The 71,896-nt window shown below is 34.7% G+C and overlaps 6 protein-coding genes and 2 pseudogenes across 8 annotated transcripts; 1 reads left to right on the top strand and 7 right to left on the bottom strand.

The window, feature by feature from the left end:
* Positions 1 to 8,811: 8,811 nt before the first annotated feature.
* LOC147398740 (RAF-like serine/threonine-protein kinase PRAF) lies at positions 8,812 to 9,751 on the bottom strand. Its single transcript, XM_086448995.1, has 2 exons — positions 9,472 to 9,751; positions 8,812 to 9,359 (listed from the first exon to the last, which is right to left on the bottom strand). Exons 1-2 carry the CDS (start codon positions 9,623 to 9,625, stop codon positions 8,902 to 8,904), a joined length of 612 nt encoding a protein of 203 aa, XP_086305121.1. The 5' UTR covers positions 9,626 to 9,751; the 3' UTR covers positions 8,812 to 8,901.
* A 2,594-nt stretch (positions 9,752 to 12,345) lies between these two features.
* LOC147398741 (protein PAL OF QUIRKY-like) lies at positions 12,346 to 13,472 on the bottom strand. The gene is made up of 2 exons (XM_086448996.1): positions 13,225 to 13,472; positions 12,346 to 13,105 (listed from the first exon to the last, which is right to left on the bottom strand). Exons 1-2 carry the CDS (start codon positions 13,376 to 13,378, stop codon positions 12,648 to 12,650), a joined length of 612 nt encoding a protein of 203 aa, XP_086305122.1. The 5' UTR covers positions 13,379 to 13,472; the 3' UTR covers positions 12,346 to 12,647.
* Positions 13,473 to 17,774: 4,302 nt separating this feature from the next.
* On the bottom strand, positions 17,775 to 18,752 carry LOC147398742 (RAF-like serine/threonine-protein kinase 20). The gene is made up of 2 exons (XM_086448026.1): positions 18,483 to 18,752; positions 17,775 to 18,377 (listed from the first exon to the last, which is right to left on the bottom strand). Exons 1-2 carry the CDS (start codon positions 18,661 to 18,663, stop codon positions 17,908 to 17,910), a joined length of 651 nt encoding a protein of 216 aa, XP_086304152.1. The 5' UTR covers positions 18,664 to 18,752; the 3' UTR covers positions 17,775 to 17,907.
* An 8,666-nt stretch (positions 18,753 to 27,418) lies between these two features.
* LOC147398743 (protein kinase PVPK-1-like) lies at positions 27,419 to 31,745 on the bottom strand. 2 transcript variants are annotated; one of them, XR_015179997.1, is made up of 3 exons: positions 31,464 to 31,745; positions 29,917 to 31,166; positions 27,419 to 28,411 (listed from the first exon to the last, which is right to left on the bottom strand). XR_015179997.1 is itself a non-coding variant. In XM_086448028.1 (3 exons), exons 2-3 carry the CDS (start codon positions 29,994 to 29,996, stop codon positions 27,535 to 27,537), a joined length of 957 nt encoding a protein of 318 aa, XP_086304154.1. In that variant the 5' UTR covers positions 29,997 to 31,166; positions 31,464 to 31,743; the 3' UTR covers positions 27,419 to 27,534. The 2 variants fall into 2 exon arrangements, 1 of the variants encoding a protein (XP_086304154.1); XM_086448028.1 differs by having other exon boundaries at positions 31,464 to 31,743.
* Positions 31,746 to 36,048: 4,303 nt separating this feature from the next.
* On the top strand, positions 36,049 to 36,764 carry LOC147398744 (large ribosomal subunit protein uL15x pseudogene; annotated as a pseudogene).
* A 5,518-nt stretch (positions 36,765 to 42,282) lies between these two features.
* Positions 42,283 to 49,471, bottom strand: LOC147398745 (protein DETOXIFICATION 29-like). The gene is made up of 8 exons (XM_086448030.1): positions 48,988 to 49,471; positions 48,367 to 48,908; positions 46,148 to 46,234; positions 43,858 to 43,914; positions 43,531 to 43,769; positions 43,240 to 43,358; positions 43,041 to 43,127; positions 42,283 to 42,587 (listed from the first exon to the last, which is right to left on the bottom strand). Exons 1-8 carry the CDS (start codon positions 49,312 to 49,314, stop codon positions 42,495 to 42,497), a joined length of 1,551 nt encoding a protein of 516 aa, XP_086304156.1. The 5' UTR covers positions 49,315 to 49,471; the 3' UTR covers positions 42,283 to 42,494.
* A 5,672-nt stretch (positions 49,472 to 55,143) lies between these two features.
* LOC147398746 (protein DETOXIFICATION 29-like) lies at positions 55,144 to 56,620 on the bottom strand (annotated as a pseudogene). Its single transcript, XR_015180183.1, has 2 exons — positions 56,253 to 56,620; positions 55,144 to 56,092 (listed from the first exon to the last, which is right to left on the bottom strand). The product of XR_015180183.1 is annotated as a protein DETOXIFICATION 29-like (transcript).
* A 9,338-nt stretch (positions 56,621 to 65,958) lies between these two features.
* Positions 65,959 to 70,866, bottom strand: LOC147398747 (protein DETOXIFICATION 29-like). Its single transcript, XM_086448029.1, has 8 exons — positions 70,426 to 70,866; positions 69,800 to 70,341; positions 69,480 to 69,566; positions 68,219 to 68,275; positions 67,883 to 68,121; positions 67,280 to 67,398; positions 67,076 to 67,162; positions 65,959 to 66,306 (listed from the first exon to the last, which is right to left on the bottom strand). The coding sequence occupies exons 1-8, from the start codon at positions 70,750 to 70,752 to the stop codon at positions 66,214 to 66,216; spliced, it is 1,551 nt and encodes a 516-aa protein (XP_086304155.1). The 5' UTR covers positions 70,753 to 70,866; the 3' UTR covers positions 65,959 to 66,213.
* Positions 70,867 to 71,896: the final 1,030 nt, after the last annotated feature.

A 71,896-nucleotide genomic window follows, 5' to 3' on the forward strand; every position in this document is an offset into this window, starting at 1 on the left:
CAATTATTTAAGAATTTTTTAAATTATATATTTATTGTTAGAATTTCATAAAAATTTTTATAATATATTTTTTTTCAAATTTTATAAACTATAGAAAGTGTTTTAAGATATTTTTTTAAATAATTAATGATTAAGTTTTTAATTTGCAAAAGATAAAAACACTATCCTTACGAAGTTATATATATATATATATATATATATATATATATATATATATATATATATATATATATATATATATATATATATATATATATATATATATATATATATATATATGGGTCCCGTTCAACAACAAACATTTTGGCAAAACATTTTTCAAAACATGGGTTAGAGGTTTTGGAATGGGTTGATTTTTAGTGAGGATGATCTCTACGGTGAGGAGATCATCCTCACCAAAAATCAGTCCATTCCAAAACTTCTAGCCCCAGTTTACAAGTTGAAAAATCGTGGACCGTCCATTTTTTGTAAACCATTTTTTATGGGGTTAGAAGTTTTGGAATGGGCTGATTTTTAGTGATGATGATCTCCTCACCGTAGAGATCATCCTCACCAAAAATCAGCCCATTCCAAAACCTCTAACCCATGTTTTGAAAAATGTTTTGCCAAAATGTTTGTTGTTGAACATTTCCTTTTATATATATATATATATATATATAGGGAGCGGTTCAGCAGCCCCTTATGGTGCCATGCATTTTTTGTAAATTACTTTTGATGGGATTACAAGTTTTGGAATAGGCTGATTTTTTGTGAGGATGATCTCTACGGTGAAAAGATCATCATCACCAAAAATCAGCTTATTTTGAAACTTCTAACCCAAGTTTACAAGTTGAAGAATCGTGGACCATCCAATTTTTGTAAATCACTTTTGATGGGGTTAGAAGTTTTGGAATAGGCTGATTTTTGGTGAGGATGATCTCCTCATCATAGAGATCATCCTCACAAAAAATCAGCTCATTCCAAAGCTTGTAACCCATGTTTTGAAAAATGCATGGCACCATGTGGGGCACCACAATGGGACTGCTGAACCGCTTCTATATATATATATATATATATATATATATATATATATATATATATATATAAATTCATTAAAATCAAGAGGCCTATAGTGTTCGATTTCCAATATGATAATCCATGTAAGTAATGAAATTTAATTTATGTTGATAGATATTGGTGTATGGTCGTGTGAACTTTTGTTTATTAATATATATATTTTGTGGTGGAAATGGAGCTTATTTTTCTAATTAAGATTAAAATTTTAATAAATAGGTTACATGGGTTTAATAAATGTGTAAGATTTATTAAATGGGTCTAGTTTGGATTTTCTTAATACCCTTACCTCAATAGGACATGAACCATCGCCTGCATAGGAATGGAGCACTGTTTTGAATGGACTTTATTTTTATATAGAAAAATACGTTCCTTACTAACTTTGTAAGATTTCAGATCATACTAAGGGTAGTTGAATACAAATGGATTACTCCATTGACAATCCAACACCATAACCCTCTAAATTTCATGGGAAAATTCAATTAAAAAAAAATTAAAAAATTATTCTTTTTGAGGCATGATCCAAGATTTTTGAAAATGAATGATTAATGAACTCCCAAAATTAAAAATAAAAGTTAACAATGAAAAATAACATTTTTAAAAGTTAAGAGCATTTTGTCATCTACATCCTTGTGGCATCGGATCGTGTTTTAAGATGCCACAAGGTGAACTCAACAACCCGTACTAAGATTTCAAATCTTATTAACATAGTAAGATTAGATTTACTCTTTTATATATAAAATCTTTGGAAAGAAAAGCTCTTTCATAATTTCTCAAATTGATTATGTGCTTCAATAAATCATAATTTTAAAATTGATCAAATCAAGTTAACTTTACTCAATATTATTATTATTTTTTATTTAAATAAAGGTTATTTCATCAAAATGGTATAAGACTAATTGTTAGGATCTGTGTTAAGGTAATCGTCTCCACTTCTTTATTCTGACTGTTTGGAGTTGCAAGAAGCCAATAATTCATCTTTTATCCTTTTTAAAGATTTTTCCTCTAAATCCTTTTCTTTTATTATAAAAAAATCAAATTTCTAAAAATCCTTCTATTATTTATAATTTTTTTAATTACATCTTCATACTTTTAGTTCAACCCCCGCTAGTAAACTTATTAGGGGACACCCCTGAAGTTGGGAGCACCAATAATAGTTCTCTCTCAATATCTTTTTGCTAGATATTTATTTTTTGGGTTTAAGATATTTTATATGAGCCTAATCATAATTGTAAACAACAATTGAAATTGTTTGAATTAGTGTTATAACGTTTTTTAATCTTGAGAGTATATTTTGAGCCAAACCTTTGTGGTGCTTAAAGAGTGTGTTTTAACCTTTAATTGGGGTGTGATAATAATAATAGTGTATAATCTATAGTAACAAAGTTTGGATTCAGTACTCAATGACGGTTCAATTCAGTTAATTTGAAAAAAATTCATAAAAAAACAAATATATTTTTTTGAAAATAATACAAAATATTTTATTAAATTTCTTATCAAACCAATCATCTTCAGCCTCTTTCTAAATCCATTTTTCTTCTTCATGTTTGAATAGTGAAAAAATAAAAAAACAAAAAATTGGCAAAAGATAAAATTGTTAGCATATTACATGATTAATTGAGGGATTATCGATTAATTTGTTAATTGATCCAATTAATTCACTAACCCCTAATTTAGAGAATTTTACGAGTTTTTTTTTTACGTCTAACCTCCTCCATTTATATTGGAAGTTTTTATTATTGAATAAATACAGTTAGAATCTTTGTATGCCACATGTTGAGTCATGGATGCCACCATCTTTCGTGCAAACATCCAAACTTGGGCTGTTAGAAGGTCGGTTGTCCTCTTGTGGAGTTTCAAAAAGTGATTACACGTGTCAAAATTATGGCTTGATCATGGATTAGGCCCACCTTGTTCCCCTGCTTTTTTTCTTTTTTCTTTTTTCTTTTTTGTCTTTGCAAACCATTGGATGAAGTTGAGGGAGGGAGGCAGGAAGACACGTGTCAAGATTATGGCCTGGTTGGTTATTTAGTTTCTTAATTTCCTTTTTTTTATTTTAAGAGTCAGGACAATATGACGCTCCTCAGACACGCTTTCCTCACAGAACTGTTGATAATTTGCCTCAAGATACTTGTCAAAAAGATTTGTGATTATGTGTATCTCGAGGAAATGATCTACGATTCTAGGATGGGAACGTGTGTTGGAGGAGGGCCTTAGAAAATCATTACACTTAATTTAATTAGTTCTATGAAATCTGTAATCATATATATTTTGACAATCAATCGTGTAAATTTAAATTACAATATGTTATTCTTTATATAAATATTGTTAATTAATTTATAATAATATCGAATTTAATCTTGTTCAAATCAATTTTATCTAACAAATTGTAATTATTGTGTGGTGTCCAATGAAAGTGGATTCTATTGACATTATTCAGTAGGGTTTTTTTTTCTTTTTACCTGTCCTCTTACTCTATATCATCTAACACAAATTATTTGGTGTAATTATCATATTTGAACTTTTGATTATAAACTCTACAATTTGAAATAGTCCCAAAGTAAAATTTAAATGTTGAGTTGGGATACAAAGAGTAGTGACCGAAAACGGTGTCCTGTTCGTGAAGGAAAATAAGGTGGTCTAAGTGGGAAGTGTTTGTTCTAACAAACACATTGGGTTGTGTGTCATATAGAAAAACGGCTTGATTAGGAGCCCATTACATCCTAAACTCATATTAGAACACACCACGTAGACCCTGTTCATATTCCTATGCCATTGGTTGATTAAAATTAGAAATTGACAAATAGGAGATTTGCAATCAAAAAGATATTTTTGAAGGACTAAAGTCAACTTAGGAATGAAGAAAAAGAAAGAGTAGTCTTTAATCAATTCAGTCCCTTTGATGTTTGAAATGAATTCTTTAACAAATGAGTTTGTGATAATTCTTTAACAAATGAGTTTGTGATAATATGACTCGTAAAGGTGGCATACTTAATTGACTCCATGATGTGACAAGTTTGGGAATCGTAGATTTGTACGTCTCGAGATACAATTTTTTAAGAAATGCAATCATGTATCTCAAGATGTACAGATGAAAGGTTCACGAACCTATCACGTCAAGGAGTCGATTAAGTATGCTACATGGCAAGTCATATTATCAAGACTCTTAACAACTGGGCCATACTATTGCCCTGGACACTTGCGAGAAGGATTAGGGCAGAGCTAGTAAGGAGAAATTGAGGGCAATTGCCCCCAGTCAACTTTTTTGGGCATTTTAGATGCCCTTAAAATTTTACTTAAATTTGAGATACCCCTGCATTTTGGACTATTGATATGCCCCGCTTGACCTTATTGCCTCCACTCCCTCGTCTCCCTTTTATTTTTGCCCCCTCCTCTCCAATTAATTATAAGTTTGGCCCCACTACAAGAAAATCCTGACTCCACCCTTGGGTTCGACGTTTGTTCTTCGTTATTCACAAGGGTGGTCCCCACCAGCTCAAGTTAGACACACTTGTTGAATTTATATTCTCAAAGAGTAATGATTTTCTTACTCCCCCACATGACATACTCAAATTACTGTGGCATATGCTAAAATCAGTATTTTTCCCATGTGGGGACAATTAAAAGTGAAAAATAATAATTGTGAGGGAAATTAAAAGTGCAAAAAAAATGTGTAGGGGCAATAGTGGATGATTTTTTCATCCACCGCTAGAATCTGTCGCAATTACTCACTAATCCATAGACTTTGAAAATTCTTGGGAGGGGGGTTGGGGACAAGTGCCCCCACTATTTTTGTTTTAGGGTACACAATTGCAAATTTTTATGAAGATAGATGTGTATGCTAAGACAAATGCCATGCGGGAGAGTCAAATTATCACGACTCATCTCAAAATTATGGTTGAGAATGAAATGGATGAACTTGCCCTTGAAAGCTTGAAGGAAGATTCCCCTCCTATGCTACAATTACAAAGAACTGAAAATAGCGCTCAAGATGGAATATTCTCTATAAGAATCTAATTAAACACTATGGGCACACACCAAGGACTTAGTCCTCACTTTTTCTTTTGTTCTTTCGTGTGAAAGCTGGAAGGTTCAAGTCAGACTTAAATGAGATTGTGGTCCTCCTTCATGTTTAAGAAAAATATAAGTGAAGACTACTGAATTTTCAATTTTCTAAACCCTGTAGAATGAGTCTACTTTCTACATAAGGTCAGGATTCTGGAGATAATGTTTTTTATTTTTTATTTTTTTTCTCCGATTTATATATAGAAAATAATTTAAGGACTAAGCAGCCAAAATTTTAAAAAACAATTAATCTATTATTTTTAAATTTATATATTTAGGCAGACCAACTCTTAATAAAAAAAAAAAAAAAAAAAAAAACGTCTGGTTAAGGCTGTTAGGAGCCATATTGACCACTAAATATATTAAATTTATCCTTATAAAAATCATAATTCATAACACGTGGTGGGAAAAACGGGAATAAAGAAACTTTGCTTTTGTATACGTGGCAAGGAGAGATGCACGACCATTGAACACGTGTGATCTATGGATGACCAAATCTTTGCCTGCCCCATTTCTGAGGAAGAGAGAATATAATTTCTAGAAACGTGGGATGTTGAACTTTATAATCTGTTTATTTGAATTAGTTTAATTTCGACCATAACTTTAGACATTCGTCTGTAACGGAGCATCTTTAGCATATCCTTCTCATTAAGTTTCTTTTTATGGCTTTTATTCAATACTATTAATAAAGTTGAGTTTCTTTTTATAGCTTTTATTCAATACTATTAATAAAGTGCTACTAAAAGCTAATGGTCATTTTGGACCAGAGGAGGTCAAGCCATCCATAAAGCTAATGTTCATTTTGGACCAGAGGCATCCATATGCTTTGATTGGTCATGATTCAAAGGGGTAGGCAAACAACTGCCAACATTATCTCCAGTGAATGGAAATCAAGTTCTTTGATCGGTAGGTAATTAGATCGGATGGTTGGCCATGGTGGGGCCAATATAAATTTCAAACCACATTAAACATTGTACATGGGAGGGGGACCAAGATAGACAGGTCATTATTAGACTCGCAAAACTTTCATAATCCCCCTCGTCGAAAGCTTGATGGATAATATCTTGAGGATTACTTTTTGAACCTTGTATTGTTTTATTTATATTTTTAATGTATAATTCGATAATATATATATATATATATATATATATATATATATATATATATATATATATATATATATATATATATATATATATATATATATATATATATATATATTTTCGTAATCAATACTAAATCTTATTGGTTTAGTAGGATAATTGAGTGTCACTCGATTTATTATGTGTGCCAAATCATTGTTGGGCTCGTAATGGATTCCTATGATACTCACTGTCTGGGAAAATATCGAATCTGTTTTCATGTCTTCAAACTGATAATATGCATCCATGACATAGGTCTTCTAGTATGATTCTAACATAAATGACGTAAATGACCTATATGAAACTAACACTACAACGGTGCCCTTTCCAGGACTTCTAGAAGGTGCGGGCAGAGGGCAGAGTTGCTCGATGGTACTCTAATTTTAGTTTGCATCAAGTATTGATCAGCTAAAACCAACGTAGTTTTCATAACTAATTTTAATGCTTTCATCTGCATGTATTTGTGAGTGAGATTATTAGATTCTCAGTGATTTACAATTTTCGAGGTTTGGAAAATCTAGCTCAAGGCCGGTGGGATCATGAGTTCAATTCGATAAAAAATGTTCATTAAGCTTCACACTTACCATCTTCCGAGTAAATAATTGTTGGTAGAGGAGAAGGCCTGGAGACTATGATCAACGTAAATCATGAGTTTTTCTTGTCAACGATCTCCCGAGCTCCTTGTGCCAAAGTAAGAAAAGGGATGAGAAGAAATGAAGCTCTAGACAAAGAATCAATTCACTTCTAGAAAACCATGTTGAGCTCACCAACCCGAATGAAAAAGGTATTAATCAATGAGAAAACATCTTAAAATAAACTTCCCACATAATCAATCTGTATGAAAATGAAGTATCCAATAAGAAAGCTTTCCACTTCGTCGATTCATGCAAGAAGTAAAACCATTAAAAAAAAAAAAATTCTAAAAACTTGTTAACACTATATACAAGGGTTATCATATTAATTACAGTGACTTGAAATAACAAAAGAATTGATAATAAATAGAACATTCATGCCAAAAAAAAAAATTGGTAGACCCTCCCATGAGGATGAATTTGTGCCCTTCACAGTTTGATAAATTACTAGATCACAAAAGACCATTTAATGGATAACCTAGATCATGAAGCTCTTACCCAAGAGGTTAACAATGTGAAGATAACTGGTTTTTGGGAGAAAATCAAGGTTACTACTATGCTTCTTGTTGTGCCATCAACAATAAATAAAATATATTCTAATATTTAAATTAGAGAGATTATATTATCACACCAACTTTTACTTAGACTACACTTTTAATATAATAAGTTGTGATAAAATGACGTGGCAAAACATATGCCATTTGTATGCGCTTGACGTGGCAAGGGCACAGAACCAGAGATCTCTTTCCTTGGGATATACTAGAAAAAAGATCAATGGTTGTGTCCCAAAGAAAAAATTCAATAGTTTTGTGCCCTTGCCACATCGGCCTCGTACAGACTACGTATGTTTTGCTGCATTGATTTATCATTAGTCTTATATAATCTATCAACGATAATTGCATACATCTTGGGGTGATTCCAGTATTCTTGACACCATATGCCACAACTATTGTTCTTGACTCCAACTCCATTGTGTGGTTGAGAGAGTCCTAAAAAAGACGTATTTTTCCTATTACATGTATAAGTCCTCCTTCGAAGGTCCACATAGTTAAACTAATAGTCTTGGGGAGAGTTGATCCCATGACCTAGGTTTAAATGCCATTGAACCCACTTTCATCTCTTAACCACTAAACCCTTGTGCGCTTTTAAAAAATGTATTACCTCCTCCTTCGATTACATTGTAAGCTTTCGTTGGTTTTTTTTTTTTTTTTTCTCAGAGTACTCATAGAATCCGATATCCACCAATCACATGAGCCGATGGGTATTAAATGTATCCCTAATTTTCAAAATTACCTTAAAGCAACTCCAACACAAGTCTCTTTTTTCTCTCTATATTAGCATCTTCTCTAATTTTAGAGAAAATACTCCTCGGAGCCAAGTTGAACTCCAACGATCCCCTCTGAATAATTATTCATGTCTCTAATTCGATGTTCACATAATTAAAATATAATAAAATTGTTATTAGGATACAACTGTTGACGTTGTTTGAATGAATTATAATGCTTCGTAATGTTAAGTAATAACTTTGAACAAAGAATGATATTTATGTAAAAAAATTGGGGACACAATTAGTATTTACATGTAATCAACAGTGAAATAGAAACAATGCTGCTCTTCAAATCTAGAGATATGAGTGAGAAATAGAGGGTTTGTCAGAGATATGCAGAGACCGTTTGGAATTATATCTCTAAATATAGAGATATAGAGACAGAAATTATAGAGGAGAAAAATCACTCGATTTTATTGGATAATTTCAGTTACAATCTTATCCCAAACAAATTGGGAAATTTTGAAAGGATACATCAGATTCTTACGTACAAACAAACATGCAATTTGAGATGTTGGAAAATCGGTTGTGGAGTTTAAAAATATCTCTGTGTGCTAAGCTGTTAAGAATTTGAAGTTTTGAACCGAATGCAAAAAATTGAAAAAATTCTCAACGATTTAATTACAGTAATCAAAAATAAAAAATGAAAAATCTTCTATACTTTTCCACTTAGGAATTAGGGTTATTGGCAGTAGTTTCCGTTGTGCAAAACATAGACATGTCTAGGGTTTCCATGGGGAACGCAATTATAGTAATTAAGCTTTGATGGATAAGATTTCACGAAGCGAACTGGAACTCCAAACGGTGCTGATGAGAACTGATGGAAGCATCGGTCAGCCGCCATAGATGGAATTATCGGAGAACTTCGACATCTATTGGTTGCGAAGGAATATTTTGCTGAAGCAGAGGGAGTGACCGATGGAGGAGGAGAGATTTTTTTGATCGACTTTGGAGGGGAAAGAAAAGCTCTGATCTTAAATGGCGACGATGCGGCTTGATTTGCTCGATCGTACTCTTCGATGAGATTGATGAGATCTTCATCAGATGTGATTGAAACCAATGTATCAAGATCTTCGGTGGGAAGTTGACATCTCAGACTAACGGATGATCCACACAAGTCTCCACACTTCAACAAAAGATCTGTATAAAAAATAAAAATAAAAATTCTAAATCTAAAATCCTTCGATGAAGAATGAAAAACGAAATTTCCTAATCTTACAAGAATCGAAATAGATATAGAAATAGAACGAACCTGAAAATAGTATAGATCGATCGACAGCTAGAACTCTGGTCTCACCACCTACGTAACGTAACTTGCCGTCTGGATAACGTGGGAGGATCTTTCCGCCATAGCTACAGAGGAATTTAATGGTAACTTTGGGGCAGAGAGAAGCTCCTCCAACCATGTTTTTTTTTTTAGTTAGGGTTTTGAATACGAGATTCTTCGATTTGAGTTAGAAGAGAGAAATTTACGACTTAGAGGACTAAAGAAAGACCGGAGATGCCTTAAAACCTCTGTTATTTCACTCGGGCCTCAGCCCCATATTTATACTATTTCGTGGGAGAAAAGATAAGTGATTTTTCGCTCACAAAATTTTTCTTTAGTGCTCACAGACTCTCTTGCTCGTTCCGGGTCAAATACACGCCAATTCTATAAACACTGTTCGCGAAAAAAGATGTGAGGAAATAATGAAAAAATATTTCGAAAAAGTTAGAGAACGAGCGGGTCCCTAGAAATTTGGGTGGAATCGTCGGGTCAACACTATGAAATTAAAAAACAACTTGGCACCCCAATTCTTACCTATTAATATATATATATATATATATATACATATAGGGTGGGGTTCCTAGGACCCCCATTACGACTCACATTGCGACATACTGTTTGTCTTATATGGGTGAACAACAACCAGAATTGTTTGTACGAGTGTGTTTTTTATAATGTTTTGTATTGTTGAGATTATAATTTGAGCCAAACCTTTGTAATGCTTGAAAAGTGTGTATCAATCTTTAATTGAGGTGTGATAAAAAATTTTAAGAAATTGAGATATAAAAGTTGGGGTGGTAATAGCAGTTCTAATTAAAATATTACCACAATTTTTATTTGTTATTATTATTTTTTTAATATTGAAATTTTAATAAGAAAGTTATTAAGAATTCTTCTCAAGAGAACTTTTATTAAATACCAACTTTTACTTATAACTCACCAATCTATATGTATACATATCTAACTTCAAAAGGATTAGTGTGTCATAAGTAATTTTGATATGCTAATAGTATCTCTCTTTTTGAACTAGTCCACTTCCCAAGGTGTGGTCTTGCCTATTAATATTTTATTTTAATAAGATAAACTAGTCCAATCAAATTGAGTTCAATCGTTGCGTATGTCTCTAAAAATTGCTTCTAATTTTTATTCTCAACAGAATATGTCTCACTCTAAGTCGATTAGATGCAAAAATACTTTGGTCACATGCAGTTTGTACAAAATGTCCAATATGATCATTTAAAACATTTGTAGTCGATTTCCTAATATTTCCTTGTATTTCTTTTATATAGGGTGCCCAAATCTAACTTCATTTGCCATTGTTCTTGGCTCGTGTAGTTGTAAGAATCCGAAGAACGAAGCATCTTTCCTATTACATGTATGACATCCCCCCACGAAGGTGTCACTTGGTTAAACTAGTAAAAGCATTTTTTCAAATCCCGTCGAACCCACTTTCACCTCTTAACCACTAATTTACAAAATTACCTTAGAGCAACTTCAATGCAAATCTCTACCTTTTGTCTCTATCTTGGTATCTTCTCTGATTTTAGAAAAGATACTCTCTTCCGAATCAAGTAGAACTCCAATGGGTCTCCCCTCAGTCTTCGTGTCTCTAATTCATTGTTCACATAATTGAGAAATAATAAAATTGATATTGACAACCCAACTTTACTTCTTACACCCCAATTTAAATATTTTTTAAAAATAATCAACCATTGAAAATAATTAAAAATTAATTTTAGTAGAAATTAATTTTTTTTATTTGGTTATATATCTATTGATTGATTTTAGAATTTATATGATTCTAATTACTAGGAAACAGCTGTTGAAGTTATTTGAATGAGTTATAAAGCTTTGCAATTTTAAAGTAATAACTTTGAACCAAATATGACATTTATGTAAAAAAGAGAGGACACAATTATTTTTTACATGTGATAGATAGTTAAATATAGACTATCTCTAGTTTTTTTTTTTTTCTTGGTCTTCAAATCTAAAAATATGAATAATGAAATAGAGAGCTTGTCACAGGTATATACAAACTGGTTGGAACTAGGTTCAAGGTCTCTATGTATATATATAATATAGAGACTTGTTTGAGCATTGTGACGAGAAATTTTTTTTGCTAAAAAAAAATTAATGATTTTAATTGGATAAATACATTTAGATTATATTTAATTGCATAGAAAATCAAAATTTACAGATTTCAAAATCCAAAAAAAAAATAGAAAGGATGAAAAAGTTAAATTCATTATTTGATGTTCCTTTGAAAGAAATAAGAGGGAAAAAAAGAAGAAGAAGATGAGGAAGAGGAAGGGGGGAGGATGTAGCGGTGGTGGTGGTGACGTCAACGGAAATAAGTGAGAAAGAAGCGGGGAGGACGTGGTCATGATGGCGAAGGTGAGGGAAGAAGAGAGAGAGAGAGAGAGAGAGTGGCCTACAATGATGACGACAATAGTGACAACGACAACGGTGGTGATGGTGATAGTGATGACGGTGAGGTTGAGTGATGGTGATGGTGGTGGTGGGGATGAAGAAGAAGAAAAAGAAAAAGATAATTTGGGGATAAAAAATTTAGATGAATATTACTTTTTCACCCATATGGGTAAGAAAGTGAAATCTATATTTTTGTAGACATTTTGATTGGGGTAAAAAATGAATTTTTATAGACATATACAATTAAACACATGAAAAATGTCATTTTTCATAAAAAAAATGATTTTTCACCTTATTTTGCATGTACAATCAAACATACCTTTAGGTATGAATACATGAAAAATACTATGACAAATGATTAACATGTGTATTGAAAATTATTAAAAAATACAAACTCCTAATCATTCAGAAATTTTCTCCTTGCTTTTTTCTTGTACACATGACCATTGGTTCATCATCTTTGGAGTTTCAATAAAGTGTGCTAACAGATGTCAAGATTATGGACTAAGTCCAACTTGGTCCTCATAAGTTTCAGACTCAGAATCCAAACGAATATGTTGTTAAGAAATTTCTGTGCTAACCTATTAAAGAATTTGAAGTTTTGAACAGAATACAACAAAGTAAAAAAATTCTCAACGATTTAATTACAGTAATAAAAAAATATTTTTGGCCTGTACTTTTCCCCCTTCATCTGCTCCTCAGAACTATTGATCTTAATTTAGGAATTAGGGTTATTGGCAGAAGTTTCCGTTGTGCAAAACATAGACATGTCTAGGGTTTCCATGGGGAATGCAATTATAGTAATTAAGCTTTGATCGATCAGATTTCACGAAGCGAACTGGAGCTCCAAACGGTGCTGATGAGAACTTATGGAAACATCGATCAGCCGCCATAGATGGAATTATCGGAGAACTTCGACATCTAGTGGTTGCGAAGGAATATTTTGCTGAAGCAGAGGGAGTGACCGATGGAGGAGGAGAGATTTTTTTGATCGATTTCGGAGGCGAAAGAAGAGCTCTGATCTTAAATGGCGTCGATGCGGCTTTATTTACTCGATCGTACTCTTCGATGAGATTGATGAGATCTTCATCAGATGTGATTGAAACCAATGTATCAAGATCTTCGGTGGGAAGTTGACATCTCAGACTAACGGATGATCCACACAAGTCTCCACACTTCAACAAAAGATCTGTAAATTAAAAAAAAAAAAAAAAATCTCAATTTAAAATACTTCGATGAAGAATCAAAAACGAAATTTCCTAATCTTAAAAGAATCGAAATAGATATAAAACTAGAAATATAACAAACCTGAAAATAGTATAGATCGATCGACAGCTAGAACTCTGGTCTCACCACCTACGTAACGTAACTTGCCGTCTGGATAACGTGGGAGGATCTTTCCGCCATAGCTACAGAGGAATTTAATGGTAACTTTGGGGCAGAGAGAAGCTCCTCCAACCATGTTTTTTTTATAGTTAGGGTTTTGAATACGAGATTCTTCGACTTGAGTTAGAAGATAGAAATTTACGACTTAGAGGCTTAAGAAAGACCGAAGATGCCTTAAAGCCTCTGTTATTTCACTCGGGCCTCAGCCCCATATTTATACAATTTCGTGGGAGAAAAAATAAGTGATTTTTCGCTCACAAAATTTTTCTTTAGTGCTCACAGACTCTCTTGCTCGTTCCAGGTCAAATGCACGCGAATTCACTGTTAGCAAAAAAAAATATGTGAGGAAATAATGAAAAAATATTTCGAAAAAGTTAGAGAACGAGCGGGTCCCCTAGAAATTTGGGTGGAATCGTCGGGTTAAGACTATGAAATTAAAAAAGAACTTGGCACTCCAATTCTTACTTTTATATATATATATATATATATATATACTCGCGTTTCGTCTACACTTATATCTCTACAATGTGTACGGTTCGTTGGATTAAAAGAATATCCACGATCGAGATTGATTATAAATTTACAATTATTTTTTACAAAGTAAAATTTCAAAAATTACTATTACCTCCCCGTAATTAAATCAACTCTTTCTCTTCCTCTTTTTCGTTTCTCTGCCGAAGGGAGACTTCAACAGAGACTAGTGTCGTTCACGACTATAGTTCTGTAAGTCGGGTCTCGTTGCGAAGTGTATGTGTTTGACTTTGGGGCAATTGACATGATTTTATAAAACTCAACTAGCTGTCCAAAGAGTTAAAATGTAGATAATCGTAAAACCCACTTGTCTAAGAAAGATTCACTGCTGTGTAAGTTGAATTATAATGAGTGTCTATTTGTTTGCCTCTATTGGATTTGTTAATTTATTTGAATTTTTTAATATTTCGGAAGATACTTCAACCTTAAGCCAATTGGATACTTTTTTGTGGGATTTTTTTGGAAATTTCAAATTAAAGTAAATTCCTACAAATTCATTTGTCTATCCTGTTTAGTCCCTATTTAAGAAGAGGGGATTGGTTTGATCTCATTTGTTCATCGTGCCATTGGGGCAGGTACAAGACATGGGTTTCATTATATTCTGAAAACTATTTATTTGTCCTAGACCTTTTTCACAGTCGCTATAATAACTGATGAAGGAATGAAATTCATTTTAAAAAAAGTCGTCTCTTCATTGGGAATGAAGTCTTATGATTTCTTCTTGTATTTCTTCCTTCATAGTCTGTCCAAATTTGATTAATTTTTCCAACAATAGCTATTGGTTTCGAAAAGAGAAATCAAACCAATATTACTGTCTTGGTATCTTGTATAAAGCCGGATCTATGGAATTCTGATTGTTGCTTGTGTGCTTCAAACAACGCTTGTCTCTATTGAAGTATCCCTCCAACAGAAAAACGAAGAAGAGGAAGAGAAAGAATTGATTTAATTTTGGGGAGGTAAAAGTAATATTTGAAATTTTATTTGGTAAGAAATAATTATAAATTTATAATCGATCTCGATTGTGGATGTTCTGTTAATCCAATGGACCGTACGCGTTGTAGAAATATAAGTGGATATAAGTGTACACAAAATGCAACCAATATATATATATATATATATATATATAGGGTCGGGTTCCGTAGACACATATTGCGACTCACATTGCGATACACCATTTTGTCTTATATGGGCAAAAATGTTTGGAATGGGCTGATTTTTTGTGAGGATGATCTCTATGGTGAGGAGATCATCCTTGCCAAAAATCACCTCATTATGAAACTTCTAGCCCCATGTTTACAAGTTGAAAAATTTTAGACTGTCCAATTTTTGTAAATCAATTTTGATGGGGTTAGAAGTTTTGGAATGTGATGATTTTTTGTCAGGATGATCCCCTCATCACAGAGATCATCCTCACAAAAAATCAGCCCATTCCTAACATTTTTGCTCATATAAGACAAACGGTGTGTTGTAATGTGAGTCGTAATAGGGGTTGTAATAACGCCATCCATATATATATGGGAAATGTTCAGCACCCTAAGTTTTACCACACACTTTAACAAATGTTTTTTGTCCTACATGGGTTAGAAGTTTTGGAATGGGCTGATTTTTGGTGAGGATGATCTCTATGATTAGAAGATCATCCTCCCCAAAAATCAGCCTATTCCGAAATGTTTAGCCCCATGTTTACAAGTTGAAAAATCGTGGACCGTCCAATTTTTGTAAATCATTTTGATGGGGTTAGAAGTTTTGGAATGTGATGATTTTTTGTCAGGATGATCCCCTCATCACAGAGATCATCCTCACAAAAAATCAGCCAATTCCTAACATTTTTGCTCATATAAGACAAACGGTGTGTTGTAATGTGAGTCGTAATAGGGGTTGTAATAACGCCATCCATATATATATATATATATATATATAAATATAAATCAGGATTTGTGTATACATATATCTACAACGTGTTTTGTCTTATGTAGGCTAAAAGTTTTGGATTGAACTGTTTTTTGGTGAGGATAATCTCTATGACAAGGAGATCATCCTCACCAAAAATCAGCTAATTCTAAAACTTCTAACCCCGTATTTATAAGTTGAAGAATTGTGGACCGTACATTTTTGTAAACCACTTTTGATGAGGTTAAAAATTCCAGATTAAGCTGATTTTTGGTGAGGATGATCTCCTCATCATAAAGATCATCCTCACCACAAAAAAAAAATCAGCTCAATCCAAAATTCTTAACGCATATAGGACAGAACATGTTTTATTTACTTACCCCAATTTACCAGTAAGGGTTGAAGCTATTGCAATACGAGTAGATGATGTGTGGCCCCACAAGATACTTTTATGAATAATGTTGAAGTGACCTCATTTCTCACTTTTCTCATGTGAAAGTGTGTCAAAATCCTAAAGAGTCGTGCGGGGTGACACAAACAGAAACAGCAGTGACAAAATGATGTGGTGTCGTGCACATCATCATAGATGTTTTTTCGCAAGATACAAGTAGAAAACATCTATGATTATATGTGTGCGACCACATCATTTTTGTCACCCTTGTGTATCTATTTCTGTCATTCCAGCACTTTTCAATCCTAAATGCTTTTCATCAAGATACAACTTAAAAAAATGAGGTCAATCTTGATGCCACTTTAGCACGGCTCTATCTTTATATATATAAAATTTTGGGATAATAAAAAAAAGGTCAATGATTGGAAAGACCAATTTTTTGAAAATTTGTACAAGTCCCCTATAAAAAAAAAATTATAGTACCCATCATAGAGATCATCCTCACAAAAAATCAGCTCAATCCAAAGCCTTTAACCCATATTTTGAAAAATGTTTGGCACCAAATTTGGCAAACTTTATGGCTGCTGAACCGTCCCCATATATATATATATATAGAGAGAGAGAGAGACTTGTCTGAGTATTCTGACGAGAAAAAAAAATTTGCTAAAAAAATCAGTGATTTTAATTGGATAAATACACTTGGAGTATGTTTAATTACATGAAAAATCAAAATTCATGGATTTCAAAATCCATGACAAAATGGAAATGATAGAAAAGTTAAATACATTATTTGATGTTCATTTAAAAGAAATAAGAGGGAAAAGAAGAAGAATATGAGAAAGAGAGAGGGGAGAGGATGTGACAGTGGTGGTGGCGACGTCAACGGAGGTAAGTGAGGAAGAAGAGATGAGGACGTGGTGGCGGTGGCGGTGGCGGTGACGGTGACGGGTAACGGTGGATGTGAAGGGAGAAAAGAGAGATAGAAAAAAAGAAGATGGTCAGTAATGGTGATAGCGATAGTGACGACGATGATGGTGATGATGGTGACGGCGACGACAACGACAATAAAATTGAGTGATGATGGAGAAGAAGAAGATATTTTGAGGATGAATAATTTAGATGAACGTCACTTATCCACCTATTTGATTAACATGACTACCTTAGTAAGATAGATGTTAAAACTTACTAAAAATTATTAGACCTACATGAATGATCAAATTGCAAATCCAATTGTAAAACTCTTTCCTTGATAACATAGTAAGATTTTGATCCTTAGTTAAAAGGTTGTTTTACTCAAATAGAATACCACGTGTATTGAAAATTACAGACCCCTGACCGTTCAGAAAATTTTTCTTTAACAGCCAATAACGCTTGTTTTTTCTGATACACATGCCATCATTCCATTGGTTCATCAGCTTAGAAAAGAAATTTCTTAACAGCAAATACGTACTCCACTTTCTTACGTGCAAACATGCAATTCGGGATGTAAGAAAGCCGATTGCCCTCTCTTGGAGTTTCAATAAAGTGTGCTCACACGTGTCAAGATTATGGCCTGATAATGGACTCTAAGTCCAACTTGTCCCCTTTAAGTTTTAGACTCAGAATCCAAACGAATATGCTGTCAAGAAATTTCTGTGATAAGCTATTAAAGATTTTGAAGTTTTGAGCAGAATTCAACAAATTAAAAATATTCTCAACGATTTAATTACAGTAATAAAAAAAATCTTTTTGTCCTGTACTTTTCCCCCTTCATTTGTTCCTCAGAACTATTGATCTTAAATTAGGAATTAGGGTTATTGGCAGTAGTTCCTGTTGTGCAAAACAAAGACATGTCTAGGGTTTCCATGAGGAACGCAATTATAGTAATTAAGCTTTGATCGATCGGATTTCACGAAGCGAACTGGCACTCGAAACGGTGCTGATGAGAACTGATGGAAGCTTCGATCAGCAGCCATAGATGGAAGTGTGGAAGAAGTTCGACATCTATTGATTGCGAAGGAATATTTTTCCGAAGCAGAACCAACGACAGAGGGAGTGACCGATGGAGGAGGAGATATTTTTTTGACCGATTTTGGGGGCGAAAGAAAAGCTCTGATTTTTAATGGTGTCGATTTCGCTTGGTTGGCTCCATCGTACTCTTCGATTAGATTAACGAGATCCTCATCAGATGTGATCGAAATCAAGGCGTCAAGATCTTCGGTGGGAAATTGACATCTCAGAACAACGGATGATCCACACAATTCTCCACACTTCAACAAAAGATCTGTAAAAAAATAAAATTTAAAAATCTCAATCTAAAATCCTTCGATGAAGAATCAAAAACGAAATTTCCTAATCTTACAAGAATCGAAATCGAAATAGAACGAACCTGAAAATAGGATAGATCGATCGACAGCTAGAACTCTGGTCTCACCACCTACGTAGCGTAGCTTGCCGTCTGGATAACGAGGGAGGATCTTTCCACCATAGCTACAGAGGAATTTAATGGTGGTATTGCTGTTGTGGCTTTTGATGGAGACACTTGTGTAGTCGAGAGAAGATCCAACCATGTTTCTTTAGTTAGGTTTTGGATACAAGAGCGACTTGAGTTGGAGCTTGAAAGATTTACAACTTGAGATGCTCGTGTGTTGCTCCTCTTCTAGTTCTACCCAACTCATATTTATAGCATTTCGTCGGAGAGATTTTTCGCTCACAAAATTTGTCTGACAGTGCTCACAGAATCTCTACCGCGTGCTCGCCTAACAAGAGTAATCTGGCAGTCGATTGAGTATGCCACCTGGCGAGTCAAATTATTACGACTCTTTTATTTATGAATTTGGGGTCAACAGCACTCTTTGGAGGGTAAAATTAAAAACAGAGCAGTTATTGGCATCCGAATTTTTACTTATTACATCCTAATTAAAAATAAATACAGGTTGAGAATAAGTAAAAATGACCCACTCCACAACAAATATCTGTTATATTCTTACCCCACTTCACAAAGAAGTGTTGAATCCACTGAAATACGTGTCGATGATACGTTGCCCCCACAAGATATTTCTTTAAAAGACTTCTTTGACAGTTGTACTGACTGAGTGACATGTGGATTGGGATCCACAGTGTCTAGGTGGTGTCCTTTGGTAGGAGTTTAAAATACATCACGCGCTTTTTACATGGCCCAAAAATGTCACGTAGACACTTATATTGTTATAGTAGAGGGAAGTGGTGGCAATCTTAACACGACCTGCAAACACCACTGAAAAATGTCATGAAATTCTTGAGTTTGGGTAAAGTCCAATTGGATTTAGATTATAATAATATTGACCCTTCTAACAAAATTATGAAATAGATCATCAATTCGTTTTGAAATATTTAATTATTCTATAATGATTATGCCATTTTAAATCATGGAATATAAGATATATATCAAATATCAATAATTGTTTAAGGATTTTTTAAATTATCTATTTTTTACTATAATTTTATAGAACTTTTTCATATAATATTTTTTTTCAAATTTTATAAAATATATAAGTATTTTAGGATATTTTTCAAATAATTAATGACTAAGCTTTTAATTTTAGAAAGATAAAAACACATTCTTTACTAAGTTATTTATTTATATATATTTTTAATCTGATTTTTTCATTAAAATCTAGAGGTTTGTAGTGTTCGATTCCCAACATGGTGATCCATGTAGGTAATGAAACTTAATTTATGTTAATAGATATTGGTTCATGGTCTTGTGACTTTTTTTTTTTAATAATGATATTTTTTTGTTTTGATGATGGAAATGGAATTTATTTTTTTTATAAAATTTGTTACATGGGTGAGACCAAGTTACCTATTTGATAAATTTGTTGGGTTTATTAAATGGGTCTAGTTTGGATTTGGTACATTTTCCTAATACCCTCAATACGACACGACCCATTACCACCCCTAGGAATGGGGCATTGTTCTGGATCAACTTTATTTTTATATAGAAAAATACTTCCTGATTAACTTGGTAAGATTTTAAATCTTATTGAGGGTAGTTGAACACAAATGGATTACCAGATTGATAATCCATCACCACAACCCTCTAAATTTTATGAAAAAACCCAGTAAAAAAAAAAAAGATCTTTTTGAGGCTTGATCCAAAGTTTTTTAAAATGGACTATTATTGAAATCTCAAATTAAAAAAATTAAATTTAATGGTGAAAATTAACATTTTTTTAAGTTTTAAAAAAAAAAAAAAAAAATTAATAGAATTTTATCATCAACATCCATGTGGCATTGGATCATGTTTTAAGATGTCACAAGGTGAACTCAACAACTCTTAAAAGATTTCAAATCTAACTAAGTCAATAAGGCTAGACTTACTCTTTTATATTGAAAATCTTAGGAAAGAAAAACTTTTTTCACAATTTCACAAACTTTTATAAACTTCAACCAATTGTAATTTTAAAGTTCATCAGATACAAGTCAACTTAGCTCAGCAATTTTGATTATTTTTAAATAAAGATTATGTGGTCAAAATGGCATGAGACAAATTGTTAGGATTTGTGCTAAATTAGTCTTCTCCACTTCTTTACACTGAGAGTTTGAGTTGCAAGAAGCCAATAAATCGTCTTTTGTCTTTTTAAAGATTTTTATTCTAAATCCTTTTCTTTTATTATAAAAAATCGATTTTCTAAAATTCTATTATTATTTATAAATTTTTTTAAGTTCACCTTCATACTGTTAGTTTGACACCCACAAGTAAAATTCTCTCAGGCCACCCCTGAAGTTTGGGGCGCCAATAATAATGCTCCTTCTCTCTCTCTCTCTCTCTCACTAGATTTCTGCTTTTTGGGTTTAAGATTTTACATGAGCCTAATCATAATTGTAAACAACAATTGAAATTGTTTGAACAAGTCTCATAATTTGAGCCAAACCTTTGTGATGCTTGAAGAGTGTGTTCTAATCTTTAATTGGGGTGTGATAATAATAATAATGTATAGGCCATAATAACAAAGTTCAGATTCGATAATTATTTGGTGAGGGTATATAATTTGGTTAATTTAGAAATGTTTCGTAAAAAGATTCGAGATAATTCAAAATATTTTATTGAATTTCTTATCAAAATCTATCATCTTCAATCTCTTTCTAAATCTATTATTCTTCTTGATGTTTGAATGATGTTGAAAAAACTAAAATTTTGGAGGCAAAGGGTAAAATTGTAATCATATTACATGATTAATTGAGGGATCGTCGATTAATTTGTTACTTTGTCAAATTATTTGACTAACCCCTAATTTAGAGCATTTTACGAATTTTTAAAAAATTTGAAGAGTTTTGTGACTATGGTATAACATCCTTCCTTCACCTTCATTCATATTGTAAACTTTTATTATTGGATAAATACGGTTAGAATCTTATCCCAAATCTTTATATGCCACATGTTGAGTCATGGATGCCACCATCTTTCATGCAAACATCCAACTTGGGCTGTTAGAAGGTCGTTTGTCCTCTTGTAGGGTTTCGAAAAAGACTTACATTGCTGCATTTTGTGTCTTTGAAAACCATATGGTGTAGAGGGAGGGAGGGAGGGAGGGAGGACCATCATCTTGTGGGTTGTTATTTTGTATCTTAATTTCCTCGTTTTATTTTAATTAATTCTATGAAATCTATAATCATATATATTCCGACTTACAATCAAGCATGTAAACTAAAATTATAATATGTTATTTTTTATATAAAAATTGTTAATAAATTCCTAATATTATTAAAATTAATCTTGTTAAAATCATCTTTATCTATCAAATTATAATTATAGTGTAATTTCCCATGAAAGTGGATTCTATTGAAATTATTTAGGCTTTTTTCTTTACCTATTCTCTTAATTTATATTGTCAAATAAAAATTATTTGATGAGTATTTAGTTATAATATTTGACTTTTTGATGTAAACTCTACTATTTGAAATAGTCTAAAAGTATATTTTAAATATTGGAGTCAAGATGTAAAGAGTAGCAATCCAGAACGATATCCCATTCCCATAGGAAAATAAGGTGTCTACGTGAGACGTGTTTGTGCCATATAGAAAAATGGCTTGATTAGGAGTTTGATGTCTTAAACTCTTATCAGAACACGACACATGACACGTAGACACCGTTCCTATTTGATTAAAATTAGAAATTGACAAATTGGAGGTTTGCAAGCAAATAAGATATTTTGCATAGACTAAGTCAACTTAGGAATGAGGAAAAAGAAAGAATAGACTTTGGTCAATTCAGTCGCCTTTGATGTTTTAAGGCCATACTATTGCACTGTACACTTGCGAGAAGGGTTGGGTTCGCGTTTGGTTCTCTGTTATTCAGTTATATACAAGGGTGGTGGTCCCCATCAGTTCACGTTAACTACACTTGTTGACTTTATTTATATTCTCACAATTCTGTTTGGATGAACTTGTCCTTGAAGCTTGGTGGAAGATTCCCCTCCTATGGTGTACTGTTTATTACAAAGGATTGAATGGTGACCTGGATGGAATATTCTCTATAAGAATCTAAACATTATGGGCCCACCCCACCCCACCAATGACTCATTCCGCTCTCTTTCTTTTGCGCCTTCGTGTGAAAGCTGGAAGGTTCAAGCCAAGACTTAAATGAGATTGTGGCGTCCTTCATGTTTAAGAAGAATATAAGTGAAGACTAGTTTGGGCGTTGACAGCTGATGCATTCAAGATTACAGAATTTTCAATTTTCTTAACCCTTTCGAATGAGTCCACTTTCTACATTTATATATATATATATATATATATGGGTCCCGTTCGGCACCTAAGTTTTACCACACACTTTAACAAACGCGTTTTGTCCTACATGGGTTAGAAGTTTCGGAATGGGCTGATTTTTGGTGAGGATGATCTCTATGGTGAGGAGATCATCCTCACCAAAATCAGCTCATTCCAAAACTTCTAACCCCATCAAAAATAATTTACAAAAAATGGACGGTCCACGATTTTTCAACTTGTAAACATGGGGCTAAACATTTCGGAATGGGCTGATTTTTGGGGAGGATGATCTTCTAATCATAGAGATCATCCTCACCAAAAATCAGCCCATTCCAAACTTCTAACCCATGTAAGACAAAAAACGTTTGTTAAAGTGTGTGATAAAACTTAGGGTGCTGAACATTTCCCTATATATATATATATATAGAATTGGATTTCATAGACACATAAAGCTACAACATTTTTGTCTTATATGGTTAAAATGGTTCGGAATTGACTGATTTTTTGTGAAGATGATCTCTGTGGTGAGGGGATCATCGTTGCAAAAAATCATTCAAATCCAAAACTTCTAACCCCATCAAAAGTGATTTACAAAAATAGGACAGTCTACAAATTTTCAACTTGTAAACATGGGGTTAGAAGTTTCATAATGAACTGATTTTTGGCAAGAATGATCTCCTCACCATAGAGATTATCCTTACAAAAAATCAGCCCATTCCAAACATTTTTGTCCATATAAGACAAAACACGTTGTAGCTTTATGAGTAGTTTTATGTGTATACGGATCCTAATATATATATGGATTAGGATCCGTATACACATAAAACTACTCATAAAGCTACAACGTGTTTTGTCTTACATGGGCAAAAATGTTTGTGAGGATGATCTCTATGGTGAGGAGATCATCATTGCCAAAAATCAGCCTATTATGAAACTTTTAACCCCATGTTTACAAGTTGAAAAATTTTAGACCGTCCAACTTTTGTAAATCACTTTTGATGGGGTTAAAAGTTTTGGAATGTGATGATTTTTAGTAAGGATGATCCCCTCACCATAGAGATCATCCTCGCAAAAAATCAGAATATTTTTAATCATATAAGACAAAAACGTTGTAGCTTTATGTGTCTAGGGAATCCGACCATTAATATATATAGGGTCCCATTCAGCACCAAACATTTTGGCCAACATTTTAGCCAATCATTTTTATCCTACATGGGTTAGAAGTTTTGGAATGGGCTGATTTTTGGTGAGGATGATCTTTACGGTGAGTATATCATCATCACCAAAAATCAGCTCATTCCAAAACTTCTAGCCCCATGTTTACAAGTTGAAAAATCGTGGATCGTCCATTTTTTGTAAATCATTTTTGATGGGGTTAGAAGTTTTGGAATTGGCTGATTTTTGGTGATGATGATCTCCTCACCGTAGAGATCATCCTCACTAAAAATCAGCCAATTCTAAAACTTCTAACCAATGTTTTGAAAAATGTTTTGCCAAAATGTTTGGTGCCAAACATTTTCATATATATATATATATGGGGCGGTTCAAGGGACATATGTAAAAACAATGGTTTTTCAAAATATGAGTTAGAAGTTTTGAATTGAGCTGATTTTTTGCGAGGATGGTCACAATGATGAGAAGATCATCCTCACAAAAAATCAGCTCAATCTAAAATTTCTAAATCCATCAAAAGTGATTTACAAATTATTGACAAAAATTGGTAAAAAATCGACGATCTACATTCTAAATCACTTTTAATGGGGTTAGAGGTTTCAGAGTGGACTGATTTTTTTTTTTTTTTGGATGATCTTCCCATCATAGAGATCATCCTCACAAAAAATCAGTTCAATCCAAAACCTCTAACTCATATTTTGAAAATTTATTAATGTTACATTGTTTTTACATATGTTTTTTTATATATCCCTTGATCTTGACCCATATATATATATTATTTATATATAAAAAATAATCTATGGACATAATGTACTAAGGAGCCAAATTTTTTTTTTAAACAAATAATCTATTATTTTTTAAATTTATATATTTAGGCAGACCGAGTCTTATAGTAAGAAAATGTTTTGTTAAGGCTTTTAGCCGCCATATTAAAAAAAATTGACCACTAAATATATTAAATTGAGCTTTATAAAAATGTTTTGAACCTTGTATCCGTGGCAAGGAGAGATGCACGACCATTGAACATGTGTAATCTATGTCTGACCAAATCTTTACCTGCCCCCATTTCTGAAGAAGAGAGAATATAATTTTTAGAAACGTGGGATGTTGAAATATATATTCTGTTTATTTGAATTAATTTAATTTCGACCATAACTTTAGACATTCGTTAGTATATCCTTTTCATTAAGTTTCCTTTTATAGCTTTTGTTCAAGGCCATTAATAAAGTGCTACTAAAAGCTAATGTTCATTTTGGACCAGTGGAGGTCAAACCATCCATACGCTTTGATTGGTGATGAATGGTAATCAAGTTCTTTGATCAGAATTAGGTAATTAGATCGTATGGTTGGTCATAGTGGGGCCAATATCAATTTCAAACCACATTATTTCGCAATCCCTCTCTTTGAAAGCTTGATGAATGATGTCTTGAGGAATACCTTTTGAACCTTGTATTGTTTTATTGATATTTTTAATGTATAATTCCATCAGATATATTTATTTATTTTAATTAGAAATTTGAATTTCATAACTTGAAATTTGAAAATATGCGACAATTAGCCTATTTTTCGTGTTTTACTTCTTGCACGAATTGACGAAGTGGAAAGCTTTCTTATTGGACACTTCATTTTCATATGGATCGATACAAAAGTATCGAAAATAAATAGTGAAAAGACTTTCAAAACAACTAAAGTTTTAGAGACAGAAGAGTTTGAAATGAACTCATTAATCAGATGCATTGATCTTGGATAGATTACTTTTAAATAGAGAATGGTAACTATCTAACTACTTGATCTAGTCATAAAAATGATTCAGTACATCTCAGTGTATCATAAAGTGTGAAAAACTCACAAACCCAACCACCAATGTTTTTTTTTTTAAATCTTCGCAATCAAATGAATGATTGGGCATACAATCACACGAGTATTCGATGTGTTCTAATGGGTCTATGAATCAATCTGGACTATAGGAGTAGACCTAAATAGGAAAAATGGGCTTTAGAATTTTAAGCCCATAATAATTATTAAAAAACAAAAGATTTTTTGGACTGTAGACATAATGACAGGATCAGACTTTGATTAACCCCAAGGGGTTGGCCTAGTGGCAAGCTGAGCCTTGATAAACTCCTTAGGAAGGATAGGTCAAGTGTTCGAAACCCATAAAGCTATGAATTTTTTGGGTCCACCCTCCAGGGTCCAATTGACTCTCGACTCAACCAGTTGCATGTAGGACTTTTCGAAGGGGCGATGCATGTGACTGTGGGATTAGTCTCACCTGAATGCAGGGGCTTAATTACACATCATATGATAGGGTTAGGCTTGGAGTACGGCTTAAGAAGGAATTGTGAGTCCAAAAGCTAATGTATTTTTAACCAACAAAAGGGATCATCTTCAACATAATGACGGAACAAAAGAAAAGAAAGATTTGGGAAAACCCTATATCTACGTGAATTCAAAAAAAAAAAATCTTCGGCTAAAGCAATGGTAACGGAATCGGCAATGACAACCACAAAAACTTTGGTGAATGAAACTTCAGATATGATTGTGCAAAATTAATTATCAAAGCAATGCTGAAAAAACAGTAGAGAAAATCAAGGAGTATTTGACAAAAGGTTGAAGATTAGAGCATTTAGATCATTTATGTTAGTTTCTTACAGAAGACCTAGGTCAAGGGGGCATATCATACCTCTGATATTGACCAATGCGTGGCGGGGCATGTCTAAATCACCCTATAATTAACTTAGATTTATGAAAAATGACTTGTAAGAGTTAGGATCTGGCTACTCATTAGAAAACACAAAATCCCAATCGTGACAAGAAGAAATCTAATAGTTGGGTTTTATCGTCAAGATTAGTATTAATGGGATACGTATTATTAAAATATGCATAAATCCTAATCGTTGGATTCTGCATTTTGTCAAACTTGCATTCACTCTTGTGTGGTGTAATAAGGGGAAGAAGCTAGACACTTTACATTTACTGTGTTAACCAAGTTCCTTTGGAGACAGAAAATGAGTTTGATTCGAGCTTTTCTCTGATGACTATATTGTTTGTAGCATTGCTTAATTGAGCGCAAACCTTTTCTAGTTATGCCAATTTAAAAAAAACTAAAAAAATATCCTAGTAATAAATTAAATTCTATTGCAACAAAAAAAAAAAAAAAAAAAATCTAAATACTGGTCTTCAATAACTTTATCTGCTTAAAATACTAAATGCTACATAATTGAATTAATTCAACATTTTTTTCATTTATTACTATTTTATATTTTGATTTATAAAAACCCAGTATTTGCATAAAGATAACAAAAAACTAAACCTACTAGATATGATTAATTTAAAAGAGAAGCAACAAAGTGTGGAAAAGAGAAAAAGAAACAACCAGTCTTTATTTTAATTGACATTTTTTAGCAGTATTTCCAATGCCCTTGTCTTATAAAAGAATCTTTCAATCAGAATAAATAGAAGGCAACGAAGCAGGTACAAGAATTATTATTATTATTATTATTATTTTTTTGCATGAACTAAAAGAAATCAATCTCAAAATAATTACCTGAAGGCTTTACGTCAATGCCCGGGACATCCTCTTTTTTAGCTGCTGTTGGCATCTTGTTTACTGCTGAGAAGTCCTTCATGAATGGCTTCAGCACCTCTGGTGGATTGGTACATCTGATAAGTGCCCAATTCACACTTTGAAAGAATGGATGTTGTTTAATTTCTGTGGCCCCACGCCTGTATGCAAAGCGATGTTGAGGCTCTTTCACAAGCAAACCTCTTATCAAGTCCCTTGCAGCAAAACTCACAGTAGGTGACTCCGGGAATCTGAGGGGTTGCCCTATGACATTAAACAGGGTAGCGCGGTTTCCTGACCCCTTGAAAGGAGTCATCCCAAACAAAAGCTCATGTAGAAAGATCCCGAATGTCCACCAATCTACAGCACTTCCATGGCCCTCACCCTTGATGATTTCTGGGGCCAAGTACTCATGTGTACCCACAAAAGACATTGACCGTGCACTTGTAGGTTCAACAATGAGCTCAAGAAGTTGGTTCACTTTCTTATGTACTTCATTCTTTGGTTTGGGTTTCTTTCCCTTTTTGGATTTGCTTGACAAGAACCGTGGCACAAAACATGTGGGCTGCATGCAGGATGGCGGGACTACACAAGTGGGCTCAACGCGAGAAGGCTGAACACAGTATGAAGAGTTCTTTTCTGAGAAGTTTTTGGTGTTTGAGGGCTTCACCATAGTAGGGTAGACAACATATCTTAAAGAGAGATCAAAATCTGAAAGCATTATATGGCCATCGTCCCTTACCAAAACATTCTCTGGTTTAAGGTCTCTGTAGATGATCCCAAGCATGTGTAGGTACTCCAAAGCAAGGAGAACCTCTGCCACATAAAACCTGCACCATGATTGCAGAGGTTATATTGCACTGAATTCCAAGCCAGTAATGTGTTTATTAGATCATTGTAACCCATTTTCATAAACACATAGTCCGAACTGTCATAGAAACATCACACCATCATGGTTACTTATGATGATAAAAGTTAATCCACACAAAGGTGAGTTTGTGAAATGTGCATCTAAATATATTAATTCCACTCTCTCTGAATTTATATTTCGTACTCATCTGTTGTTCGCATGCAATGCAAACTTTCAGTATGGTTGTCTGTCTATTATGTGCACCAATGAAGCAAAGAAAAACAGATCTACTTTGTGGTGAGTCTGTAAATTTCGATTTCTATGTCTATTATGGTCATCTTGGAAATGAAAATATTTCAACCAAGATCAATAATTTTTAAGGATATGATGGAAATATTATGAAATGATAGAAATGTTGAGGAAGTTTTTATGAAAATGTAGGAAATGATAAAACATACATGAAAACACTCACACTCATAAGTTATCAAATTATAATAAATGGCCATATGAATAATACAAGTGAATATTAGTAATGTTTCGTTACACGTTGGGATGAGTATCTAAGAGTTTAACACCTAAAACAACTATATGCTTCCTACAAATGAGGATAATAAAACATAACTACAAATACTTTAATATGTGCCACTTTCTTAAATGAACAAACTATATGTACTACATTATCACATTATCATAATCTAAAAAGAAATATGTTCTCACATTATTGTATATATTTTTTATCTTTAAGTATGTATAAATAAGTCGCTAATATTTTTTTTTTGATAAGTAAGTTACTAATATATCTTACTAATTAGAACATGAATGATTGTATGTGCGTACTTATGAGTATTTCGGTCGAAGTATACTATTCATCGAAAATATTCCCACTGTTGGTTAAATTTCGTGTTGGACCTTGTGGAAATATGTCGAAATTTAGTACCATGGTGTGGGGAAACATTTCAAATACTAAATTTTGACAAGCACACCTCAAACAACCTGGATCAGAAGGAACTATAAGATTCAATAAGATCGGAACAAAGATGAAGGATACAAAGGCAAGGTAGATTGGTGGCTATACAGGCTTGTGGCAAGATGACAAAGGTCTTCAGTGGTCTGATTAATACAATTAATCAAAATGCATAGATAAGATCACTTCCCCAAGGTATAAACACTTCTATATTCAATGTCATCTTTTGAGGCTTTGATTGTTCTAAGCAATTTTTCTCAAAATCCTCATTAAGGTATCTTGAGCACCAGAAGGTCCAGTGAGAAATTCTCACAGAAGTAATCAAAACTAACTTACGAAATACAAATTGCTCTCTCGCAAACTCACAAAAAAGAAAATAACTTACCCGATGGTTAGGTTGGCGAATACAGATAGAGAATCATCATGTATACAATTTCTATTCCTTAAAACAACTGGAGCTTTTTGTTTATTCGAATAAATGTTCATTATTAGTGCGAAAAAAAATAAATCAAGGATCATACCTAGCCGCGTGTTCCGGAAAAAGCTTCCCTGGTTGTCTTGGCCGGAGTGCATGAAGATCTCCCCCAGAGCAGAACTCCATGACCAAACAAGAGAACTTCTCAGTCTCAAAGTTGGTATACAAGGTAGGCAAAAAAGGGTGATCCAGAGATTGCAATATTTCCCTTTCAGTATGAACCCTTGGAAGCTTCTTCCGATTTTCTAGAGCTTATTTATCCGTAACCTTCATGGCAAAATAGCATCTAGTCCCACTCAATTCAGCCAAGTAAACACTACCTATATCTCCACAACCCAACCTCCTCAAAAGCCTAAAGTGGTTGAACCCCAACATCCCGTCTTGAGATCGAACAGCCTGAATTGCTTCCCATCTTGTATCATTTGCTTGGTGGGGTTTGTTTACAGCACCGCTAAAGCTACTCGAGCTGCTCTCATCACTAACATCACTGCCAGTGCTGTCTCTGCATATGCTAGTTTTCCTACTCTCCACGAAACCAAAGGAGTAGCTAATTTTTGAACTTTCACAAGAGTTATCAACAATGTTGGCACCATTGCTTACTCCCGTGGTGCCAAAGCTGTCCTTAGCTTCTGTATATCGAGTCCCGCTTACAAAACTGTTGGGACTCTGATTGTAAAGGATGGACGAATGAGATATTAATTGGACGTTCTGCTGCCCAGAATTTTCTTTACAATAAATAGAAACAAAATCTGATTGATTCAACAAGCAATTTGAATCACAAGTATTGGAATCATCAATGAGATGTTTAATGCAGATTTCAGGTAACTCATTAAGAACAGAACCCATTTTACAAGGAGGATCATTAGAACCCACAATTGTCGAATGTTCCATAATAGATTTACAGGATTTCTTTAATAAAATGAGTGGTTCTTGTGTTTGAAATTGGTCATGGGCTGTCGTCTTGTGGGAATGCTTCTGATTCATCACACGATCTGGAGCCGTTTCAATGGAACAAGAAGATAATTCTTCATTTGATGACTGTTTCACGGGTTGTCGTGGAAAGGGATGAGGAGTACTCCCCAATGTGGATGAAGGGTTACAGTTAACATCAGGAGCAGAATTGGGAGGTTTCGGCAGAGAACCAACTCCAGCAACACTGAGTGATTCCATCGAGCAATTCTGTGCGGGCACTACCACACTGTAATTCATTGATGTTGTTGCCATCAATCACAGTATACCCAACTCAAAATTGAATGAGTTTCTCGATCAAACGGATCGATAAGTGGAACTTATGTACTGAAATCAACCCAAAAGCAATAATTCAGAGCAAATACATGAATTTGAAGGATATTTTCTGCAGATTTTCTCAAATACAATTCTTCGGAATCTACATTAATTACCCATTACACCACAATCTTTATGGGAAAATACCTCAAATCAATAATTAAACGGAAAAAATAATTAAAACGAGATCAGAAGCAGAAATTATCCAGAAAAAATAAAAATAAATATAAAGATTAAAAGATTGGATTTTAAATTCGAAAAAACGACCATTAACAGAGCACGCATTAAAGAAAGTAGCGGAAAGATTACCTGCTTAGATAACGGATTTCAAAATACGATTTTTCATAACTGAGAAGTAATGAGTATCACTCTCATGAGTCCCTTCACAGAGAGAGAGATTTCTTTTTTTTTTTTTTTTTTTAAAGGGTTTTGAGATCTGATCGAAAGAGGGAGAGAAAAGAATGTAAGAAATTCTCCAAAATTTATGTTAACTCGTGGTTTTGGGTGCTCTCCGTAAGAATGAGAGAGGAAGCAACGAAAAGAAAACATAAAATGAGTTCATAAGCTGTCCTTATCTTTGGATTTTCTCGTGCGAAATAGACAACGACTTTCTCTTGTTCTGTCATGTCCCCTAACTAGTCACTACTCTCGAAGTGACACAGGGGTGGCTTTAGTTGCACCCATCATTTTACATAAATGCACCTACTTTATAACTGCACCTTAAATAAATTAAAATACACCTTTCAGAAACCCATGGACACAACTCATCCTCAAAAACCATCGCTCACACTCCCCCTCGCATGTAGGGTGTCTCCTATATGCCTATGGTTACTCGTTATGATATCATGTAGAAAAACATGGGTTTAACTCATCCTTTCAACATCGTCTTGTAAGGTGAGGATTGACCCAAGTTTATACATAGTCCAAGGTCATGATACACAGGCGATGTGGGACTATCGCTCGTAAAGTTCACCTACTTAACTTGTCTACCCAATTTCTTCTTCCTCTCATCATTTCCTTCTTCCTTTTTTTGAAACAAACAACCTCCTCTCTCTCTCTCTCTTCTTTACCACAAATCAACCTAAAGTAAGATTTACATTCTTCCTCTCCTCTTATTTTCTATTTTTTATTGTCTATTACTATTGTATTATAATGTAAAGGGTAGAAATTTAGGATGATAGGAATTTTAGGTCTTATTTACTACTTTCCCTTATTTATTTCTTTCTTCCACTCACTTCTTCCTTTAATATAATATAGTCCAGTATAGACATGCACGGGGCCATGTTGACAAGATGCTTTCAACATGGTTTAAGCTATGTTAGATGGGCATTATAGAAATAGAGAGATTTCAAGCTTTTATATGTGTTAATAAGGACTATCTAGCATAGCCTAGGCCACGTCAATAGACCAATGTTGATATAAAAAAAATGTTCATTGAGCATTCATTTTTTTCAATATTATTTTTTTGTCCTACTCATGTAACTCATCGGTTCATTGAATTTATTTGAGATTCTTTGAGTTCACCTTTTCATTTGTATTGATCAAGATCAATGGTGAATAAAAATTACAAAAAAGAAGATATATTTAAGTAGAAACACACATTTATTGATCTAATATCTTTAAATTTGAGTTTTAAAATGTTTATTGTTTTTCCTCTACCACCCTTATGTCACAGGCAAACTCTAGTGTAATAATATTTTCGTAGACAATTTGTGTTTTATGGATGTTAATTGGCTAAGTTGTAATATACTAAGGTAAACCTAGAATACTTACAACTTGTAACTACGTGATTTTCGAGCCAAAGATCAATGCTACATGGATATGGAGTCGTCAACATTCTTTTTTCGAAAATGGTGTGAGTGAGCACCCGGAATATGATTTTGATAAAAATAATTTTTTATAGTGATTCTTGTACGCATAAAATACCGGACTACCTAAGATGTAGGTAAGTGATTCGATTAGAGATTGGGGAAGGTGTTAGGCATCCCTCCCTTTCCACTTTATATGGTAACTTTAAAGACATGGCCATTTTAAGAAAATATAATAAAGAAAGGAAAATTGGGAAAACGACGATTTTGAGCCTTTACACACAAGAGACTTTTAATGTATACTTAAATCATGATTGTCATCTCATTAAAAGAAAAGACCCTACCATATTTTACTTTAAACTTACATAATTTTCAAAAAGTATGGGCTTTGTGATTATGGGCTTACTCTCATAGAATGAGAAGGGTTCAACTATCGATAGTCTCAAAAAGTTTTTTGTGGTGTGTGCACAAAGTGTTGGAGGTTTAAAATGATTTTATATTTGAAAATGATTACAACCCCTACACTTTCAATCGAATCAAAGTTTGATCTATCGGAAGTAAGGGAGGGTAAACATTACATTTTAGGGCTTTTCTAAAATTGAAATTAAATAAGTGGGGGGAAGATAAAAAGGGGGAGATAGAGAAGGAAGAGAGGGGGGATTTATGTAAATTAAATTCCTATTCTAGACCCACCTTGAGTTATCGACTAAAAGCGGGGGAAGCTAATTCAGTAGTGGATTTGGTCTCCCTTCCGTGTACCTTTGCTAGCGTAGCCTGTACTCGAGGCTCTTTCAAGTTCAAGCCTACAGTTGAACACAGAACGCGGTAACAGTTCAAGTGCCGAAGATAAAGAGTTCCTTTAAAGTCACGAGAGACTCCGGGACAATTGAAGGTGAAAAGTATTTTGTCGCATTATTCTAAGTTCACTCGCTCTTTAAGGCTAACTTATATTTGTCGGTTGATAGACAAGGAACCCCCCTCTTCTTCTCTTCATGTATGTGGGCTACTTGCCCCATCTCGAATAGACGAACATGAACAAGCTGGAGAGAGAGAGAGTTGATACTAAACTCCCCTATTCCAAAATTAGGTGAAGACCAAGAGGGTTGGAAACCCCAATAGGAAACCTTTCACTGCACCACACAATTTTTTCACAAAGCGCTCTCTCAAACATTTCTACTCCTACCCTTGCAAGCAAAGATGTTTCAAGATACCAAGCAACGAAGTAAATTGTCTCGAGAAAATCTTCTAGAGAACGTATCCTTTGTTTATACTCTTTTTCTCTTTTACAAAAACATAAATCACAAAATAGTCAGGCTTGAACTTTCCTTCTTCATCTTCTCCTTGAGTCCTTAGTAGAATTGTATGAGTCTTTTTTAGGGAAGAGAAAATAAGAGAGAGAGAGAGATTGAGGAGAACTTTTATGCATGGGGTGTTTGTCATTTTGATGTTAAAAAGAGGAAACTTGGTAAAAGGGGGTGATTGAGTTGCTTTTGATCCTAACCCATGGATAAAATCAAATTGGGTTGGTTAGACAACACATTCTTAGGTTGAGTGTTAGTTAAGGTTGAGGGGAGTAGGTGTATGATTAGGAGAATGATTTTTTAAGGGGTTAGATGGGTTGATTTTGGGAGAGTGAATGATGTAATGACATGTGCCCTAAAGTAATAGACATGTGTAACTTTATGGTGGGTTAAGATAGGAAATTAAGGAAAAGGGATGTGGGGATTGCTTGTGATTAATTTTTGGATGAAATGATGAGAGTAGGTTATAGCATATGGTGTGGGTTGGTTAATTTTTTAGGGTAATAATAAGGTTGAGTATAATAGATTTGAGAGGTGAGTTGTGGTGGTGACAAGTGTCCACCTTGATAATCATGTGTTGTGTGGATCTTAATTGGTTAAGATCATAAATATGGATTTGAGTAAGGGTTTGATTAGGATGGTTTTTGCATGTTGGGCTTAGACTTGATGATAGCTTAGATTAGAAATTGTGTTGGAGTTGGCTTAAGTCTAGGGTTGGGGTTAGGCTTAGGGTTGGGTTAGATTTAGGATGAGGATACCAAGGGGGCTTAGGGCGGTTAAGGACTGGCGGGTCCTAGGTGAGCTTAGAAGTGGATTCATGATTCTACCGTAGTTTGGGTTTTGCAAAGGTGGGGCTTTTAAAACCACTCATTATGGGTCCATGAGACCTTTAGAGGTCTTAGGGTCCTTTATTAGAACAAAAAGGTCAAGTTTTTAAAGTCTTGGGTCCTTACATTTATTGATGAATTTTTGATAGAAAAACGATTGTTTTAGGGTCCTTTTCAAGTAGGGTCTATTTAAATTGGGGTGTCTACAAACTCTAGTGTAATAATATTTGAAGACAATTTGTGTTTTATGAATGCTAATTGGCAGAGTTGTATTATACTAAGGTAAACCTAGAATACTTACAACTTTTATGCGTTTAAACATTAAAAGGTCATTTGGTTCAGATTGTTAGATTCTGAATCTAGAACTGATTTTATGAAAAATCAAATTTTATAATTGAAAATCACATTTGACTAGATTATTTTCGGTGAATTGATTTTAGAATGTAGAAACCCATAATCTAATTTTATTACCATTTTTCTACAATAGTAAATAAATTATAACCCGGAGATTATGGCTCAATGGCAAATTTGGACCAATAAACGGTTAATGCCCATAGGTGGTGAGTTTGATACCCATTATGAGCATTAAAGGGCGCACCTTCACTTACGTGGTGTGTGATTTGCGGACTTTGCATGTGTCGTGAGAATAGTCCTTGGACAAGACCATCATCTATGAACTGGGCAAAGCCCAGATACGGGTCCGGTCCACTGTCTACAGGGATGCCTGTTTATTTAAAAAAGAGAAAAGAATTATTATATGTTGGCTCGAAAAAAATGTAGGAGACATTATTCTAAAATCAAAGAAATATGGGCTTTCACCCCGGGCCGAGGCTCAATATTCGTGGCCTAGTGGGCCCAAAGTGCCACGTGGCCTATGTACTCTGTGGTAAATAAATGGAAAAACAAGACCAACATAGGAAAACCCCTAACTACAAACCCTACTATAAATCTCAAAAAAAAAACCCAAGAATTCTTCTTCAGCCGCTCTAGACTCCAGAGGGGGAAGCCGAAGGAACAAGTGAGTAGGGAGGGAGAAGAGATGACGACGCGTTTGAAGAAGAATCGTAAGAAGAGGGGCCATGTAAGTGCAGGCCATGGCCGTATCGGGAAGCATCGAAAGCATCCAGGAGGGCGCGGGAACGCAGGAGGGATGCACCATCACCGTATCCTCTTCGACAAGTACCATCCTGGTTACTTCGGCAAAGTGGGTATGCGTTATTTTCATAAGCTTCGTAACAAGTTCCATTGCCCCATAGTCAATATAGACAAGATCTGGTCCATGATCCCTAAAGATGTCAAGGAGAAAGCCACACCAGACAACGCTCCACTCATCGATGTCACCCAGTTTGGGTACTTCAAGGTGTTGGGTAAGGGAGTCTTGCCTTCATATCAACCTATTGTTGTGAAGGCGAAGCTCATTTCGAAGATTGCGGAGAAGAAGATTAAGGAGGCTGGTGGTGCTGTTGTTCTCACGGCTTGAGTTTATTGGTACTTTATAGGATTTTGTTTTGGGTGTTTTATCGGAAAGATCTATGAAAGTATTCGTTCGGTATTAGTTTTGAACTTTGATTTAATTTGAACTTGTTTATGTTTTTGTTGAACCCGGTTATTGAGTCATTTGAGTTTTAGTGGATGCTTTTATTTCCCTATATACGAATTGGTTCTTAGATTTCATGGATTTGGGGTTGTGGTATTTTTAGGGATTAGTTCTGGGCGTTTTATGGTTTATTGGAAATATCTTTGGAAGTATTGGGTCGGTATTAGTTTTGAATTTTGATTTGGTTTGAACTTGTTGATGTTTTTGTTAGTCCCGTTGGTGGAGTAATTTGAATGTTGGTAGATGCTTTTTTCCCTATATATGAATTGGTTCATAGATTTCATGGATTTGGGCTTGGGTTTGTGGTATCTCTAGGGTTTAGTTTTGGGTGTTTTATGGTTTATGTGAAAGATCTTTGAAAGTATTGTTTTGGTATTAGTCTTGAATTTTGGTTTAATCTGAGCTTGTTGATGTTCTTGTTAGATCCGTAGATGGAGTCATTTGGAATATTAGTTGACGCTTTTTTCCCCTATATGAATTGGTTCTTAGATTTATGGATCTGGGTATTGGTTTGGGTTTGTGGTTGTTTATCCTCTTAAATGGCAATTTATGATAACAGATTTGTGTTCACAAATTTTCAGAAATATTAGAATCACATTGAGATGATCAGCAATGTGGAAAAACCAAATTCCATATTCCATATATCAAATTGAAAATTTGGAGTAGAAAATAAGTTGGGGGATTAGGTATTTCTATAGTTTCCAATTGTTTTTATTTTTTTACTTTTTATCTGTAGATTTGTGCCATTGTTTTACAAGGTGCTTGAGGTTTTAAACTTTGAGGATTGTAATGGGGCCGGGCTTCATGAAGATCCATATCCTATTCAGTGTTATCAAAGCATGGGCCTCAGTGCGCCTGAGGCACAAGCCTTAAGGCAAGGCACAGCAGCAACACCTTACTATAGGTAAAGCAGGGCAGGTTTTACAAGGCGAATGGAGGTGCACGTCTGAGCTGTGCCTCAGGCAAGGCGCATGAGGCTTACGCCTCACTTACGTATCACATAAAATATATATATTTTTGTTGTTGTTGTAAATCTCTTTTAATTGGTTGATATAACCTATTAAGTTACATCTTGATGAACCATATCCACATATGTATTTCCTTTCTACTCTTTTTTTAAAACAAATTTACAATTTACTGGTTATTGACGAGGGTTATGTGTTACCCGATGACGATGATGAGTAATGTTTTTAGGCTTGCTCATATTGATATTTTTGAATTTTGAAATTTATCTTTTGTTTATCATTCTCTTGGTATAAGGATATTGAATGGGATTTTGTGATTGTTTCTTAAACTTTTAAGTTTTAAATTTCAATTTAATTTGTGGTTTGTAGTTCTTTATTTTTATGATGTTTTATTCATTCTTGATTTTATTGTTAGTTTTTTATTTGCTTATTGTGGTTTAGTCTAACCTATTTATGGAGATTGAAATACTAAATACTTGTATAAATTTTATAAAAGAACCTTAACTACCTTCATTGTTTAAATTTTAATTTATATGATCTTTTTAATTTTATTACGCCTTATTTCACTCAAGCGTGCTTCTCACCTTGCACTTCAGTTACTAGGAGGCCTTTGCGCCTTAAGTGCCCTTTCGCCCTTAACTACACTGATCTTATGGAAAAGGTTTGAAAGCTCATGATATGGATAATCCTCATATTGAGGCTTGGATAAAAGGTGGATCTTTATGCCTTGTGCACCTTTTCTACCCTTGTGTATGGGTTGCGACTTATGTGCATATTGCTAGTGTGGTAATTTGTTTTAACTTATTATAACCTCTTATAGATTAAATGGAATCATTGAAAAAACTCTTTTCCTCGTGTAAAGTGGATAATTTTTTGTTTTCCTTCGTGTTATCGTTGAATCTCTTTTTTAGTAAGTTTATTATATTATATTTTAGTGTTCATGTAGAAAGTCTTAGGTCTATGTGCTACAAATTAGATAAATATTCTTGTCTCGGCTATGTATATATATCTATAGGTGTATAACTGTAATGTTAATAAGAATTGTATTTTGGATGTGGATGTGCTTTTGAGAAGTGTATTGTTCATGTGATCTAGCATGTTGTATTGGCCGTTATCTTTGTACATGTATCCTTTACTAGAGTTTGGCCGTGTAGGCACAAGCATCCTCTCTAGGGTTCAGTAGGTAGCAGAGCAGAGACTATAAAGTTTGAGGGGAATTATTGGAAAAGGGTAGTTGAAGAAATATTATAATGTTAGAGGGGTATTCTTGGAAAATTGAGGTAGAAGAGAGAGAGAGAGAAAGAAGTCGGAAGGTTATTCTTGGAAAGGAAGAGAAGAGGATAGACAATAAAGCTAAAAGTTTTCCTCAAGATTTGTAAGGATTTTAATCCCAACCCCTTTATATGTAGATGATAACAGGAGTGTGGTCCACCATTATGTTTTATTATAGAATTTTGAATCTTAAAGTAGTTGCTTGTCTGGTCAGGAGAATTATTTGAGAAAAGAAGCAATACACTCTGTATATGTTATTTGATTAGCTTGTTGTTTTTGTTAGTGTTGTGTAGATGCGTTCTTACCCAATGTTAGGATGCTTTACAATTCTAAGATTCAATAGTTCTTGGAGTGATAGAAGTGTCTTAATTTGAAATGAAGTGATGGAATTGGTTATAGATCTGGATGGATGAGCTTATCACACTTTAATTATGACTAGTTGATTATATTAGAAAACCAGGATAGTTTCCTTGTTCAGTTCCATATATGCTCTGTAGAACATGGTTATTTTAAGAATATAGGAATGCTTGCCTTTCAAAAAAAAAAAAAAAAAAAAGAATTTAGGAATGCTTAGACAATAATTAGAATATATTCAGAAGGGAAGAGACGTAAAAGGACTGTTTATTTGTGGCTTATAAGTTGACCTAATTTCAGGGATCCTTGCAAACCTACTTTCTTGAACTTCAGTCGTTGGCAAGTGTGACTTGGCTTTTGCTTCTTCATGCACAAGGCATATTGCTTAGGAATTAGGTTTATGCTCGTCGGCTAGTGTTTTCGTTAGCTGGGTTTTAATATTTGGCCTTCCTTTCCTTTGAGGGAACCATAGTATTGTACCCGTGTGCTTTTGTTCAAGTTGAAAACTTAATTTTTATTTTTATCAGTATGACATGTTAATTTGTTGGATGGGTAAGCTGGATTTGAACCCATGTACTCAAAGTTGCTTTTCAATGTGTCACACCAACTGAGCTATGGATCTAAAGCCCAGTTGAAAATTTTGTTTGGCTTGAACTTCTGATAATCAGCCTAGGAGGGTACTTCTTTCTTGCTTCCACCTGAATCAGTTGTGTGGGAAATTAATAAATTGGCTAGTTCAGTTTAGAATTAGTTTAACCGATATGTTGTCTACATTGATTGGTTAGTTGGGCTTAAGTTTGGTAATCTGTGATGATGATGGCATCAATTGTGGCATTGGGTGGTTCAATGGATGTTAATAGTGTTAGTGAGATGGTATACTTAGGAGGAACGATGATAATAGGCTAAACTCTAAAGATGGATGCACCGAAACCGCCATCCAATTTATGATTTGATTAATACTTTTTAAGGTTTGCTGTTGAGTGACAATCAATTTGAAGTTTGTTAAGTTCATTTGGCCAAGACTAGCAAGAAAATACCCAAATGCTGTTGCATGATCCAATAGCTTATCTTTCATGCAGCCATTTTGCCATCCATTTGGGCATTTTCTTTCTTGAGCTCATTGATACTTTTTTTCTTCTTTTCCTTAAAGATGTTGCATGATTCGCTGCTTGTATTGTATGTCAGTTGTGTATATTTTGGATCATACATTCTTGTTGATTGTCTGTTTTGTGCTCTTAGTATTCTGTTTTTTGTTTGTCCGATAAAAGTGCCACATTTGCCATGCGAATATATAGTATGGGTGAATGAAATCATTATGACGGAATTCAACCTTTAAAGTACAAAGCAACTTCTATCTCATCCATTTCGGATTTTAGAAGGAAAAGTTCTCGAAGAAGTTTGCATTGATTGACTCCACTATTACACCCCTTGTTACTTTTTTAGTATCCAAACACCATACAGTCGATGATGTGAGTTAGACAATCCCATTCTCTAAAACTGGCTCTCTGCTAGTCCATACCTCGTACCGAGTAACTTCAAGCTGAAAGCAGTTCTTCAACCCAAATATTGTATAAAACTTGAACCTATCTGCATGGACCCGGTCATCTCATGATCTCCACTCTCATCTTGATCTTGATATAATCCGAATCCAAAGCCGCCTCCGATTGAGAACTTCCTTCCTTGTTAAGGCCCCAGTTGTGTTCAAGAAATCAGGTTGGCTGCTCACACCCAACATCCCTACTGAATGCGGGTACTCTATGTAGGGGACCGAGTAGTGCATGTAATCTTTCCCTTTGGAGGGTGATGGGTTTTAGTGGTGGCTTGCAGTTGCTTTTTTGATGAATGCTTTGATTAGTTTGGTATTACGAGATGTTTTACTTCATACTTTCATCTGGACCCTCGCCCCGGGGACTCCCTAAGGGACTCTGCTAGATGCCATAGGGAGATTTCGAGAGGGAAATCTCTCGATTTCAGAAAAAAAATCTTGGATGTATCAAACTAAATCGACCCTGGGGATAATTTGGATGGCCCCGAAATATAGCTCCAATTATTTTAATTTGCAAAAGAATGTTGTCATTTTATGATAATCAGTCGTATCCATCTGTATGTCATTCTTGCTTGTTAATGCTATTTCTTACTTAGTAAATCACATGTAATTGCTTGTAAATATTTGCCAAAACTAGTAGGATAATTTGAAATTCTGAATACTTGGTAATTCAAACTGCTGCAAATATTTTCTATGGGCTTGTGATTTTGTTACTAAAAATTTACTAAAATTGTGACCAAAAGATGACTGCAACTATGATCTATCCCTTGATCTACAAGCCCAAGCCACTCGTCACAAGAATGTCCTAGCAACAGCAGCTGGTCTGCCTTGTTTAAAATTGCACCCGTTTCTATTATTTACCTTTTTATAGCATAAAATCTGTTCTTTTATTGGGTATTTCGACTTGAGGCCATTTTTATAGTTTTATAAGCTTGTGTCAAATACCGCCTCATGGTTACTGCAAACATTTACAACTTAATATTTTGAGTGTGTATTGAAAGATATATTTTTTTCTCGTCTCAAATCTCATCCAGTTAAACGCTATTTTCTAAATTACTTGCCACACCCACCTAAAAAAGACTAATTTTTTTGTTTAGCAGGTAACTTCGGAAAATTTTCATTGAAGGAATGGTTTTTTACTTGGTGGGTGAGTGCAGTAAAACTAAAATTACTTTTTTTTTTTCCACTTACCTTTTAGGTGGGTGAAAGCAGCAAAATAGGTGAGACGAGAAAAAAGGTCCCCCCCCCCCCCCCCCCTTTTTTTTTTATATTCATTAATTTGAGTAGATCAATTATATTAAAATAAAGATCGGTTGAGATAACAAGCCACGTACAGGCTGAAAATAACAATAAACGACCTAATTTAAACACACAGACTCCAATCTAAACACAAAATCTAAAAAAAAAAAAAAAAAAAATAGAGCGCCACTTAGAAGGAATATGAACAGTTTTAGACTTAGATCAAGCAAATACTGTAGAAATTCCTTAAGTGGTACTGATTAATAAAAAGAGAGTTAATGGTAAAAAAGAAGAAGCACAGATCGTGAATTCTGCAAGAACCATTACTTGCTGAATCAACATCACTCATTGGCGGAGACAATTTTTGATGCATTTTTTTTAATTTTCGACTGAATTGTCAAGAATTTGCAATATATATGATTGAGCAAGAGCTATCCAAGAATGGACTGTGTTTGTCGTGTGTTGGTGCCCTTATCATTTGGCTCTCCTCCCCATTGCATTATCCTGTCCCCAGCTATTGAAGCCTGCAATGAACACCAGTTGAACATCAGTGTTGCCCTATAACAATCTGTGTTAGGTCAATCTCAACTGATGTAAAATTTTGATATGCCATAGTTGATTATTTGCCACAAATAGACTGTTTTCTAAACAATTTTAACTACCCAAAAACTTAGGAAAGTCTTTCTTGTATGGGAAATTAGTGGCCCAAAAATGTTGGTCTAGGGTCTCAGCTACACATACATGTCCTCCTTACCAAACCATGGTTTGAAGAAAAAAAATGCTCATTGTTACACAGTTGGGTATATGTTGCATATTAATGATACATAAACAACATATGAATCATGTCAGGTCTTAAAAAAAGGAATTTTATGAAATATTTGAAAAAGTTCTACCATAAAATATGTTCTAGAGGAAAATAAAAATACGAATAATTTAGGTATAATATACATGTTTCACCTGCTGGAAATTTTTTTTACCTCTTTCTTCCAATTTGTTTTGTAAGTCATCCAGAAGAGAATAAGTGTCTGAACCACAGTGCCTGAGAGCATTCCAAGCCAAATTCCCTGAAATATCCATAGAAAACAAGACTCAGTATTTTTTGTTATTTAGCCATTAGAAACATTGGCTATAACACCTAACAGATATTCGGATGGACATTGAAGAGAGGTTGATTACCTTAACACCGAAATCGAGTTTGTAACCCAGAATGAGACCCAAAGGAATTCCAAATACATAATAACATGCAAGGTTCACATAAGCAACTAATGCTTGCCATCCTGCCCCAATAGCCACACCTGTGCATCAAACAATATCAATCAAGGTCCACCTCATTAAAAATGGCAATTTTTTTTTTCTTGATATCCCAGGATTTCCTCACACCCTTTTGGGATGGGATTAGTCCGCACACCCGATACCGTAAATGTAAAAAATGGGCACAAAACATCTTATAAAAAATGGCTTAAATACCTGAAAGAACGGGTTGGATAGTGTTGATGAGGATTGAGATTGTGAGAAACGGGGTAAGCTCTATGACAAGCTTCCTCACATCACTACTATTTGAAAAGAAGACTGGGTACTCATTTCGACTAAGGATGAGAATGAGAGCGAGGATAGCACCAATCACGAATGAACTTATAACAACCACCACGACCGAGAACTTTGCAGTTCTTGGGTGACCTGCCCCCAGTTCATTAGACACCCTTACACTGCACATACGCAAACCACATCAAGTATTTGCTGTTCTTCATAAGTTTTGTATTTGTGGATCCAATAGTTGAGAGATTTGCAACAAACCTTATAGCTGCATTGCATCCCAGAGCCACCATAAGTGTCCAACACAATATATTCATGCTGGAAGTTCAATCAGTTAGTATAATATCTAAATAAATTGTGATTGATCAATCTGGTAAAGATTTTGTTATATGAGGCTGGGATTTTATCATCTCCTCGTGTTGGTTCTCTTCTAAGTTGAGTTCCATTTTCAAATTTACAGAAATATTTTATTTCATTGGTGATCTAACAATGAAATTTGGTTCTTTTAGAAGCTTTATTAAAATTCAAGGAGACAAAACTTTGGGCAAAATACACTAAACCCAAGCTTGACATTTGATAAGCCTTGATTTTAGAGCTTCTATTGACACCCCAACTTTTACTTATTACACCCTTTTAAGAAACATGAAAAATAAGTCAATGTTTGAGAATAAGTAAGAGTTAAGGTGCCAATAGAAACTTTCTATTTTTTTTTTGGCCTAATCCTAACTGTAAACAAGTGCTGAAGTTGTTTGAATGTGCTATAATGATTTGTAATGTTGAAGTAATAACTTGAACCAAACTGTTGACATGTTAGAATGGTGTGTTTTAATCTTTAATTAGGGTGTGAAATAATTTAAGAAGTTGGGGTGTAACAAGTAAAAGTTGGGGTGCCAAGAGCAGTTTTTTAAATCATAAAATTTAGGTCGAATCTCCATTTCGTGCACTGAATATGATGAAATTCCGAGTTCAATGCATTATTCATTTTAATTCCCAAAAGATGCATTCGTTTTTTTTTATAACCTATGAACTCATGAGTTCGTCACTTCTGATATCTACAAATTCGTAAATATACCAGTGAATTTATTGATTATAAAAGTGACGAATTCACTCGAAATGCATATTTTGAGAATTAAAATGAATAGTGTACCGAAATCGGAATTTTGACATAGATTGCGCATGCTTTGGAAAAAATCCCTAAAATTTAGAGAGATTCTATTGCCACACCAACTTTTGCTAATGCCACACCAATTCATATGAAAATGACTGAAGAGTTAGCACACATCTGTCGGTGGCATTAGCCAAAGTTGGTGTGGAAATAGTAGCCATCAAAATTTTATTGTATTTACCTAGGCTTCTTTAGATTTTGGTAAATATTTGAATCACTTCCTGTGTTTTCAAATGGTGACATACTTCCTTGACCTTGGTCCTCTCTTTTAGATAATAAAAAGACGTAAATTGTATCTGTAAAAGATGAAGAAAAAAAAAAAACAAAAATTTTTTTATTAATTTTTTTTGCTTACTTGCTGCCATTGTTGGCCTCATATGGACTGCCATATTGACCAAATAACACCCCCATCCCTTTAAGTTCGTGATGTTTATTAGAATTTCGAGAGAAAAAAAAAAAAAAAACTATTGTTCTTTTTAAAAATATTGTCCCAACATCGTACAGAGTGATAAACGATTATTGCCAACACCATCAACATCAACGAATTCACCATCTTTCGGAAATTATTAAGGTTCTATATATATTGTTTAATAACGTTTGTTTACAGTTAGCGATCCAAATTTGCTGGTAATGAGAAGGATGATAAAAAATCATGACACATCATTCCTTTCTTTTTTTTAATGGTCCAATGGGTATTTTGAGTTATTGAGATCTTTTTTAGAAGAGGGGGTAATTACATTGTTAAATACAGTCCAAAAGGGTTAACGATTTCCTAAGTCAAGTATTTTCACTTGGTCTGACGTGGTAAGGGTACAAAACTGATGATTTTTTTCTTTGGGCATCACCAAGAATTCTAAAGAAAACGATCAACAGTTCCGTGCCCTCGTCAGGTCAGATCAAAACGAAAAATACTCAAATCAAAATATAACTCAATTCAAAAATTAGGGTGTATTTAGAATGAAACCTCATATTGAGGTGAATTAAATAAAGAATCATGATAATCGAACTATCCCACATGGCATACTCAATCAACTCTCCTGATGTGATAAGTTCGAGAATCAAAGATTTGAATGCCTCGGGATACATGACTATATTTTCCCCCATCAAAAAAATTGTATCCAAAAGAACTGTGTATCTCGGATTAATATGTTTTTTTTTATTATTGAGAAGAGTGCTGATATTTTAATTAGAAAGTCTTCACTTCTCAATACTCGTCTCATGTAGCACAGATACAGAACCATAGATCTTTTCCCAAGTGCACATGTAGTTGCATATCCCGAGATAAAAAATCTACGATTCCATATTCACGCCACATCGGGCGAGCATTGACCAAATGAAGACTTTATAGTTCGAGACTCAAATTGTAATTCTGCTTGAAAAACTCACCTTATGGACAAGGCATCTACTGAGAGCTGTGGGTTCTTCAGATATCCAGCAAAGAGGATCAGAGCCATATAGTACCACAACTCTAAGCTACAAAAAATATAAAAAAACACGTCTTTGTTAAGTTAAATAATTCCCCAAATCATAATAGTAAACAGAGAGAGAGAGAGAGAGAGAGAGAGAGAGAGAGAGAGAGAGGATGTCTCAGTTTTGAAAAGTAGGGTCCAAGAAGCCATGCCTCCATGATGATGAAGGATGAATCTGATCGTAGAAAAGCTACTTAGATCCTTCATGAGATTCTCCAAATCACCAAAGAATTGCACATAGTTGGTGTGGCAATAGTAACTCTAAAAAAAACAAATTTCCCACTCAAATCTCTGACTACGCAAAATGCAACTCTAATTTATTATTTATTTATTTTTTCAATTTGCGAATTGCAATATTTTTAATTAATTGAAAAAATTCTTAAAAACAAGGGTAAATTCCCAAATAATTACTTCGGAAATATTGCTATTGTTGACATGACTACCATGTAATGTTGATAAAATGATATCAAATTACCAACATTATATGATGATTTTGTCAACATTAACAACATTTCGAAAATATCGAAAACTTTTATAATTATATAAGAATTTACCTTAAAAACAAAGAGAATATCTTGAATCTAATTAATTTAAGGATCCCAAGGATCTCTCAATGATAAACACAGGTGAAATTAGTTTTGGGAGGTGCTATTTGCACAAACACCGAAGTAGAGCCAGTAATGATCCAAAATACACCCAAAGTCTGAATCAATGCAATCCCAAAAACATGAAAAATGGATTTTTGGATTAGATTCGGATGAACCCAATTCCTTCAAGAAAATATCCGATCAGAACATATTTTAATTTACTTTTTATTATTCTTAATTTTATAGAAATACATATTGATAACACATTTAAAAAAAATATGCAAAAAAAAAAAAAATCCGATCCAAATTAATACCACTCCAATACCGATTAAAAAAAATAATAATTTAAACATGCATGTACCCGATCAAATTAATGAATATGCAAACCAAATCCGGTCCATTGCATATCATCCTTAATCCGATCCGAACACATGCCTTATTTTCAAAGAGTCTGATTTTCTAACTAGAAAATCTTCACTCAATTGATATGCAGCTTACATGGCAAGAACACCAAATCATAGATCATTTTCCTTGGGATACACCACTGCACATCTTTCATACTAAGCCTACATGGATATCACAGTACTAATCCATCGCAACCAACTTTCTTGATTTCATGGAAAAATTCAGATTAAAAATTAAATTAAACTTGATTCAGCTAATAAAAAATGACTGTTAAACTTAATATAAAAATTTCAATGGTGAAAAAATAATGTTATTTTGAATTTTTTTTATTTTTTTGATGACAAGATGTGAGCTCACAACCCTTAAAGAGTCAGGATTTATATATACATATATCCTTAAAGAGTCAAGTGTATTTGTTTTTTTTTTTTATAACGAAGGGTTAACGGGTCAGTTTACGCGCACCAGATTAATCCCTACGCCCCGCATTCAGGCTATATCCCACTACATGGAGCGGTGTGTGGCCATTAAAATTTTTTATGGGTAGTGAGATTTGAACTTGAGACCATGAAAAGAACAGATTCCTTGGCCCAAGTTACTACCATTCAGCCAGCCACCCCCTTGTTGGTTAAGAGTCAAGTGTATTAGAATCACACATTTTAAAGAGTCTGAAGTGTAAAAAAACAATAAAATTGATGATATAACGCCCTCTTTGCGCCTTCTCGTGACGTGTTTGCTCATCAAGCCCAACAACAAACGTTTGACAAGTGCGTAGCGTGAACAACATCAGCAATAAAGAGAAAGTATCTCTTTCTTTGACCGCACGTCTTCTGTCAAATCTTAAAAAACTCGCTGGGCCCACATTAATTAACACATTGACAATTCAAAGACACAGCATTTTATGAAAATATTCATAGTAAAAAAAAAAAATGTTTTTCGAACTTATCCAATCCAATGGGTTGAAAACGGACGGCTACTAAGCGGTAAAAATAAACTATTTTTAATTTTTTTCTTTTCTCAGTTGATATAATTTTATCCTCTACCACTCATTTCATGGGATCATGTGTTTAAATGTAACAAGGTGATCAGGGCGTCAAGGGTGCTCGGGCGTTATATTATCAGCACTATATATATATAAATAACTTACCAGAGCATCACTGCAGATTCAAGTGACAACCGTACGAATCCCCATAAATTCTGAAACGCCTTCCATGAGAACCCAGACCAAGCTCGACCACAAGTCCCACTAAATATATACAAAAGCTGAACCACAACGATGAAAACCCAAGACAAGTTCAACACCACAGCCCCACCAACTAAACCCCAACCAAGCTTCAACATAAATAGCCAACTAAACAAAGTGTGTAGAATAAGAGCTACAGCTGATATCAAAGCCATAGCCATCATTTTGCCTTGAGCCTGTAAGAACTTCGCTATTGGAAAGTTCATTGCGTAACCGAAAATCTGCGGAATAATCCATATAGAGAAGTCCCCAGCAACCTCAGAGATCTGTTCGTCTTGTCCAATAAGTTTCAAAAGGGGCTTCGCCAAGATGTAAAACATGCTCAAGAAAATCGCACTAGTGTTGAGGATCACCCAAGATCTCTGCATGTAGATTCCCAACATATCGAGCTGTCCAGCACCGTATGCTTGACCACATAGTGTCTCCAAAGCGCTTCCCATCCCCAACTGTTTGACAAAATTCCTCTGAGAAAAGTCTTATAAAAAATAAAATAAAAAACAATCCAAGTTCAAATTACTTTATTACCATGATGCCGTAGGTGAAGCCGTTGATGACGGAATTTGCGATGGACATGGCAGCGAGTTCTAAGGTTCCTACTTGACCAGCAAAGACCTGAGTAATGGCTTCGAGGGAGTATTGGCATATGGAGGTGAAGATGGCTGGTCCAGCAAGGATCCAGAATTTTTTAGATTCGACCCAGAATTCTCTTGAGAAATCTTGAAAATTTTTAATTGGCTCGATGTCTACTTCTGCTATAAAAGATGAACCTAAAGAACTCCCCACTCCACGCTTTAGAAGTTGTTCTTCGTCTCTGTTTGAGAGAAGTGGTTGTTGGTTATAGTTTTCCTCCATGTTTGGTTGTGGAGAGAAACAGAGAGAAGTACACTATAAAGAACTTAAAGGGTAAAAATGCATCATTTCCAACTTGGGATCATATTTAGAAACGCGTTTCAGAAATCTGACTACTAAAACAACAAAAAAGCTGTACTTTTAAAGAAAGAAGCACTGAGTAACCATTGGATTTAAACACGTTGTTAAAAAAAAAAGAGACTGGGCAGACCAATTTTATTACAAAAACTCCCTTACTTTATTAGCTTTGTTACCTATCAAGTAAGATTTCAAATCTTACTAAGGGTCATTGGACCCAGATGGAAAATCAAAGTAGCAATCCAACAACACAGTCTTCTAGATTGCATGGAAAAACTCAGATTCGACAGAAAAAAAAAAAAAAAAAAAAAATCTTTTTGAGGTTGATAGCAGATGTTGAAATTGGATGGATATCGAACTCTCAAATTAAAAATAAAATTCAATACTGAAATTATTTTATTTTATTTTTTTAAAATTCTTTTTTAAAGTTCTTAGAATTTTTTCCTTTATAATCTTGAATGTCATATCATGTTTTTGTACGCTACAAATTGATGTGGTTAGAATCCACTCCAAGGTATGTTAAGTAACAAATTAACCTCAAAAAATTAGAAATTTATGACGTGGATCCCGATCCAAGGTTTGCCCAGTAACAAACTTGATAAAATGAGGTTTGTTGGGTAACGAACTTCATAAAGTGAGATTCTTTTGGAATTGTCAGAACTTCAAGGGAGTTTTTGTAATAAAAGTGTAACAGTTAGGTCTCTTGGATAATTTTTTTTTTTTTTAAAAGAGAGATTTATCCGGCAGCAAGACCAATTGTTGCGTTTTTATTGCAAAAACTTCCTTGGCGTTCTAACTAAAGAAGAATAAAACTTAATTGATTCTCTAGATTTTGGATGAATTACAAATAACACGAATAGGATTTATGCAGAAAAACAAATCCAACAAATTTGATCCAAATCTAGTCATAATCTAATTAAATCCCTAATATAATATGATTCTAATCTTCATAAAAATGATGTGGTGAATCTCAGTACACCTTATTACAATGCATCATACCTAATACTCTAACACTGACAACTCCAAGGGAACCTTATTTTATGGAGTTTGTTAGCCTTCAAGTCACACTTTATCAAGTTTGTTATCAAGTAAATCCTAGAGTGGATCCATCTATTTTCACCTTTGATTTTAAGAATTAAAAAAATAAAAAGTTAATTTTCACCCTTGATTTTTAGTTTTAAATTTGAGAGTTCGATAACTATCTATTTTCAACACTTACTATCAAGCTCAAAAAGATTTTTATTTGTGAATTTTTTTCTATTGAATCTTATGGGTCTATTGCCACATGGGAGTTTTTGTAATAAAATTGCAACATATAGGTTATCAGGGAAATCTCTAATTTTTTTTTTTTGCTAATTTCTATGGCCTTATGGTTATTTGTGCTTTGATTCATTTTTAATTCAAGATTTGATGATAATGCATAATTATGTGAGGGAATTGGGCACTTGTACCATACATAGATGTTTAGGGGCAAAGTCAAGATTTTGCACATGGTGGGGCAACAAAGAGTAGAAATTTTTTTGTGGGGACAACTAAGAGAGAAAAAATAGTTGTGGGGGCAACTAAAAGTGGAAAAAAATTGTGGGGGCAATAATGACAAATTTTTTTTATCCGCCACTAAAATCTATCGCAATAGCACACTAATCTATAAATTTTGAAAATTCTTGTGGCCCCCCCCCCCCCCCCCCCAACCCCCAAATCCCCAATGTAAATACGACCCTATAGATGTTTAATAATATTTTTTTTCACAATATATTATATATATATATATATGGGAAATGTTCAGCACCCTAAGTTTTACCACACACTTTAACAAACGTTTTTTGTCCTACATTGGTTAGAAGTTTTGGAATGGGCTGATTTTTGGTGAGGATGATCTCTATGATTAGAAGATCATCCTCCCCAAAATTCAGCCCATTCCGAAATGTTTAGCCCCATGTTTACAAGTTGAAAAATCGTGGACCGTCCATTTTTTGTAAATCATTTTTGATGGGATTAGAAGTTTTGGAATGAGCTGATTTTTGGTGAGGATGATCTCCTCACCATAGAGATCATCCTCACCAAAAATCAGTCCATTCCGAAACTTCTAACCCGTGTAGGACAAAACGCGTTTGTTAAAGTGTGTGGTAAAACTTAGGGTGCCGAACGGGACCATATATATATATATAGGGAAATGTTCAGCAACAAACATTTTGGCAAAACATTTTTCAAAATATGGGTTAGAGGTTTTGGAATAGGCTGATTTTTGGTGAGGATGATCTCTACGGTGAGGAGATCATCATCACCAAAAATCAGCCCTTTCCCAAACTTCTAACCCCATCAAAAACAGTTTATAAAAAATGGACGGTCCACGATTTTTCAACTTGTAAACATGGTTAGAAGTTTTGGAATGGGCTGATTTTTGGTGAGGATGATCTCTTCACCGTAGAGATCATCCTCACCAAAAATCAGCCCATTCCAAAACCTCTAACCCATGTTTTGAAAAATGTTTTGCCAAAAAGTTTGCTAAAAAGTTGGCCCTTGAACGCCACCCATATATATATATATATATGGGTCCGTTCGCCACCCTTAGTTTTACCACACACTTTAACAAACGCGTTTTGTCTTACATGGGTTAGAAGTTTCGGAATGTGCTGATTTTTGGTGAGGATGATCTCTATGGTGAGGAGATCATCCTCACCAAAAATCAGCTCATTCCAAAACTTCTAATCCCATCAAAATTGATTTACAAAAAATGGACGGTCCACGATTTTTCAACGTGTAAACATGGGGCTAAACATTTCGGAATGGGCTGATTTTTGGGGAGGATGATCTTCTAATCATAGAGATCATCCTCACCAAAAATCAGCTCATTCCAAAACTTCTAACCCATGTAGGACAAAAAACGTTTGTTAAAGTGTGTGGTAAAACTTAGGGTGCTGAACATTTCCCTATATATATATATATATGGGGGCGTTCAAGGGCCAACTTTTTAACAAACTTTTTGCAAAACATTTTTCAAAACATGGGTTAGAGATTTTGGAATAGGCTGATTTTTGGTGAGAATGATCTCTACGGTGAGGAGATCATCATCACCAAAAATCAGCCCTTTCCCAAACTTCTAACCCCATCAAAAACAGTTTATAAAAAATGGACGGTCCACGATTTTTCAACTTGTAAACATGGGTTAGAAGTTTTGGAATGGGCTGATTTTTGGTGAGGATGATCTCTTCACCGTAGAGATCATCCTCACCAAAAATCAGCCCATTCCAAAACCTCTAACCCATGTTTTGAAAAATGTTTTGCCAAAAAGTTTGCTAAAAAGTTGGCCCTTGAACGCCACCCATATATATATATATAGGGAAATGTTCAGCACCCTAAGTTTTACCATACACTTTAACAAACGTTTTTTGTCTTACATAGGTTAGAAATTTTGGAATGAGCTGATTTTTGGTGAGGATGATCTCTATGATTAGAAGATCATCCTCCCCAAAAATCAGCCCATTTCGAAATGTTTAGCCCCATGTTTACACGTTGAAAAATCGTGGACCGTCCATTTTTTGTAAATCAATTTTGATGGGGTTAGAAGTTTTGGAATGAACTGATTTTTGGTGAGGATGATCTCCTCACCATAGAGATCATTCTCACCAAAAATCAGCTCATTCCGAAACTTGTAACCCATGTAAGACAAAACGCGTTTGTTAAAGTGTGTGGTAAAACTTAGGGTGCCGAACGGGACCCATATATATATATATATAGGGTCCCTATCCGTGGCCAACAGTTTGGCAAACATTTTGGCAAACACTTTTTCAAAACATGGGTTAGAGGTCTAGGAATGGGCTGATTTTTGGTGAGGATGATCTCTACGGTGAGGAGATCATCCTCACCAAAAATCAGCTCATTCCAAAACTTCTAGCCCCATTTTACAAGTTGAAAAATCGTGAACCGTCCATTTTTTTGTAAACCATTTTTGATGAGGTTAGAAGTTTTGGAATGAGCTGATTTTTGGTGAGGATGATCTCCTCACCGTAGAGATCATCCTCACCAAAAATCAGCCCATTCCAAGACCTCTAACCCATGTTTTGAAAAATGTGTTTGCTAAAATGTTTGCCAAACTGTTGGCCATGGATCGCTACCCATATATATATATATATATATATATATATATATATATATATATATATATATATATATATATATATATATATAGGGAAATGTTCAGCAACAAACATTTTGGCAAAACATTTTTCAAAATATGGGTTAGAGGTTTTGGAATGGGCTGATTTTTGGTGAGGATGATCTCTACGGTGAGGAGATCATCATCACCAAAAATCAGCCCATTCCAAAACCTCTTACCCATCAAAAATGGCTTACAAAAAATGGACGGTCCACGATTTCCCAACTTGTAAACATGGGGTTAGAAGTTTTGGAATGGGCTGATTTTTGATGAGGATGATCTCCTCACCATAGAGATCATGCTCATCAAAAATCAGCCCATTCCAAAACCTCTAACCCATGTTTTGAAAAATGTTTTACCAAAATGTTTGTTGCTGAAAGGGACCCATATATATATATATATATATATATATATATATGGGGGCGTTCAATGGCCAACTTTTTAGCAAACTTTTTGGCAAAACATTTTTCAAAACATGAGTTAGAGGTTTTGGAATGGGGTGATTTTTGGTGAGGATGATCTCTACAGTGAGGAGATCATCATCACCAAAAATCAGCCCATTCCAAAACTTCTAACCCCATCAAAAACAGTTTACAAAAAATGGACGGTCCACGATTTTTCAACTGGTAAACATGGGTTAGAAGTTTTGGAATGGGATGATTTTTGGTGAGGATGATCTACTCACCGTAGAGATCATCCTCACCAAAAATCAGCCCATTCCAAAACCTCTAACCCATGTTTTGAAAAATGTTTTGCCAAAAAGTTTGCTAAAAAGTTTGCCCTTGAACACTACCCATATATATATATATATATATATGGGAAATGTTCAGCACCCTAAGTTTTACCACACACTTTAACAAACGTGTTTTGTCCTACATGGGTTAGAAGTTTTGGAATGAGCTGATTTTTGGTGAGGATGATCTCTATGATTAGAAGATCATCCTCCCCAAAAATCAGCCTATTCCGAAATGTTTAGCCCCATGTTTACACGTTGAAAAATCGTGGACCGTCCATTTTTTGTAAATCAATTTTGATGGGGTTAGAAGTTTTGGAATGAGCTGATTTTTGGTGAGGATGATCTCCTCACCATAGAGATCATCCTCACCAAAAATCAGCTCATTCCGAAACTTGTAACCCATGTAAGACAAAACGCGTTTGTTAAAGTGTGTGGTAAAACTAAGGGTGGCGAACGGGACCCTATATATATATATGGGAAATGTTCAGCACCCTAAGTTTTACCACACACTTTAACAAACATTTTTTGTCTTACATGGGTTAGAAGTTTTGGAATGGGCTGATTTTTGGTGAGGATGATCTCTATGATTAGAAGATCATCCTCTCCAAAAATCAGTCCATTCCGAAATGTTTAGCCCCATGTTTACAAGTTGAAAAATCGTGGACCGTCCATTTTTTGTAAATCATTTTTGATGGGGTTAGAAGTTTTGAAACGAGCTGATTTTTGGTGAGGATGATCTCCTCACCATAGAGATCATCCTCACCAAAAATCAGCCCATTCCGAAACTTCTAACCCATATACGACAAAACGCGTTTGTTAAAGTGTGTGGTAAAACTTAGGGTGCCGAACGGGACCCTATATATATATATTCAAATTTTTTAGAATTTCATCCTCTATGAGGCTACTACATCAGATCATGTTTTTGGATAAGAAGATGTGGGTTCACGACTAATAGTAAGATTTGAAATCGTACCATGCTACTCAATATGGACTCACTCGTCAAATAAAAAAAATGGAAAATGTTGAAATGACAAAAAGTTTTTACTGCTATTATCACAAGTCTGACGTGCGATGTGCACATAACCATAGATGTGTTTCCTCGCAATACGAGTAAAAACCATCTACCATTATCTATGCATGTCCATGTCAGAATTGTGAGAATCACAGTAAATCTTGTGTCACCCCAGCACGATTCAAAAAAAATTCCTGGGAGTCAAGTGTATCAAAACCTGACATTTTAATTCGTCTAATCCTACACGACTCGGCCGAGTCAAAAAAAAAAAAAAAAAAAACTTACCAGAGCATCACTGCGGATCCGAGTGACAACCGTACGAATCCCCATAAATTCTGAAACGCCTTCCATGAGAACCCAGACCAAGCTCGTCCACAAGTCCCACTATGAAAACCCAAGACAAGTTCGACACCACAGCTCCACCAACTAATCCCCAACCATGCTTCAACATCAAGAGCCAACTAAACAAAATGTGTAGAACCAGAGCTACAGCTGATATCAAAACCATAACCATCATTTTGCTTTGAGCCTGTAAGAACTTCGCTATTGGAAAGTTCATTGCGTAAGCGAAAAGCTGCGGAATCATCCATATAGAGAAGTCCCCAGCAGCCTCAGCGATCTGTTCTTCTTGTCCAATAAGTTTCAAAAAGGGCTTCGCGAAGATGTAAAGTAAGCTCATTAAAAGCCCAGTAGTATTGAGGATAACCCAAGATCTCTGCATCTAGATTCCCAACATATCGAGCTGTCCAACACCGTAAGCTTGCCCACATAGTGTCTCCAAAGTGCTTCCCATCCCCAACTATTTCATAAAATTCCTTTAAATTTTTTTATAAGAAATAAACTGAAATAAATTGAAGTTTTAATTACTATATTTATTAAAATGAACAGTGAACCAGAACCAGAATCAGAATTTCTTCCTATTCAGCTCACGAAATGGTAATTTACTCTTAGTATATTACCATGATTCCGAAGGAGAAGCCGGAGATGACGAAATTTGCGATGGAGATGGCAGCGAGTTCTAGGGTTCCGACTTGATAGGCAAAGACCTGAGTAATGGCACCGAGCGTGTATTGGCATATGGAAGCGTAGAAGGCTGGCCCAGCGAGGAACCAGCGTTTTTTAGATTCAACCCAGAATTCTCTTGAAAAATCTTGAATTTTTTTAATTGGTTCGATGTTTCCTTCTGTTATAAAAGATGAACCAAAAGAACTCCCAACTTCACGCTTTCGAAGTTGTTCTTCGTCTCTGTTTGAGAGAAGTGGTTGTCGATTGTAGTTCTCCTCCATGTTTGGTTGGTTGAGAAATTGAGATCCATCTCCTCATGTTGACCGTGTAAACACAAAATCCAACGGTTAAGCTTTTATTCATATCTCAACAATATATATATATCTTGATGATGCCTATCTCAAGAATAATTTTCAATCATTGGTTTTTGTGTTTACACAGTTAAAATATTGTGTCAAATCTTGAGTCATATTTCTTGAGTCTACGGAACCTAACCAATATGCATATGTATAATTTTGTGTTTAAACACAGATTTTGTTAAGGACTTCTAGCAAAGAAATTCCACACGTTCAAGGCAATGGTAAAAAATGGTCACATTTTTTTAATAGTCGAAATAGGGCAATTTACAATTGAATAATGCTGAAGTAATCCCAAAATTGGACCTTACATCACACACTTTGACTTGAAAGTGTGTATGGGAACCATAGATGATTTTCTCAAGATAAGAGTGAAAACATCTATGGTTCCAATCTACTTTCATGTCAAGATGTGCGATATGAGGTCCAATCTTGAGGTCACTCCAGCATTGACTCTTTACAATTTTTTTGAAATAAACTCTTATGAATAATCCTTTGTATGATCTAATAACATTCTCTCTAGCTTGGAGAAACAATGGCGAAACGTGTAGATCTGTCTATTCTCATGTTTGATTCACGATCTATTATAGCCTTCCACCAACGATTATAACACTTTCCGATTTTTTTTCATATATTTTCAAATCAATTACATATTCTTATGGGCCTTGATAAACCTCTCTTCCAATCTTATTTTACAATAAAAATGGTAGCAAAATACTCAATGATTTCATGAAATTTTAAAGTTTAGATCATAAAATTTACCTAGTGTTGAGGTTTGACACTAGAATGTATTGCGGTGTCGAGGATCGACGTTTCCCATCATCGAACCTCGATGAATAACTATAACTGAATGTTTCGTCAAAGTTCGATTATAGGTAACATTGAGCATCAACACTGTAATACATTCCAATTTGGAACCTCGACACTGGGTAAATTTTACTAACTAGACTGTAAAATTTTCGTGAAATCATTGAGTTTTTAGCTATTACATTCCATGTAAAAAAACATTGGAGGAGAAATATACCACATTCCATATGAATATACTAATGATTTAAAAATATATGGAAATAAAAATAGGAGAGAGTGGCAATTGTTGATGGAAAGCTCCAATAGATTGTGGATCAAACATGAGAGTGGACTGATGTACATGTTTTTCAATCGTTTATCAAAGTTAGAGGCTCTTAATTTAATGAACTCCAATGGTTATTTGGTAGAGATAATGTAGAGCTCTCTCCCTTATAAGATGATATAAAAGGTTAAGAGGGAGGAAGTTGTAATTTTGATGAATATTTCATAAGGATTCATTATAAAATTATATGTGGGGCCTTTTTACAAAACCTGCGAGTTACTATAGCAAATTTTCGTATTTTCAGTATTAAAAAAAATGGCACTCTTTTGCAGTGGAAAACGCTAAAATGACACAGGGTATTTATTGCGATTCTCACAAGTTTAACGTGAGATGTGCACAAAACCATAGATGTGTTTCCTCGCGATACGAGTAAAAACTATCTACAGTTATGTATGCATCTCCACATCAGAATTGTGAGAATCACAATAAATTCTGTGTCACCCCAACACAACTCTTTGCCATTTTATCAAACTTATGATATTTTTTTTTTTGCTAAATGCCATTTTTATTAATATTTTAGGTAGAAAATAAAGATGTGCATTAAAGTTGAATGAGAAAATGTTGACTGGTATAGAAAGTGATTATCAAATTGGTAAAGTACTAATATATGGACATTTTGCATAAAAATTTCATAGGTTTATGAAAATGAAAAAATAGGGTTATTTGCTACAGTAACTTATGTTTTTGGATAAAGATTTCTTGGGAGTTTCTTTCAATAATTTTGTGTTTAAATGGGATTCTATTTGTAATACATAAAGTTATTTTTCATTTTCTTGCATGCAAGCTGGCCCAAATACCCTTCTAATAAAAAATAAAAAAAAGGTTTTCTTTCTCTTATTTTTCTTGCTTTTTTTCTTTCCTAAGGGTCACCTTTTGTACTTAAGCTATTTTTGCCTTAAAAAAATTGTAACTTCTTCCTTCCCAACATTTTATACCATTGAGAGAGAGAGAGAGATTCTCTACAAAACTGATCAAAAATTCGTAGGAATTCTTCAAAGAGACTCTAGATTTGAAGAACAATGGTGAATCTTGTAGTTCTATGTATTCTCATGTTTGATTTATGTTCTATTGAAGGTTTCCACAAAGATTATCAATTTCTCCTCTATTTTCTTTATTTTTTTTAAAATATGTTTATGTATTCTTATAATCTTGATGTATTAATCGTCCATACTTATAGTTAAACAGATAAGTAACAGAACAAAGTCTATCCCCGTGCATGATACTCAATTGTCAAATATTGAATAAGATATTGAAGGAGATATTGAAGGACAAGTCTGTTGTAACAATAATAGTTTGAATAGATCTTTGAGTTGCTTATCTGATAAGTCTGTTATGTAGATCTTTATGTAATTTTTCTATTTTGTTATGTTGAAATTCTCTCTATCATGTAAACTACTATAAATACTAATGAAATTCTTCTATCTAGTATTCCATTGAAACCAGATCAATTCATCTATTTTGACTTGGTATCATAACCTTTACTTGGGAAACCCCCCCCCCACCCCCACCTTTTGATCCTATGGCTTCCAAAGATTCCACTGCAACATTCTCCTTACCTAACATCACTCCCTTGGTATCTGTCGAATTGGATGGCACCAATTACCTCAATTGGACCACTCAATTCCTCCCTCTCCTTCAAAGTCATGATTTCTTAGGAATTGTGGATGGCTCTGAGTCCTACCCAATCAAGTTTGTCACTGATGATGAAGGCAAACCCACTTTTGTCATTACTTTTGATTATTTGGTATGGCAGAAAAAGGACCAGTTCATATTGGCATGGATCAATGACACTCTTACAGAGAACATTCTGTCTACTGTTTATGGACTCACCACCTCTCAACAAGTCTGGAACACTTTGGCGAATTGATTTGCACCTAATTCTCGTTCTAGAATATCTCACCTCAATAGGCAGCTCCAAATGTTGAATCAGTCCAACAAATCCTGTACAGATTACCTCCTTACTGCCAAAAATTGATCTGACCAACTTGCAGCAGTGGGAAAACCTATTGATGAAGACGATTTGATCTCCTATGTTGTGGGAGGACTGAATCCAGCATATCAACCCTTTATTACATTTCTGAATTTTGCAACCCGAAATTCCTCAATCACTTTTGATGATTTCCAATCAGAACTGCTCAATTATGAGCAACTCCTTGAGCTCCAACACAAATCTGTCCCACCTAACACCCATAACATTGCCTTTTTCACCCAAAAATCCAAACAACACTACAACAACAAAAAGCCTAAGCAATATCCCTCCAATAAACCCCCTGAACTCAGAAACCAACTTCATTCCTCTTCTGCATAGCAGACAAGCAAGCCTCCTCACCCCAACACCCTCTTTTCCAACTCCAAACCTCCATGTCAGATTTGTGGAAAAAATAACCACCAAACACTTGACTATTACCATCGCATGGATTTCTCATACCAAGGGAGACACCCCCTGCTCAGCTCGCTGCTATGGCTGCCCACACACATGTGCAACATAAGGATGAACTATTTTGGTTCTTATATAGCGGTGCCAACAGTCATGTCACATCTACCTTGGAAAACCTCACTATTCAACAGCAACCGTATCAAGGCCCTGCTCAAATTACTGTGGGCAATGGTGGAGGTTTGGATGTATATCATATTGGTTCCTCAATTCTCAACACTTAACAAAGTTCTTTACTACTGTCCAATATATTACATTGTCCTAATGCCTCGTCTAATCTTCTTTTTATTCAAAAACTATGTCAAGATAACAATTGCTACTTTATCCTAATTGCATCATATTTTGTTGTGAAGGATATGCAGACCAACAAGGTGCTCCTCCAAGGTCTGAGTAAAGCAGGTCTTTATCCTGTCCAATTTCAACAATTTCCATTCAATAAAATGCAGAGAACATCCCCATTCACTGCTTTACTAGGAATTATAGCCTCTCTTCAAACTTGGCATTCATGATTAGGCCATCCATCAGAATCTGTCCTCCAGTAGCTCACTACTGGCTCCTTAATTTCTATATTTGGCATTCACAAGTTCAAGCATGTTTGTGAATTTTGTCAAATGGCTAAAATCCATAAACTTCCCTTCCCCATATCTACTCATCACTCCAGCCACCCCCTAGAACTTATCCATTCTGATGTGTGGACTTCTCTTGTAATGTCAATTAGTGGTTGTAAATACTATATTCTTTTTATAGATGATTATTCTTGGTTATTTCCTCTTAAGCAAAAATCTGATGTTTCCTTATCCTTCATTAAATTTAAATGCTTGGTTGAGAATCTCTTCTCATTTAAAATCAAACAATTACAAACCGACAATGGAAGAGAATATCTCTATCATTCTTTTTAATCATTTATAGCAGCAAGTGGCATTTTACATTGCCTAACATGCCCATACACCTTTGAACAGAATGGAAGTTTTGAAAGGAAACATAGACATCTCACAGAGACGGGTCTAAGTCTCTTAACTCAGTTTCATTTGCCTCCTACACATTGGGTTGATGCTTTCTTAACTGCAACACATCTTGTTAATCGCATGCCAACACCTGTCCTTGCCAATCAATCCCCCTACTATCGTTTATTTCAAAAACAACCAGACTACTCCCTCCTTAGAACATTTGGGTATACCTGCTATTCCCTCTTAAAACCTTACTCTCCTCATAAGCTAGCATACCACAGCAAAAAGTGCATCTTTCTTGACTATGCTACAAACCAAAAAGGCTATAGGTGTTTTGATATCAACTCTGACAGGATATACATCTCCTGGCATGTTGTGTTTGATAAATATACATTTCATGCTGCCTATCTCAATCAGAAGTCTGCTCCTACCACTACCTTACCTGTTACCTACCCTCCCATGATTGACTTCTCTCCACCTGCTTCTACTCACACCTTGGACGACACTTTGGTGGACTGTGCTACTCCTGCATCAACAGGTATGTCCCCCTCCTCCTTACCATCTATTACTTCTTCATTACATTCCTCAACTGAGCTTTCTGTAGGTCTGGACCTCTCTGATGCAAATTCATCTCGTGACCAGTCAGATATTACCCCAACCATTCATGACCCATCCCCCAACATTGCCTTACCTGCTGCCCATCCCCCCTCTAGTAAAATGGTCACCCGTTTTCAAACCAACTCCCACAAACCCAAATGGTTTCCTGACTACCATTTATACTCCTCCACCAATCATCCCCTGCAGGCCTTATCCTCCACACTCTCCTCTGAGCCTAGAACCTACAAACAAGCCTCCAAGGACTCTAATTGGACAGGAGCTATGCAACTTGAATTTGATGCCCTTCTTGGAAAATAAAACTTGGACTTTGTGTCCTAGACCTCCAAACAAACATATCATTTGAAATAAGTGGGTTTTCAAACTCAAGCAGAGGGCGGATGGAACCATTGAAAGGTACAAAGCCCGACTAGTAGCCAAAGGCTTTGATCAAGAGCATGGAGTTAATTACTATGAGACATTCAGTCCCATTATTAAGCCTGCCACCATTCGGTTAATTCTTGCATTGGCAGTTCATCACAATTGGGTGATACAACAACTTGACATATCTAATGCCTTCTTGCATGGTCACCTTGAATAAGAAGTTTATATGGAACAACCAAAAGGGTTTGCAAACCCTATGCTTCCAACTCATGTGTGCCACCTACACAAGTCCCTTTATGGCTTGAAACAAGCTCCAAGGGCTTGGTTCAGGCGCCTCTCCAAAAGCTTACTTGATCTTGGCTTTATTGGTTCTCATGTGGATACTTCTCTATTTTATTTACATCACCCTATTGTCACCATATTTATTCTCATCTATGTTGATGATATTTTAGTTGTGAGCAACTCCCCTCATACAATGAAGGAACTCTTCATCAATTGAGCTGTGACTTTGCAGTGAAGGATTTGGGACCACTATCATACTTTCTGGGCATCCAGGTTCATCGTACCTCAGACCAACTTCATCTTCATCAAAGTAAGTACATTCTTGACCTGCTTGAAGACACTAAAATGGTTGGTGCCAAACCAATTTCAACATCATGTCTATCGGGTAGCAAGATGTCTAAACATGCATGTGACCCTCTCCCTGATCCATCCATATAATGGCACATCGTGGGAGCATTACAATATTGCACCCTAACTCACTTGGACATTGCTTATAGTGTGAATCAATTATGTCAATTCCTCCATTGTCCTACTACAGTCCATCTCACAACTGCCAAAAGAGTGCTTAGATACCTCAAAGGTACAATTGAACATGGCCTCCATTACACAAAAGGATCTCTAGCACTTCATGCATTCTGTGACTCAGATTGGACTAGGAGTCCCGATAACCGCAAGTCCACAACAGGTTATTGCATCTTCATAGGTCCATGCCTCATTTCTTGGATGGTAAAGAAACAACCAGTCATAGCAAGATCAAGCATCGAGGCGGAATACAGGTCAATGGCCCTTACTGTCACAGAGTTATATTGGGTGCGCATGTATTCAAAGAACTTGGTCTTCCACTCAATTCCCCTCCTTACCTATGGGTTGACAACCTTGGTGCGTTATCATTATCTTCCAATCCAGTATTTCATGCTCGCACAAAACATATCGAGGTAGATTATCATTTTATAAGGGAGAAAATCTTCAATAGAGACATCCTTGCTTGATATATTCCTACACACTCACAACCTTCAGACATGTTCACTAAGGGACTGACAACATCCAGATTTTCCTTTCTTCGTAACAAGCTTATGGTTCAACCTCTCACCATTAGCTTGCGGGGGCCAGTTAAACAGATAAGTAACATAACAGAGTCTATCCCCGTGCATGATACTCAACAGTCAGATATTGAAAGAGATATTGAAGGACAAGTCTGTTGTAACAATAATAGTTTGAATAGATCTTTGAACTGCTTATCTAATAAGTCTGTTATGTAGATCTTTATGTAATTTTTCTGTTTTGTTATTTTGAAATTCTCTCTATCATGTAAACTACTATAAATACTAATGAAATTCTTCTATCTGGTACTCCATTGAAACCAGATCAATTCATCTATTTTGACTCTTATATAAAAAGAAAGTGGTTAATTTTTATTTTTTTTTAATTTTACAGAATTTTTACAATTTTGTTCATAAAATTTATCTATCATCGAACCTAGATGTTGGAATGTATTATAGCATCGAGGCTCTATGGTACGTCTTGTCAAACTTAAACGAAATTGTCTAACAGAAGTTTATGAAAGTAAAAAAATGTCCATATTGTCAAATCTCGATGAAAGGTACCATTGGCCAGCATCAAGGTTCAACACTGGGTAATATGTATTAATCGTAAAAATTCTGTGAAATCAGAATTTTTTGCTATATTTTCTATCTATATAACTATGGATGAGAAATCTAGAAACAATAAAAGAAATTGACAACATTTGATAAAAATCTTCAATAAATCGTGAATTGAACACGAGAATGCGTAGATCTACAAGATTAACCATTGTTCATCAAATTTAGAGCCTCTATGGTGAAATCTGATGACTTTTTGACAAGTTTTTGTAGAGAGAATGGATCTCTCTCTCTCTCTCTCTCAGTGGTATAAAATATTGGAAAGGAGAAAGTTACAATTTAAAAAATTACTGTTCAAGGGTTTATTATAGAAATTAAATGTGAGGGCATTTCTATCCAAAAACATGAAGTACTGTGGCAAATAGCCATATTTTGAGTATTAAAAAAAAAATGGCCCTTTTTGCCATTGTCATAAACATATGGAATTTTTATGCTAAAAGTCCTTACTAATATATCAATTAATTTTTTTTTTAAAATAAGTATTATTTGTCATTTTGAGTGTTTTAGACACGCCCTTCCACATTTTTGTTAATTTTACAAGGCCCTTTTTGCTATTGCCATAAACATGTGTAATTTTATGCTAAAAGTCCTTATTGATATATTATTTAATTATTTTTTCAATTAAAATAAGTATTTGTTGTTATTTTGAGTGTTTTAGACATGCCCTTCCATGTTTTCTTAATTTTACAATGGTTAACGTGAATTTAATAAAGGGTAAATTACACTTTGACCCATATAATTTAGTATAATTTCATTTTGACCCTCTAATATTTTGATAATGTTACTTACCTGGCCTTTCACTTACGGGGTTAAAATTTAGGTGTTATTTTACTATTTCAACCTCTTATTTTATGTTATTTTTATTTAAAAAAATAAATTTTAAAATAATAATTAAAATGCCCCTAACTAAGCATTCATTGAACTCTTTCTTTCACATGCATATTTTTTTTTTATAGACAATAATAATATTAAGAAAAAGGCAAAATGGTCTTTATAAAAAGGAATTTAACTTCTACATTATTGTCAATTTGATTGAAGGGACGCCAAGTGAACCCATTACATAACTATAAAGAGGTAAGTGCAATTATCAAAATATTAAGAGGTCAAAAATGGAATTATGCCAAATTATAGGGGGTCAAAGTGTAAGTTACCCTTAAATAAACCTTTAAAAAAAGCATTTGAGAGTATTTCTTAGGGGAAAATAAATTTTCAAGGTGTATTTAATGCACCTTAAGGCATGTTGTTAGAGCAACTCAAACCAGGCTTCAAATATCTAAGTTTATAGATGAGAGTGATATTTTATCTCCACAGTTGTCTACTAGACGTTGAAAACGATAAATTTAAAAGAGTCGTGATAATATGACTCGTCAGATGGCATGCTCGATCAATATGCCGTAATACATGATTGCACTTCCCCATAAGAAAGTGTATCCCGAGGGATCCGTGTTTCCCATGTACGGTTCCCAAACTTGTCCACATCAGAGAATCGATTGAGTATGTCACTCGGCAAGTCATATTATCGGGACTCAATTTAAAATGAGGTAGAATAGGTTACAAATATTTACGATTGAAATTTTTTATCATGTACCTGCTCACAATTTTATATTAAAATATTGAATCGTGATAATCTGACTACCGCACTTAGCATACTCTATCAACTATCCTGACGTGATGTAGATCTGTACGCCTCGGGTTACACAACTGCACTTCCCCATTTAAAAAAAGAATATCCCGGGACGTAGAGATCTACGGTTCCTAGACTTGTCAAATCAGGAGAGTTGATTGATTGGGTATACCATGTGGTGTAGTCACATTATCAGACTCGAAAATATTTTGTTTCTCATCATATTTAGAAGGAATATGAACAGCTTTAGACTAGATCAAGCAAATACTGAATAAATTCCTTAAGTGGTACAGATGAATAAACGGAGAGTTGAGGATAGGAAAACTGAAATTGCTGTCACTCCAATGCAGTGAAACCTAGATGGCTCCAACCATGACGGCAGATTTTGAATTCTGCAAGAACCATTACTTGCTGAAGCAACATTACTCGATGGTGGAGACAATCGTAGCTGCACTTTTCTTATTTTTGACTGAATTGTCAAAATTTTGCAATATGATTGTGCAAATGCTATCCAAGAATGGACTGTGTTTGTCGTGTGTCGGCACCTTTATCATTTTGCGCTCCTGCCCATTCCTTTATCCTGTCCCCAGCTATAGAAGCCTACAATGAACACCAGTTGAACATCAGTGCTGCCCTAAAATAATCTGTTAGGTCAATCTCAACTTATGTCAAAAATTTGGCATGCCATTGTTGATTATTTGTCACAAATAGATAATTTTCTAAACAATTTTAACTACCCAAAAACTTAGGAAAATCTTTCTGGTATGGACATCAGTGGCCCAAAAAATGTTCGTCTAGAGTCACAGCAACATATACATGTTTGTATATTTGATGGGTAAGCTGGACTTGCGGAAGCATTACAAGAGTAAAGATAAAAGAACAAAACAAACACACAAGATTTACATGGTTCAGCAAATTGCCTACGTCCGCAGAGGAGACGGAGAAAAAATCCACTATCAACGATAAAGATTACAGACTCTCTGTCCACAGCTGCAAGCAACCTCACACAGCAAAACACATAAAGAAACCCTACTCAAAAGTATAATATATACCCAACTCAAAAGTACAATATATACCCAAAAATATTCGCCTTTTGATACTGCCTTGCCTCTTGAAGTCCCAGCCCAATAAAAATACTAGACATCTGACAACACCATAGCTACACATATATGTTCGTCTTATCAAACCATGATTATGCTTGTTACATAGTTGATTATAATGTTGCATGTTAACAGTACATAAACAACACATGAAACATGTCAGGTCTAGAAAAACAGGAATTTTATGAAATATTGGATAAAGTTCTACCATAAAATATGTTTTAAAGAAAAAGAAATGAAAACATGTATCACTCGCTAAAAAGAATTACCTCTTTCTTCCAGTTTGTTCTGTAAGTCATCCAGAAGAGAATAAGTGTTTGTACCACCGTACCTGACAACATTCCACACCAAATTCCCTGAAATATCCCATTGAAAATAAGACTCATTATTTTGTTTTTGGGCCATTAGAAACATTAACTTTAACACAACAAATATTCTAATAGACGTGGAAGAGAGGTTGGAATGTTGATTACCTTGACACCAAAATCAAGTTTGTAACCCAGAATAAGACCCAAAGGAATTCCAAATACATAATAGCATGCAATGTTTACATAAGCAACCAATGCTTGCCATCCTGCCCCAATAGCCACACCTGTGCATCAAACAATATCAATCAAGCTTCACTTCTTTAAAAATGGTATTTTTTTTTTCCCCTGATATCTAAGGATTTTGGTACACCCTTGTGGGATGGGATTAGTCCATACAGTTATGCCCCTTAAAATTTTTAAACTACCATAAATTTGAAAAATGAGCACAAAGCATCTATATAATAAAACACAAAGTGGAACCCAGTCCAACTACAGTTGTGGAGAATACACGTCCCACTCTAGCTACACGGAGTGGGTCCACACTACCCCACTTTATTACCTTTTCTCTCCACCCCCTTTAGTTTTATTGTGTTTCCCCTCCTCCCCTCCCTCTTTTTTAATAATATACCTCCAATTTTCTTTTACCCATTTTCAATAATACCCCTCTAAAGTTTATTATCTTTCCTCTTTTACCCATTTAACTCCAAAGAGGATGTCTGTGCAGTAGGCATGGGCAAACTCTAGTATTTAAAAAAATGGCTTAAATACCTGAAAGAACGGGTTGGACGTTGTTGATGAGGACTGAGAGTGCAAGCAACGGGGTAAGCTCAATGACAAGCTTCCTCACATCACTACTACTCGTAAAGAAGATCGGGTACTCATTTCGACTAAGGATGAGAATGAGAGAAAGGACAGCACCAATCAGGAATGAACTTATAACGACGACCACGACCGAGAACTTTGCAGTTCTTGGGTGTCCTGCTCCCAATTCATTTGACACCCTGACACTGCATATGCACAAACCACATCAATTATTATTTGTTCTTCAAAAGTTTTGTTTTGTGGATCCAAAAGTCGAGAGATTGTGGTGTCTTCGTAACAAACCTTGTAGCTGCATTGCATCCTAGAGCCACCATAACTGCCCAACCCAATATATTCATGCTGCAATTCAACCAGTTAGTATAATATCAAAATAAATTGTGATTGACCAATCTGGAACAGATTTTATTATATGAGTCTGGGATTTTATAATCTTCTCGTGTTGGTTTTTTTCCAACTTGAGTTCCATTTTAAAATTTACAATTTTTTTTTCTTGGCTATTTCATACTGAAATTTGGTTCTTTTAGAAGTTCTAAAACTTCAGGAGACATAATATTATGGTGATTTATAATGAGAGCTTCTATTGCCACACCAACTTTTACTAATGCTGCCCCAAGAGGTATGTCAATTCTTTTGTGATTTACATATGAACTGGGGTGGCATTAGCAAAAGTTAGTGTGGAAATAGGAGGTTTGAAGACGACTAATTTGGACAAAAAATTAGGAGGTTTGAAGGTTGAAGTAAAAGGAGGGGGTTTTAGGCTTTTTGTTGGGCTGGGTTTTGGGTCCGGAAAACGCAGATCAGGCCATGTTGGATTGTGGACCAAATTTGGATCCTAGGAAGGAATTTGATAAAATAGAGGAAAAATTACTTAATACACCATAATATGAGGTTTTCTTTCTAAATGCCTCCCATTTTGTATCATGAAACCTATTCTTTGCATGCAGAGATGGGGGTAAAAGTAGTTGGTGCACATGGTGCACATTGACATATTAAAGTTGTGTCAGACGAATACCACAACTAGGGGTGTCGATGGATAGTTGAAAATTCGAATCCAATTCAAATTCAAAAAATCAGATATTATTCGAAAATTTCAAATATTGGATTCGAGTTCGGATAATTTTATATATTCGAATCCTTATCGGATATGGATTCAAATATTAACATTTCGAATCCAATAATATCCGATTCTAAATAATATATAATATATATTATTTTATTTGATTGATTTATTATATAGTATAATATATAATAAGTTTTTTTTTTAATAAGAAAAATCAATTGGATAAGGAAAAATTATGATTTTTTTATATATACAATTTATTCGAATTCTAATAAGATATTATCTGATATCTGATAGGATAATCGGATTCGAATTCAAATTCAGATATCAAATAAAAAATTCAGATTCGGATATTACTATATCCGAACCGATAAGCATCCATTGACAGCCCTAACCAAAACACTAACACATGATGATTGAGGCCCATGGGTCCCACCATTACACTATAGATTCTTGCAAAAGTAAAATATTAAAACTACTCACCATATGGACAAGGCATCCACTGAAACCTCCGGGTTCTTCAGATATCCAGCAAATAGAATCAGAGCCATGAAGTACCACACCTCCAAACTACATAAATAAAAACATCTTTTTTAAGTTTTTAGGTAGAAAAGGTCATCTCGACTTTACTGCACGGCCATGTCGAGTTGGATCAGTGGTTCGGAACTTTGCTAACCGAGACAAAATAACGATTTAAAGTCAAACATCCATTAAAGTTAAAGTCTATTAAAAGTTAAAACCTCACATCGTAAGTTAACTCGTCTAGTCCAAGACGACTCTTCCAGTCAAAAAAAAAAACTCACCAGAGCATCACTGCAGATGCGAGAGACAACCGTACGAATCCCCATAAATTTTGAAACGCCTTCCATGAGAACCCAGACCAAGCTCGACCGCAAGTCCCACTGAATATATACAAAAGTTGAACCACAACGATGAAAACCCAAGACAAGTTTAACACCACAGCTCCACCAACTAATCCCCAACGAAGCTTCAACATAAAGAGCCAACTAAATAAAGTGTGTAGAACAAGAGCTACAGCTGATATCAAAGCCATAACCATCATCTTGCTTTGAGCCTGCAAGAACTTCGCTATTGGAAAGTTAATTGCGTAAGCGAAAAGCTGTGGAATCATCCATACAGAGAAGATCCCAGCAGCTTCAGCAATCTGTGCGTCCTGACCAATAAGTTGCAAAAAGGGTTTTGCGAAGATGTAAAGCAAGCTCAAGAAAACCCCAGTAGTGTTGAGGATCACCCAAGATCTCTGCATGTAAATCCCCAACATATCAAGCTGTCCAGCACCGTAAGCTTGCCCACATAACGTCTCCAAAGCGCTTCCCATCCCTAACTGTTTGATGAAATTCTTCTCAGAAAAGTTTGATAATAATATATAAAAAAAACGAAATTTAAATTACTGTATTATTATTATTACCATGACGCCGAAGGAGAAGCCGGCGATGACGGAATTTTCGACGGAGACAGCAGCGAGTTCTAGGGTTCCGACTTGGCCGGCGAAGACTTGAGTGATGGCTCCGAGGGAGTATTGACATATGGAGGTGAAGATGGCTGGTCCAGCCAGGAACCAAAGTTTTTTAGATTCGACCCAGAATTCTCTTGAGAAATCTTGAAATTTTTTAATTGGTTCGATGTCTCCTTCTGCTATAAAAGATGAGCCAAAAGAACTCCCCACTCCACGCTTTAGAAGTTGTTCTTCGTCTCTGTTTGAGAGAAGTGGTTGTTGGTTGTAGTTTTCCTCCATGTTTGGCTGGTTGGCTCTGACTCTTGAGAGAGAGAAGTACTCTAAAAAGAACTTAGATAATAAAAATGAATCATTTAGATTTCAGACAACACAGCCTTAAAAGTAGGGAAAAAATGTCTTTTTAGAAGTTTTAAGATTCGGTAAAGAACTGTCTTTTCTTTTTTTTTCTTTTTTCTTTTTTGATTAGTTCGGTAAAGAACTGTCTTGCGTCAGTGAATTTTCCTTCTATAATATTTTATAATTTTGTATTTAATAATGATTTTATAAATATTCTAAGGTAGAAAAGTTGAATGAGAAAATGACGACAGGAATGGAAAATGATTGATTCAAAATATCTTTTTTTCTTTTTTCTTTTTCTTTTTTTTTTAATTAAGGGGGACGGGGTTAGGTAGACAACGCCCCACCTGTGGAGAATTAGATATTGTTATTGTGGGCTTTGGCTGGTATGATTTGTCTAAATATTCTTTTACTGTTAGATTTGGAGGTTGTGTACAATTTTATTTATTAATGATTTTGTATTTAATGTTGTATTCTTATTTAAGATATACAATTTATTTACTTATCAAAATGAATATAGGATTGTTTAATAAGTCCAACATGTCGAACATGTCCAAAATTACCATACTCAAGTTCAACCTAATTTTATAAACTCAAGCATGAGTTGAGCTCAAGTTATTGAACTTAGGTTGGGTTGAGTTGAGTTGAGCTCAGGTCGAGCGTTCTGCAATTTGAGTTTAACTTGGATTTACCTTCCAATATGTCTAGGTTGCAATCATAGTGCTTGCAAACTCTGCAATGCATGCCAAGTCAAGCCTCACATGAGTAATTTGTAAATTAGGGATGCCATGCAATACATGTGGGCTCATGTGTGATAGTAGGATCTGAATTTCTGTGAGCACTTTAAACAAAATTCTATGAGCAAAAAATTTCTCTATTGTTAGTCATGACACCTATCCTGCATGTTATGAAGGCCATTTGAAATAAAACAAAGTTCCATAAAAGTGATTTTTGACCTATGTTACCTAGTACGTGGATTCGCTCGGTTTGAATTCAGGTTCGTAATTTGTGATTCATCACTTGAGAATCAACCCGGTTCGTAAGGGTAGATAGAGTTGAAGGCATTTGAAAGTTGAAGTGATGAGTA

Source organism: Akebia trifoliata, chromosome 7, assembly GCF_017979445.1.
Source record: "Akebia trifoliata isolate Shusen 1 chromosome 7, ASM1797944v1, whole genome shotgun sequence".
NCBI classification, from domain to species: Eukaryota; Viridiplantae; Streptophyta; class Magnoliopsida; order Ranunculales; family Lardizabalaceae; genus Akebia; species Akebia trifoliata.

Coding starts and splice junctions, on each gene's coding strand:
- LOC147398745 (XM_086448030.1), bottom strand. CDS start 49,314: ATGGAGGAAAACTATAACCAACAACCACTTCTCTCAAACAGAGACGAA. Junction 46,235..48,366: donor GAATCTGCAGTGATGCTCTG/GTAAGTTATTTA, acceptor TATTTTTTGTAG/CTTAGAGTTGTGGTACTATA. Junction 43,128..43,239: donor AACTCGATTTCGGTGTTAAG/GTAATCAACCTC, acceptor TGGATATTTCAG/GGAATTTGGCTTGGAATGCT.
- LOC147398743 (XM_086448028.1), bottom strand. CDS start 29,996: ATGGAGTTCTGCTCTGGGGGAGATCTTCATGCACTCCGGCCAAGACAA. Junction 28,412..29,916: donor TTTCCGGAACACGCGGCTAG/GTATGATCCTTG, acceptor ATCATGGTGCAG/GTTTTATGTGGCAGAGGTTC.
- LOC147398747 (XM_086448029.1), bottom strand. CDS start 70,752: ATGGAGGAAAACTACAACCAACAACCACTTCTCTCAAACAGAGACGAA. Junction 70,342..70,425: donor GCTTCTCCTTCGGCGTCATG/GTAATAATAATA, acceptor TTCATCAAACAG/TTAGGGATGGGAAGCGCTTT. Junction 66,307..67,075: donor GAACAAACTGGAAGAAAGAG/GTAATTCTTTTT, acceptor TGTTCATTGTAG/GCTTCTATAGCTGGGGACAG.
- LOC147398740 (XM_086448995.1), bottom strand. CDS start 9,625: ATGGTTGGAGGAGCTTCTCTCTGCCCCAAAGTTACCATTAAATTCCTC. Junction 9,360..9,471: donor TCGATCTATACTATTTTCAG/GTTCGTTCTATT, acceptor TTTTTTATACAG/ATCTTTTGTTGAAGTGTGGA.
- LOC147398741 (XM_086448996.1), bottom strand. CDS start 13,378: ATGGTTGGAGGAGCTTCTCTCTGCCCCAAAGTTACCATTAAATTCCTC. Junction 13,106..13,224: donor TCGATCTATACTATTTTCAG/GTTTGTTATATT, acceptor TTTAATTTACAG/ATCTTTTGTTGAAGTGTGGA.
- LOC147398742 (XM_086448026.1), bottom strand. CDS start 18,663: ATGGTTGGATCTTCTCTCGACTACACAAGTGTCTCCATCAAAAGCCAC. Junction 18,378..18,482: donor TCGATCTATCCTATTTTCAG/GTTCGTTCTATT, acceptor ATTTTTTTACAG/ATCTTTTGTTGAAGTGTGGA.